At 35.8% G+C, this 69,094-nt stretch overlaps 13 protein-coding genes across 15 annotated transcripts in view; 7 read left to right on the top strand and 6 right to left on the bottom strand.

Moving 5' to 3' along the window:
* The window catches only part of LOC125219431 (APO protein 4, mitochondrial), a 2,424-nt gene extending 2,355 nt beyond the window's left edge, over positions 1–69 (top strand). Inside the window, exon 2 of the mRNA XM_048121409.1 lies at positions 1–69. This exon is cut by the window's left edge and continues 1,066 nt beyond it. The gene's annotated coding sequence lies outside the window, so the exon portion shown is untranslated.
* A 483-nt stretch (positions 70–552) lies between these two features.
* On the bottom strand, positions 553–2,458 carry LOC125219420 (ribulose bisphosphate carboxylase/oxygenase activase 2, chloroplastic-like). The gene is made up of 4 exons (XM_048121398.1): positions 2,299–2,458; positions 1,792–2,202; positions 1,112–1,670; positions 553–1,010 (listed from the first exon to the last, which is right to left on the bottom strand). The coding sequence occupies exons 1-4, from the start codon at positions 2,341–2,343 to the stop codon at positions 730–732; spliced, it is 1,296 nt and encodes a 431-aa protein (XP_047977355.1). The 5' UTR covers positions 2,344–2,458; the 3' UTR covers positions 553–729.
* Positions 2,459–6,780: 4,322 nt separating this feature from the next.
* Positions 6,781–7,561, top strand: LOC125202637 (LOB domain-containing protein 33-like). The gene is made up of 2 exons (XM_048101088.1): positions 6,781–7,095; positions 7,174–7,561. The coding sequence occupies exons 1-2, from the start codon at positions 6,817–6,819 to the stop codon at positions 7,417–7,419; spliced, it is 525 nt and encodes a 174-aa protein (XP_047957045.1). The 5' UTR covers positions 6,781–6,816; the 3' UTR covers positions 7,420–7,561.
* A 3,946-nt stretch (positions 7,562–11,507) lies between these two features.
* On the bottom strand, positions 11,508–12,802 carry LOC125200641 (AT-hook motif nuclear-localized protein 15-like). Its single transcript, XM_048098337.1, has one exon. The coding sequence runs from the start codon at positions 12,480–12,482 to the stop codon at positions 11,637–11,639; it is 846 nt and encodes a 281-aa protein (XP_047954294.1). The 5' UTR covers positions 12,483–12,802; the 3' UTR covers positions 11,508–11,636.
* A 6,475-nt stretch (positions 12,803–19,277) lies between these two features.
* LOC125200642 (tropinone reductase homolog At5g06060-like) lies at positions 19,278–21,707 on the top strand. Its single transcript, XM_048098338.1, has 5 exons — positions 19,278–19,441; positions 19,616–19,823; positions 20,419–20,635; positions 20,724–20,830; positions 21,393–21,707. The coding sequence occupies exons 1-5, from the start codon at positions 19,365–19,367 to the stop codon at positions 21,585–21,587; spliced, it is 804 nt and encodes a 267-aa protein (XP_047954295.1). The 5' UTR covers positions 19,278–19,364; the 3' UTR covers positions 21,588–21,707.
* Positions 21,708–25,043: 3,336 nt separating this feature from the next.
* LOC125202368 (protein phosphatase 2C 37-like) lies at positions 25,044–26,839 on the top strand. The gene is made up of 3 exons (XM_048100751.1): positions 25,044–25,834; positions 25,930–26,035; positions 26,377–26,839. The coding sequence occupies exons 1-3, from the start codon at positions 25,157–25,159 to the stop codon at positions 26,661–26,663; spliced, it is 1,071 nt and encodes a 356-aa protein (XP_047956708.1). The 5' UTR covers positions 25,044–25,156; the 3' UTR covers positions 26,664–26,839.
* Positions 26,840–32,197: 5,358 nt separating this feature from the next.
* On the bottom strand, positions 32,198–33,283 carry LOC125224151 (putative F-box protein At3g10430). The gene has a single exon (XM_048127511.1). It carries the CDS (start codon positions 33,281–33,283, stop codon positions 32,198–32,200), a length of 1,086 nt encoding a protein of 361 aa, XP_047983468.1.
* A 2,541-nt stretch (positions 33,284–35,824) lies between these two features.
* LOC125200817 (protein HESO1-like) lies at positions 35,825–39,291 on the top strand. 2 transcript variants are annotated; one of them, XR_007172786.1, is made up of 10 exons: positions 35,825–35,926; positions 36,255–36,307; positions 36,466–36,626; positions 37,089–37,253; positions 37,750–37,925; positions 38,005–38,100; positions 38,499–38,568; positions 38,702–38,832; positions 38,959–39,094; positions 39,181–39,218. XR_007172786.1 is itself a non-coding variant. In XM_048098594.1 (10 exons), coding segments are annotated over exons 2-10 (1,023 nt in total). In that variant the 5' UTR covers positions 35,825–35,926; positions 36,255–36,305. The 2 variants fall into 2 exon arrangements, 1 of the variants encoding a protein (XP_047954551.1); XM_048098594.1 differs by having other exon boundaries at positions 38,984–39,094; positions 39,181–39,291.
* Positions 39,292–39,369: 78 nt separating this feature from the next.
* LOC125200815 (BTB/POZ and MATH domain-containing protein 3-like) lies at positions 39,370–42,636 on the bottom strand. 2 transcript variants are annotated; one of them, XM_048098592.1, is made up of 4 exons: positions 42,078–42,636; positions 41,513–41,861; positions 40,405–40,672; positions 39,370–39,584 (listed from the first exon to the last, which is right to left on the bottom strand). In XM_048098592.1, exons 1-4 carry the CDS (start codon positions 42,464–42,466, stop codon positions 39,370–39,372), a joined length of 1,221 nt encoding a protein of 406 aa, XP_047954549.1. In that variant the 5' UTR covers positions 42,467–42,636. The 2 variants fall into 2 exon arrangements, with proteins under 2 accessions (XP_047954549.1, XP_047954550.1); XM_048098593.1 differs by having other exon boundaries at positions 39,455–39,584; positions 40,365–40,672.
* Positions 42,637–56,545: 13,909 nt separating this feature from the next.
* Positions 56,546–59,990, top strand: LOC125222914 (mannose-1-phosphate guanylyltransferase 1-like). Its single transcript, XM_048125805.1, has 5 exons — positions 56,546–56,693; positions 58,333–58,449; positions 58,644–58,706; positions 58,785–59,024; positions 59,119–59,990. Exons 2-5 carry the CDS (start codon positions 58,339–58,341, stop codon positions 59,788–59,790), a joined length of 1,086 nt encoding a protein of 361 aa, XP_047981762.1. The 5' UTR covers positions 56,546–56,693; positions 58,333–58,338; the 3' UTR covers positions 59,791–59,990.
* A 287-nt stretch (positions 59,991–60,277) lies between these two features.
* Positions 60,278–63,001, bottom strand: LOC125222922 (CASP-like protein 5B1). The gene is made up of 3 exons (XM_048125817.1): positions 62,445–63,001; positions 61,796–61,928; positions 60,278–60,673 (listed from the first exon to the last, which is right to left on the bottom strand). The coding sequence occupies exons 1-3, from the start codon at positions 62,573–62,575 to the stop codon at positions 60,473–60,475; spliced, it is 465 nt and encodes a 154-aa protein (XP_047981774.1). The 5' UTR covers positions 62,576–63,001; the 3' UTR covers positions 60,278–60,472.
* A 1,504-nt stretch (positions 63,002–64,505) lies between these two features.
* On the top strand, positions 64,506–66,048 carry LOC125211406 (uncharacterized protein At2g39795, mitochondrial-like). The gene is made up of 3 exons (XM_048111179.1): positions 64,506–64,802; positions 65,327–65,652; positions 65,739–66,048. Exons 1-3 carry the CDS (start codon positions 64,536–64,538, stop codon positions 65,896–65,898), a joined length of 753 nt encoding a protein of 250 aa, XP_047967136.1. The 5' UTR covers positions 64,506–64,535; the 3' UTR covers positions 65,899–66,048.
* Positions 66,049–66,217: 169 nt separating this feature from the next.
* Positions 66,218–66,885, bottom strand: LOC125224140 (enoyl-CoA delta isomerase 2, peroxisomal-like). The gene has a single exon (XM_048127502.1). It carries the CDS (start codon positions 66,821–66,823, stop codon positions 66,218–66,220), a length of 606 nt encoding a protein of 201 aa, XP_047983459.1. The 5' UTR covers positions 66,824–66,885.
* Between the last annotated feature and the right edge of the window lie 2,209 nt (positions 66,886–69,094).

The following is a 69,094-nucleotide window of genomic DNA, read 5'->3' as shown; positions in this document are numbered from 1 at the left end:
GATTGAAAAATAATTGTGACTCGTAACTTTAAAAATGAGTATATAAAAAATTGTTTACCAAGTTACTAACTGATATTGATATTACAATAACAGTAGGCCAAACATAATAGTAATGAAATTATTAATCATAATATGTTACTCTCTCACACAGCATAAATTTGCCAAATAGACAAGTTCATATTGCATGCACATATAGTGTCATTTTTTCCACATTTAAATTAAACCCATTTATAACACATTTTGAGGTTGACGAATTTCTTCAAAATCTAAACATATTTAATTTCTGCCTCTATCCCTATTTTAAAAATTCCAAAATCCGAAAAACTAAAGAACTTTCATCAAATCGTCACAAAATTACATAAATATGTTATACACACAATACCCAAAATAGGAAAAATACTTCCTTTGTACCATAAGTGAGACTCATAGTCAAGTAAATACCAAAGTGATTATACATGGAGTAATATAGTACACAGCAAACAAGTAAGAAAATGCAAGAGATAGGCAGAGGTTAGAACCAAAGGGCAAAGTGTATTAACACACATTCCACAATTAACACAATAAGAGTTCAAATTCATTGAATTCACCAAACAGTACACAATTGAAGATGGGCAAAACAAAAAGAGGAAGATAGGAAAGAACAGAATTTGTATAAACGGCAGCAGCTAGAGCATTGTTGACGATGATGAAGAGAAGCTGTCTGCAGCAAGAAAATGGAAAACTAAAGGCCTAGAAAGCTCCCCTCTCAATAGCATCCTTGTTAGCATCTCCAAGAGCTGCGTCCTTCAAGTATTTGTCAGCCAACTGCACTCTCTTCACATTGTCCTGCTCCGCCACCAGCATGTTCCCGTACTGCAGCAGCTTCTCCAGCGTCATCTTCGGCTGCTCGAACGCCGGTGGCCCCTCCCTCGAGTTCACCAGCTTCGACCCGATGTTCTCGATCCCCACTCCGCTCACCCAGTCCCTCACCAGGTCGTCGTACACCCGAGCCCTCAGTGCACCGAAAAAGTCTGCATGTTTGACCAAATTAGAACAGACGTAGTGGCGAATCCAGAACATAATTTTGATGTATAGTAATGGAAAAAAAAAACAAAAAAAAAAAACTTCGTACCGATGGACTGGCCGGGGAAGGTGTCGACGAGCTTGGTGACGGCCTCCTCTGGGACTCCGTCGGTACGGAAGATACCCTTGCAGACACCGATACGGTCCTCACGGGTCGGGGCCCAGTAGAACTTCTCCATACGCCCGTCACGGATGAGGGGGGCGTACAGGGTGGAGAAGTCGTTACCCGTGACGATGATCGGGACACGGGGGTTCTCCTGCTTGTTGTACATACCCGGGAGCTGCACGTTGGTCGGGTTATCCGCGATGTTCATGAGCGTGGCGTTCACCATCTGGTTGTTGACGGTGTACTGGGTGGTTCCTCCCATACGCCCTGCACCGGCGTCGAGATCGTTGATGAAGAGGCAGCACATCTTCCCCTTCTTGATGATGTCGGCCGCCTCCCTGTACCGCTGCCTGATCAGCTTCGCGGGCTCTCCTGCGTTCCCGCTCTCGAGCTCTCCGGCACTCATCATGATCGGGTTGATCCCCATCTTGCGGAAGACGAGCTCGCACTGGAAGGATTTCCCCTGCCCCTTCCCTCCCCATATACCCAAAATCAACGGAATCTGCACCAAAAAAAAAATTAATATAATAAGGCCTTTTAAGGGGTGAATGACTAACAGAACCATATGTATATATTACATATGGTTCTGTCAATAAGACAAAGAAAAAAGGAATTAACAATACCTTAATGTTGGGGAGTGTCATGAAGTTCTTGGAGAGATGGACGACGAGCTTGTCCATGAAGGCGGGGGCGATGTAGAGCCCGTCGAGCTTGTTGTCGAGGTTGTACTCGCGGAGGCCCTGGCTCAGGTACTCGTACGAGCTGAGGACGGGGTCGTGGGTGCCCATCCCGGACGGGGCCTGGAAAAGGGGGTCCACCATGCCCTTGCCCCTGGTGATGTCCTGCTGGTCGTCGGAGACGTCCTCAATCAGCCCCTTCCACCTGTCTCCGTCTGTCTGCTTCACCTCTGCCACCACTTTGAAGCTCGCCTTCTGGGCGTTGCTAGATTTCGCGCCGCTCGCCTTCTTCAGGCTCGTGCCCAGGAACGAGGACGTCGGCACCGCGCCTCCTCCGTTGGACCCATTCAAGTTCAACTGCAACATTCATTACATCACATTACATTTCATTTCATTTCATTTTTATTGATACTTATACTTATATGAACAAAGATAGAGTAGAGTACTACATACCGGTACGCGGTTGACGGTTCCGATGGTCGACACGGCGGCGGCCATTGTGCGATTAAGCTGCAGAGGGAGGTGGTTGTGGTGGTGGTGGTTATTTAGTGGCTGTGCAACACTTGAGATAGGACTGAGATGTTATATATAGTAGGAATACACAAACTTCATACCACATTGGATTGGCCTATCACAACTAATTAGCCACACAATGAAGATTGCTTACATGACACGTGGCGGCTGGAGATTGAATGGCGGTTGGAGTAGAAATTGAGGTTAATATTTTTGCTTTGCTCTTCTCCACTTAAATTGGGTCATCTTTTAGTTACCACACATGCAGCACTATGTACAACACAAGCTAAGATCAAGTTTCTCTTTTTCTTTTTTCTTTTATTGCTATTTTCAAGAATTACAAAGTTATCCTGTTATTATATGGTTTAGAATTGTGAAAAGTATATTTGTTTTGTCCTTATTTTGGTGCCTGCAGTGTTGGGTCTGCTGCATTATTGAGGTTCTATCTTCTTCTTTTCTTTTCTTTTTTCTTTTTTTATTTGTGAAATAACTCTAAGAAAATTATTATGTCTATGATGCTTCAGTATATTGTGGCGATGGATAGAGACTCTGGAGAATTACAACCTTACATTTCTCTCTTTGGTTTTGGAGTTTTTGTTTATTGAATAGTGATTAAGGCTTATTTGTTTCGTATTCATAATAATTATGCATTTTGATGTACATCATTTTTTATTCTTGAGATGATAAAGATGAGCTCATGTCAACCTCTAAGAGAACTTCAAACTAATTTTTATTTCACTACAATGAATGGAAGTTTGAGAGCAAAAATAAAAGTTTGAATCATATGATAAATTAGTTGGGACTGTCTAGTCTAGTGACATAGTTCTCATTTTTCAATACTCAGTAAACCAGGACAAGAAAATGTAGACAATTAATATAAGTAGGTAGAACTAAAAATACTTCACTTAGAACTGTTATACTATGTGTAGCACTCTTAATAAATAAAAAAATGAATAGGCAACAAAATTTGTATGGGTGGAACAAATTTTTATGGTGTCTTTCACCTATATTTATCAATAATATATGATGTTGCCGTTCAGTTTGATGGACTAGACAAGATTAATTTTTATGAATCGGTTGGGCAGATAGCGCTCACTACTAAATTTCTGAACAATGTCATGTAGTATAAGTCTCGACTTATGAGTTTCGACGTTTCCCATGTAACAAAATTAATCTCGATTAATTTGGGCCTAATTAAATGTCGGATAATCTCAGAATAATTTAATGTTAAGACATGTTGAAATAGAGATTATGCTTTTTTTACTTTGTACTCGAGTGGAAGCGCAGCAATTAGCGGTTCGGATCTTCTAACCTAAAATCATGTGTTATAGTAGTACTAAACTCAATGTCTTAAGTATGTTGTAGAAAATACAATAATCAGTGTATATAGTGAATCCTAATTAACTAAATTAATTAAACTATAACCCAAGCGATTCAAAGAAATCTAGAGTTCTTTTCAAGTGGTCTATAGACTTGTTAGTTATATTTAACATATGAATATGAGTTACTCCCTCCGTCCACGAATAGGAGTCCCGTTTTGCCATTTTTGTCCGTCCGTAAATAGGAATCCCGGATCACTTTTACCATAAATGGTAATAGGGTCTCACCTTCCACTAACTCATTCCACTCATATTTCATTTAAAACTAATATATACAAGTGAGACTCCTATTCCACTAACTTTTTTCCACCCACTTTTCTTAAAATTTCTTAAAACTCGTGCCGTCCATAAATGAGACTTCTAATGGCAAACGGAGGGAGTAAATACAATCTTAGCAACTCTTTTATGTATTTTAGGGTATAAATTTATGTTAGGTCTCTTATTCTCTCTCTTCTCTCTAAGTACAAGAAGGAGAAGTGGTAGTATATAATAATTTGGGCTTAGCCATTTTGGCCCATCAATAAATGGGCCTAGTACAATTGGATAATCCATTGAAACCAACCAATCATATTTGCGATCTGATTTGGGAGAGGAAGTAAATAAGAAATCGCCACCCCTCAGTAGAAGTAGATTTGTATCCAACTTTAACACATTTTAAAATTACTATATACAATATCAAGGTTTGATACTTTAGATTTGTGGAAATTTTCTCTAGAGTGAGATTACACAAGTTTAGCATGATAATACATCTCTACAAAAGTTCTTTAGTCTAATAAATCATGAATATATTTTTTGAAATTGAAATTTACTTTTATTGGACTAAATTTTCCACAAAACAATGCTACACAGCTAAACTTGTGTACTCACTTCAAAGTGGAGTAACGATTTTCGACACAACATGAAAACACACACGAAAATGAACACCCACAAAATTAATGAATTAAGTCTTATCGTGTTAGTGTCCTTATTAGGTGTTGATAAAACCCTCCACTTCAATTGGTATTTTTCCACGAAAAGCAGACATGAGATAAGAAATCCAGTGTTTCACTAAGATTTCGAATAGCGGTCCCGAATTCAAGTTGATTCTATTTCGCCTCTTCCTCAGAGAAAGACGATCAAATAATTCCCAATCACGGTCCTTGCGTATCAGATCATCCATATGATATACAAAAAGAAACTCCAAATAGATTTTTAAAAAAAATTGCTAGACATGCCAAAAAAAAAACATGATTATTTTTCCTATACGGATTTTATACAAATCAACACTTAAACATCATATAATCAAAATTTGAAAGGCAGAAAACCGTAAGGTGGGCAGATTAGTAGTAATATAGAATTAATTAACGACTGATAGAGAAAGACACTTTCATCGTTAAGCTCGAAAGTGGACAAGACGGAAAGCTTGAATTTTTTTCACTTACAACACTTTCGGCATTCCCCTCTCTCTCTCTCATATGAAACTGTTGAAGATAGGGCCAGCCAAATACTATCATGCAACTTCTTAGTCTTTGAGAATAATAAAATATGCATGTAATGGAGAATGAACATGCACAGACAAATTGGATTTATGACTCATCTAGCCTACCTAGTTTCATTCCCTAGGAGAGAGGCTATAGAATATTAGCATATGTTCTACACTCATTATTTTTAAATTACAGATACTATAGCAACTTCATTTTTATTCGCTCCGTCCGCTATTAGGAGTCTCATTTATGGCTGGCACGAATTTTAAAAAATGTTAAGAAAAGCAGGTGAAAAAGTTAGTGGCATAGTGGTCTCACTTGTATATACTCACTCCATCCCAGATTAAGAGTCACTTTTAGAATTTTCCATATTTGGTCATACAATTTTACCTCATTCTTCATCAAAATTACATCAAAATGCCATTATCTACATTAAAATAAACCAAAACAAAAATCAAAAGTCAAAAGGGACCCACCTTCAACCAACTCTACCATCTCACTTCATTTATTACACATCTACCATTTCACTTCATTTATTACACACTCCACCATCTCACTTCATTTATTACACATTTCAACTTTTTCTTAAAACTCGAGCCATAACAATAAGTGATTCCAAATGTGGGACCGAGGGAGTATTAGTTTTAAATGAAATGCGTGTGGAATGAGTTAGTGGAAGGTAAGACCCTATTACCATTTATGGTAAATGTAACCCGAGGCTCCTATTCGCGGATGGACTAAAATGGAAAACAGGATTCCTGTTCGCGGACAGAGGGGGTATTCTGGTGTGCACAAGATAGACCTATAGACACGCCGTTTAGACTCGAACCCGAGACCATTGGAATCAAGAACACGCACTCAATCACTAGACCATCCTCAAACCTATTGTGGGATCATAGTATATCTAAAGTTGAATGAAATGTTGGACGATTTTTTCAATCTTTTCGACCTTGGTTCCGTAGCAGCAAGTCGGAAAGATTGATAAACGAATGGTCCTATTACACTTGCCGTCTCTGAAGGTTGGGATGTAGCCAAATGGGTGCAACAAATGCTTCCTTCATAACTCACTCATACACTTTATATGCAACCAGACATTATTATAATTAACTGAGTTAGAGATGGTGAACAAGAACCTACTTTCACTTTCATCATTTCCCATTGGCACAGACAAAAAATGAACAATGAAAAGGCCTCAACTGTTCACGTGTGGGAAATTCTCTTTTTTCTTGGAAAAGCCAAACGACTTTACTCATTATTGCTATATAAAGAGAAAATGGCGAGTGTTGCATGCACTTGCCTAATCCCTTTGGTAAAAAACCATTAAAATAGAATAACAATCAGCAATATTCTCTCGATTGTTGAGCTTCACATTATAATATGATGATGATTGGGTCTCTGTATCATTCGTTATGGATAAAGCTCCTCTAAAAAGTTCAAAACACACAATTTGGAAAGTTTACCCGATTTGTTAATGGAATTTTGTTGGGCACGAAGGGGACCTAAAAGAATCTACTTTCCCTTATTATAAAGTAAAATGTCTCTCTCACTCTCATTCTGAGCCCTTTATATGGCTGAGCAGCTACTCATACACAACACAAAGCAAGGCACATAAACAGATGACAGGAGTAAGCTCGTCGTGTGGAGCGTGTAAGTTCTTAAGAAGGAGGTGCACGGAAGAATGTATATTCGCACCTTATTTCAGCTACGAGCAAGCAGCAAACCACTTTGCAGCAGTCCATAAGGTGTTTGGAGCCAGCAACGTGTCGAAGCTGCTGTCACATCTGCCGGAGCATAGCAGAAGCGATGCTGCCATAACTGTATCTTACGAGGCGCTTGCGCGAATGGAGGACCCTATTTACGGTTGCATTGCTCATATCTTTGCCCTGCAGCAGCAGGTTTTAGATTGTCCCACAAAATGTTACCAATATTATACATTTAATGATGCAAGTATGTAACTTGTTTTTGCATTGCAGGTGGCTATCCTGGAGGAGGAGATAGAAATGTATGGAAAAGCAATAGCTAACCCTGGTGGTTATATTAGCAGAGAATGGGAGAATGAAGTGATTATGCAGACAATGATGGATCCGGGAACGAGCGATGTGATATCTGAAGGCTGCCTGTTGGAGAGGCTGCTTGAACAAGATTATTATGTCTACCAAGACAATAATCTGCAATCACTATGGACGAAGTATGCAGCACAACCTCAGTCTCAGTGGTAGGGAGAGAGGAACTTACGTCACCGTTCTTTTTCTGTTTTCGTATTTCACCCCTTAAGTCAGTAAGTTGGAAGTGTTAGCCAAAGCTCCAATACTATCTACTTTTCCAGGCTTTATATGACTCAACTCAAATCAGAAAAGCCAATATCTGTAATATTGCTTTAATTCATCAACTATATTATGTATAACTAAATTAAGCATAAATTAATACTATTAACTAATACAGTACTCCTATATTATAGTAGCTAGCAAATATGCATGACTCAAATCAGACATAGTAAAAGATGCACCGATTTGGGATTGCATTTGCTACCAGTCTGAATTTTAGGTGTAGTTAACTAAATAAATCTTACCTGGATTATATTTAACGAGGAGCACTTGAGAGATGCTCGATTGATATGCAGCTTCATCACTGTCCATACATAAAATAGGAGATCTCAGCTATCAGTTTCCAGTTCCAATACTTGTAAGGTAAGATCATTAAAAAAGACAACTGACTTAATGATACATGCAAAAGAAGGCACATGCTTCAGAATGCGGAAATATAAAATGCAATCATACTATCACTTCATATTGATTCCCAATAAATACATGAGAAGAAGAGGCATAATGTAGCTCAAATTGCACAGTTAACTTGTAAGTGTTGCAACCCCCAAAACTCTTGGCAAATTGCTCCTCAGATAACCACGAACAATCTCTTGCGTGAATCTCAATTCAAGAAAATGACCATCCATGCTTCGATTATACAAACAAACCAACAGATCTTGTGCCTCAAAGGGGGATGTTTCGGACTCCAATTTCGCATTCTCTACATGAAGTTTCCGTCTAGTCATTGTTATCAGTTTTAGCCTCTGAATCTCTGATATACTACTCTTCACAGGTACATCACCACCACAATCCGCACCACCTTCTTTACCAAGCTGAATCACCAGCAATATGAATGTCGTTCATCTCTCTTTATGGAACGCTCTTGCCTGACCTCGAGGCTCGAGAAGCCTCTCCGGCTTATCCTTTTCAGATGATACAGACCCCAAAGCTTTCATATCCATGCTTAATTTCCAACAGTCATATGAAACCTCCATCATCCAGATTCGGTGAAACTTCCGAAACTATACTCACATCAGGATGCCGATCTGAACTCTCAAGTCTCAATCCCCAATTTCACATCAGAACCACGTCTCTTCCGATTCCTTGTTCCGGATCGACAACATCCGATGATAAATTCACAAATTCAGAGGTTCTCAGCAGCGTCACAGCTCCGGTTTGCTTGCGAGTAAACGAAATCTCTACACCTCAGCACCGTCATTTCGAAGCAAATAAGTTGTGCGTACAATTAACGGTGTAAAAAGCAGATCGAAACAACAAAATGCAACCAATACTCCAGAATTCTCAACTACCGCATGAAAGAGACATTATCACAAACATATTACATACACAAACGCAATTAGGTTAATCATCTACACGAATAGACATGGATCCAGATCAACTTATGAGATGGAATTTGGAATCATCAAGCTTGCAGGTGAGCCTCAATTGATTCTCTCTGAAACACCGCTTTGTATTTCCCGCCAAGAAAAGTACAACTGAAAATGAAAAATGAAAATTTCCGCTATATTTTATTTAAAATTAAACTTAGATTGGAATAATAGTCAATTGAAAATTGAATTTATCTTTATTATACTATTAAAACATTTGTTAATTCATAAAAATATGAGTATTCACTTTTTGATAAGTTGATGCAGTTATTTAATTTAAAATTGAATTTATCTTTATTATTCTCTATGCTATATCCTCTATAAATTATGAATTGATTTGGATTATTTGAATATCCTTTACTTACATTTAATGCACGCATTTAAGATGACGATTCAAGTTACATACAATACCGGATATTCATATTATACCAAAAAAATATTTTTAATAATATTATTCTACTATATTAATAAGTAATAAAGATACGGTGTTCGGTTTACAAGATTGTATCCCGGATCAAATTTATAGTGTGTTTGATTCATGAGATTCAACCTCACAACTCAATCCTAGATGGATAATCATGAGATAATTAGTCCTAGCTAATCCCCTATGACTAAAATAATCTCACAACGATTGTATCTTGGTATTATTTTATCTTGAATACCGAACATCACCTAATATCATGTGCTGACTAGTAACAAAGCATAGGATATTGCCAATCGTTGAGTCTAGACTTGTTGTCGAGTCCATTCTTTTGTGAGTCATGGACCAAGACGTCCCTAACTGCGTCGAGCCGCTTGCTAGCCATTCTCTTGAAGGTGCATGTTTCTTTTGTTTACACGCGTGCAGTTATGTGCGTATATCTTTTGAATATATTTTCTTAGGAATGTAATCAAATGCAAACTTTAAATATTGTACAAATTTCAAACTATTATCTGGACCATTAAAAAATGTCAACAGATTACAAAATAATAGCAACAGAAAATATCAACACAGTGTCAACGGTTGACATCGTGTTGACATTGTGTTGACATTGTATTGACACTATGTTGACATCAAAATCTTGAAATTTTATACTGTGTTACATTGTGTTGAAGTTGTATTGACACTGTGTTGAAAAATTTGGAGTTTGTACAATATATGAGTTTGCATTTTATCACTCTCCTATTTTCTCATTGGGTTAGTCAGATGAAGTTTAAATTAAATTGATATGCAAGGATTGATTGAATCACAAATATTGCTTTTCTTTTTTAAAATTTAAATTAAATTGATATGCAAGGATTGATTGAATCACAAATATTGCTTTTCTTTTTTACACCCCCCTCGAATTTCAACTATTGATACATTTATGAAGGATGTGAAAAGAGAGAAAGACTTTCAAAATTTAGAAAATATTATGAAGCATACTGAAACAAATTAAATAGGTGATCAATATTAGCATGATTGTTTAATCATTTAATTTAGAAATATACGTTTACCACAACGATGTTTCTATCATGTTGACCTAATAATCCATATGTCAATGATGATTCGAACCCTGATCTATTGCAGAGAGAGAATGTCCTACAAACTAAAGTATATTTTATGAATTTAGATTAATCAATGAATAAAATATTTCCACTGACCGTAGAATTATACTACTCCTACAATATAATTTTATGAGACTCCTACAAACTAAAGTATATTTTGTGGATTTGGATTAGTCAATGAATAAATTATTTCCACAACTATAGAATTATATACTAGTCCTACAATAGTCATCTACTCATTTTAATATATATTAACCTCACGAGGATCATAGTAAACATCTGGAGAATATGTGGGTTTAGGAATCCATATAGTAAACATATGTGACTAATTGCATCTCTATGTATGTACAGAAAAATCCTTTTGTAACCAAGCTTTTTTTGTAACCAAGCTTTTTTGTAACCAAGCTTGTAGCAAGGAATATTAACAATAATTAATAACCATATTTACTACTCATAGTTTGCACAGAGATATCATCACATAAAATAAAATATTTTTATAATAACTCAAATCGATTAATCAGCAGCAGGCATCTGTAAAAAATTCTCCAACATTATGCAATTCAATTAGAGCAGTTGCAAGCATGATTATAATTTATACTAGAAGCTTCCTAGTCTTAATTAGTTCTGAGATCCTAATAGTATAGTTTTAGACTTTCATTACCTTTCAATCATGATCGAGTTCTAATTGGACGATTCCATACACTATAATAGTACTGCATCAAAATTAAAACATAGGTTTGAAATTTGAACTAATTTAGCATTTATTGCCAAACCTAATTAATCTTCCAACCATCAAAGATTATCTAATCAATTAACCATAATTGTGGACTTGTAGTAGTCAATTGATCTTACCTATAACACACCAGCTTTGGTAAATTCTAGATAAAGTCTAAAGAAACCAAAACATTCAAATCAAGTTGCTCTAATTAGTCCAAAATAAATCAAGTTGCAAGAACATACTAGGAGATGTGATCGCAAATAATCACAAAAATCATTCAACTTTTTCTCCCAATTTGAGCCACATTACAAATACTTACTCTAATTAATACTCCATATAACAAAACATAAGAATTCAAACTAAGTTGCACATTTGATAAAATACTTAATAAGATGAATATATGAAGCTAATTATTGAGATTGCAAATTAGAGTTAAAAAACCTAAAGCATTTAGTTTACAAGGAGGAATTTCCGACCTTGTCGCCGCGGCCGCCTCCGTCCTAATAGGACGGAGGAGGCAGGCGCGGCGGGGCCCAAAACATATCGTGCGGCATTTGGGCGCCGCCGCTGCCGTTCGGAAGCGGCATGTTATTATACATAGCCGCTGACGACGGCGGAGGCGGCTCCGCCATCGCCGCGGCCGCAGCATTCTGCTGCGGCAGCGGTGTCTGCTGGGACGGCATCCCCTCGCCGTCGTCTTCGAGCGGGAGCCGCTCGAAGGTGGCGTTAGTGAACGTCGCGGCGATCACCATCACCGGCCCGGATGCGATCAATGTGCCGACGACCGGGCCGCCGACGACCTGCCCCTGGCTTCCGGCGAGGTAGACGGTGAGGCCGGTGGCCCCCGGCGGCGACGGCGGCGGCAGGAAGGCGCCGGAGAGCGAGAGGATCTCGAACCTCCCGGTGAGGCTGAGCACGCCGCCGCCGGCGGGCTGGCGGAGCGTGACGTTGGTGACGACGCCGCTGCCGGAGAGGACGGAGACGCCGAGGTGGCGGCGGTGCGCGAAGGCGGCGATGCTGTCGAGGACGTCGCTGCCGCTGCCGATCTCGAGGACGTGGCTGCGGAGCGCGTTGGCGCTCTCCTTGGTGATCACCACGGGCGCCCGGGGCTTGTTCTTCGAGCCCGGGGGCCGTCCGCGGGGGCGCCGGCCCCCGGACGCGGCCGAGGACGGCCCAGAGATCTCGATATCGCCCGCGGGGTTCTGGCCGTCCTCGGCCTCGTCCAGATTCTCGCCCCCCGAGTTATTCGGGTTGCTGCCGCTGCTGTTGGACGCGTTCAAACCGTTCGGCGCCGGCGAAGACATCGGATTCATCGCCACGTTGCCTGCCCACCACCGATTAGCCATGTCGATTGATAACAATTGATTGATTTTCTCTAGATCTATCACAAATCTATCAATATATCTATCTATATCTCTATCCAAATATCAAAATCGCAATCCGAATTGCTATCTCTTTATTCTCTCTCTGGATCTATATATAGATAAATGAAATCCTATCTTGATTAGGAAACGAACAACAGTACAAAAGTACTGAAATTCCTTCTAAATGGAGGAAAATATGGTTTGATTTTTGTTTGGGATTTTACTGCGCCGGTTTGAATGTGGCTAGCTAGGGTTGCGGTCAGGTCAAATTCTCCCTCTCTCTCTCTCGGGTGAATGATTTTTGGCAGGAAGTAGTTAAAAAGTAAGTGTGAGAATATGCTACGTGTCGTGACCGACGGTAGCCCTTTCATAGCATAAAGGGTCAGACCACCATCAGCTTATCATCTTGGGCTGCTCTCCTCTCTCACTCTCTTTCCTCTATCTCACTATTAATTGCAATTCTTGAATGTTTATTTCTTTTCCCGTTTAGATGTCTACATACAACATACTACGTGACATAGAATCTCATTTGACAAATTTCATGAGTTGGGTTGTTAGATCTAATGTCAAATTCGAATATGTCTTATTAAGAAAAACATAATCTAAAAATGAATCTAGTTTGCTATATTTAAAACTAAACATAATTCGTGCACGACCTTATCAATGAAATCGCCAGTAATATGATTATATTTGTATGATGTTCATACGATAATGATACATGATGATTGAGGCGTATTGCAAGGAAGCTATAAGCGTCTACTATAGGAGAGTCGCGACTCGTGGCTCCCTATAGTGGCATTCATGGGCGGACGTGGCGGGGGGGTTTGCCCACGAGAGCGCCACTCGCGTGGTCCGGCCACGGCTCTCCTATTGCAGCGGCCACGAGCCGTGGCTCTCCTTATTTTCAATATTTTTTTATAATTCTATAAGTATACACATTTTTACCCCATTCCTATACCAATCCTATAAATATATCCATTTTTAATTAAAATATACACAAAATGAAAAAAATAAATTATTTGGTGGCTTGGACATGTCCACCATAGTGTAAAACATGGGCACTGGTGGCCCGGCACGATTTTATGGCTTGGTCACGTTTTGTGGCTTGGCCCGGCCAACTATAGTGGATACTCTAACCTGTCAGCATAGTGGTGGCAGTGATAGTGATTGTGATTCTGTGAAAGCAATGAAAGGAATGGCATATGAACATGATAAAATAAGAAACATAATCTAAATTTTAATACAAGTAATTAAAATAATTATAATAATGATACTAAGAAGTGTTAGTTGATCATCCAAATTCAGTCTAAAACTATCGCTATTTTTATTGGGACAACATAATTAAAATGAATGCTAGACTTGGCAATGACCCATTAATTTCGTACGTTTATGTTTGGTGTTTTCATGTCTTTAATTTATCAAAAATTGTCAACGCGAAATGTAATATTTACTACTCCATATATTTATTTCTCGTGTGTATTATGGGTAGGGAGAAATTAGAGCGAATTGATTGATGGTAGCATCACAATGAGAAGTGGAATGGAAATAGAGAGTGTGGGGGTGGCGGCTATTAGACAAGGTTGGTCATCTCTGTCGGAGGGGTATCAAATCAAATGCCATTGTCTCACCCCATTTTTTCCCATCCAATCCATTTTTTGTTACGTGGTAAAAAGCATCATATTGGTTATAGATGTGAATTATTGGCAGTATTTTCACATTATTATTATTATTTTTATTCGTCATTATTTGTCACTAATTAATCTGGCTCAAATTTTAATAAATATAAAGAAAAATGGATGAAAATGTTAGTGAAGTATAGATCATATTTTTTATATACTAGTTTTATAATAACATGCGAGTAAATTAAATTAATAAAATGTGAAGTTTATTATGAAAAATAGTACTAGTAGAAAATAAATATGACAAGTGTCGATTGACGGACAAAAAAGAAAATTAATTACAAGGGAGTAATTATTGATTGTTGTAGTACTCCTTCAATCCCGAAAGAGTGCATTCTTTTTTTTTAGTCTGCACATAGAAGTACTCCCTCCGTCCCAGTTTAAGAGTCTTATTTTGCCATTTAAGTTCGTCCCAGTTTAAAAGTCACATTTAGAATCTTTCGTTTTTTGACATGAAATTTTATCCCATTATTCATCAAAATTATACACAAATGTCATTATCTACATAAAAATAAACCAAAAAAATGTCATTATCCAAAAAGTTAAACCACATCTCTTTCCACCAAGTTACTTCATTTATTACACACTTCACCATCTCACTTCATTTATTACACACTCCACCATCTCACTTCATTTATTACACACTCCACCAATTTCTTAAAATCCGTGTCATAACTATTCTAACTCCTAAATTGGGACAGGGGGAGTATATATTTTTCTAATTTTGAAAATTCTTTTATTTTTAATAAAGTGGAATCCGTTCTTCATATTTTAATTACTTTTTTTTTCTTTCTATTTTATCTTATTTTATCGATTATATATTAACACCCGAGCTCAATCAAAAGTGCATACTTTTAAAGAACGGAGGGAATATTATCTTGATACATGCTGTTGTCGAATGCAAATAAAATTAATGGAATCAATTTGAGCCAACACCTTCACCCTAAACCCTAACCCAACACCATCCCATTTCATAGTGGCTCCATGTTACTAGTTGAGGAAAACGGTGGAGTTTGAACTTTAACTTTTATTACTCCATAAACGAGTGACTAAATTGTTTGCTCTTTCTTCACGGCATGTACTCCATATACAAAAAAAGTTAATAATTGAGTTCTTCTTGAAAAAACATGAGAATGCATATAACGGTTATAAATTTAATTTGACTTAATCAACGTTGACACTTTGATCCAACGTTTCAAAGACATGAAATTACCATACATAGATGTATGAAATTAATCGGTGATTTTATTTTATTTTTATGATTATAAAAATTATAGTACTTCCTCCGTCCCATTAAAGATGACTCACTTTGTTTTTTGATTTGTCTCAACCAAGATGACTCATTACTTAAAATGTAAACCCCTTTTATCTCTATTTTATCATCCATCTCTTACTTTACTCTCTCCATTTAACACACAAAATAAAATTGCATAAAATCTCGTGCCGCCCAAGAAAGGGGTCATCTTTCTTGGGACGGAGGGAGTAATAAAAGTGTCAAATCATTTAACAAATAAATCGAAAAATAGGAAATATTAGCACTTAAAGTTAGCTTGGACAAACCCTGCTCACATTCATGTTTTTTAAATCCAAATTTTATCGAATTTAAATTTTCAAACTTAATTTTCGATATTTGGTGGCTATTACATCCACTATGGAAGTGAATTCCATCTCTATAATATTACTCCAATTAACCACCAAATTAACCGATCTCATAAATGGAAAACGACAAGATGTCAATCAACTCTTTAAGCAAAACGGCTAATAAAAAAAAGTAAAAGGAGTTTGGAGGGTCTAGTGGTGAGAGGTGGGGGGCGCCCCACGCCGTTAATATACTGCGAATTTCAACCAACTTTCCTCGTTTTTGGGCACTGTTTCTGTCGGCTTGCATGTGATGTTTTTTCAGCCCATGGATTCACTTTTAAATCCCCTAATTAATTTTTGTTTTAATTTTATTTTCGACATTGTATTTCTAGGGTTAGGGTGGGTACACGACTATTTCTTTAATTTCTCAATTAATTTTATGTAGGACATTGTATTCCTAGGTTGGGGTAGATACACGACCATTTCTTTAATTTCTCTATTTCTTTTTTTTTTTTTGCCCATATACAACTAAGAGTGTCGTCAATTCAAGAACCACAATTAATATGAGCATCGTCAATTCAAGAACCGTCGATTTTAGTTTGGAATTGACGATCCAATTTTTTAGGGAAGCAGATTTGTAATTGATTTGTCAGTTGTTTTGAGACAATAACCGATTGGTCTAGATTCGGTTCAAAACCGACAACTTTTAGCAGCCATTTTCTCAAATTTCAATACTTTTATGGTTTTCCTCGATTCTTCCTATTTTTCAGATTTTGAGCCAAAAGCAACAGTTAAACATCAGTTTCGGTTCGAAAAAGTTAGAATTGGATTCGAACTAGTAGAATCGATAAGTCCAATTTCAGTTAGGCTCAACTTGTTCAGTTATAATTAGAAAAGTAGAATCACCGGTCCGGTTTCGGATCAAACCAACTATTCCTATTTGAGGAAGCATATCTGTACAAGACTCCACATTCATTTCCAAATATTGCATTGTTAATTTCAATAGTTTCCAAAATGAATTTAATCATAACCTCTTGCTCATTGATCTAGAATTGATCGATCTAACTTTTTGTGTATGCTTTGAAATCGTATAACTCAATTTGATTTGAAGTTTAGTAGGGCATAATTGTAATTTCAATACACAATGGCCGAAATTATTGGCAATCGATTTGGCCGCTTGTGAAGGGCAAATGGAGTGCAGCCGCCGGCATAGTCCGCCTTAGATACACACCCACTCTCTCTCTTTAATGCATTTGACTCAATCATCAACGCTATTTCTAAAGCATTGAAATATCAGTTTAATCCTAAATTCTTAATCATATATAAAACTATTTTATTTTAAGAAGTTTATTATATTTAACACGTTTTTAGCTCATGAAATTCTAATCCATAAAGTGGCTAGTGTTGTTATAGAAGGGCCTCCCTCTATGCTAACTTGTTTATCATGTTCACCAGTGTTATCTTATCGTGTCAACCTAACGTATTAAGTATTTAAGTTATTAACAGATTCGTGTCATCACTGTGTCATGTGTGGGTCATATTCGGATTTAAAGATAGTAGATCGTGATCGACTAAGAGTTTCATTAACAGGTCGAGGTAAGTCTGGTTGGATTAGTATCAGGTTGACTTGATAATTACCCAACTCGTACACTTTGACAACCCTTTGCGTGTTTTCTTGCATGTCAACTCTCTTTTCCTCGAAATCATTGAAACCTCTATGCTCTTATTTACCTTCCCCACCCTCAATCTAGCGAGTCATCACTGGTGGTTGCCACATTTTTAGAAGGTCGAGCACCGGCATCATGGGTTGGCAATGAGCTACTGTGGAATCAATGACAGTTTCTAACGATGATTAATTGATAGGTGTAGTTGGGCCAGTGACCTGCTGACTCCACCTAAATCCATCCTAATGCTGTAATTTGATTCGAATTTTGTCCTAAAGAACGTATTCTAGTTTCATATTTCCTTTGTCCATACAAAATAATAGGAGTATCATTTGTAATGATATGAGATTGTAAAGTAAGAGAATGACAGAAAAAAAATAGTATGAATATTTTTATAAATGAAAGTTATACAAATTTTGATATACGGTACTTAAATGGAAAATAAATTTTTTTTTTTACTAAGGGAATATTTTACTAACATTTTTCTAAACCAAAATCAGAAAGACCTTTAATTGAGGCCTCCTTGAGTAGTACTACAGCCTCCGAAAATTCTTAAATTGGAATTTCTTGTGTGGGTTTATTAGTTGGGCCACGTTCGCTAGATATGGTCCATCAAAAAAAATTTCACCTTAGTGTATATTTTAGTACTATAAATCACTGCTTTCTTAAGGGATAAATATTTTTCAGAGGGGTTAATTGCTAATTTTCTTGGTTGATAATCTCGAAGATTAACTTCACCACCACTGAAAACTTCATATATTTTGAATTGTAGTGCATGTTTTTTTAATATCAAATTTATAAGTTGTGAATAACTATTTTATATAGAATTGTATTCCCTCGTCCATGAAATATTGTCCAAGTTTGACTCGATGCGGGCTTTAAAAGTGTGATGGACAAGTGAGTTGAAAAAATTAATGGAACGCGGGTCTCATATTTATATATTACTTTTATAATAGAATGTGAGTGTAAAAACGTTAGTGGAAAGTAAGGTCCATTTATCAAAAATAGAAAAAAATAAAATGGACAATTTTTCACAAGCTGACCAAAATAATAAAACTGAACAATATTTCACGTATCGAGAGAGTATATATTTTAGAAATGTGATTATTCTCATCGAAGTAGAAATTCAAAAATGTCTTATTACATGTATTTTATACTCTCTTCGTCCCGCTTAAGATGACACGTTTTCTTTTTTAGTTTGTCCCAACTTAGATGACACGTTTCCTTTTTTGAAAACTTTCTCTCTCCAATTAATATATGCACTCAACCACTTTTTCTCACTCATATTCTCTCTTTATTTTAATACTTACACCCACCTTTCTCACTCCAATTAAATATTTTAACCAATAACTCTTAAAATCCTATGCCGGCTAAGAAAATGTGTTATCTTAGTTGCCCATTCGAGATGCATTTGGTGAACTTGTATTAATTTAAATATGATGTCCCCTCGAGTTATATCTGGAAAAACCGTTACTACTAATATAGTACTCCCTCCGTCCCAATAAATATGAAACGTTTGTTTTTCGGCACATGATTTTATGCAGTGTTGTTTTGTGAGTTAAAGAAGAGGGGGTAAAGTAAGAGAGAGAGAAAAAGTAGAAATAAAGTTATTTTTATTTTAAGAAACGTTTCATTTCTAATGGGACAATAAAAAAAAGGATAACGTTTCATTTCTAGTGGGACAGAGGGAGTATATTTTTACTATTTTAGCGACTACATTGAAGTTTATGGAAAATTTGAAAAGATTCACAAATGTGCCTACTTCTCCATATAAAGAGTTACTGTTACTCCATGCATAACTTTCCATTTTAGGAACTTAAAAAAATGTAATTTATCCTATTATTTCTTTTCTTTCAAATTATGAAATTCATCAATTCAGAATCAGTCAAATTTGTGGAGTGAAGGTTAGGGCAAAATAGATAACGGAAGGAGACAATCCGATGGCCGGAAGCAGCAATTCGCGGTGGTCTTTGGCCGGCATGACTGCTCTTGTCACCGGCGGCACTCGCGGAATCGGGTAACCTCTTCTCTCTCTTCATGCTAGAGCTATACTGGACTGTGCGCCTCTATCAATTTGAGCTTTGTAGCTTCAAAATCAATCTAGAATCGGGTTAAATTGGAAGTCTCTGAGCTCGAATTCAGTTTCTAATCGATCATTGTTGCTTGTTTGTGATGGCTGGATCGCGATCAGGTTTGCTACTGTGGAAGAGCTGGCGGAAATGGGCGCCACTGTGTATACGTGTTCGAGAAATGAGGAAGAGCTGAATCAGCGTTTGCAGGAGTGGAGTTCGAAGGGGTTTAATGTCAGTGGCTCTGTGTGCGATGCTTCTTCTAGAGAACAGAGATCGCAGCTCATGATTAAAGTTTCCTCTCTTTTCAGCGGCAAGCTTGACATTTTGGTGAGTTATCGTGTTTTTCTGTGATTATGTCTTTTCGTTTTGAGTTGAATTCGATGTTTCTTCTGCAGTTTTAGCTAGAGAATCAGGTTGTTTTTGTGCAATTGATTTTGCCTCTTTTGAATCTGGAGATTGTGCTACATTGAGTGTGTATTTGCCTGAGGTAGATGATGATTATACTGTAAATTTTGAGGACTAGCTATTTCTGGTCTAATTAAACTGCGTACATCGGAATAAAACTCGAGCTGAAGTCTACTACAATGAGGTTCAAGTCCGGAGGAAAAGTCAGTATTATTATCCGTTGGAATTATTGATACATGGATGAACTTTGTTGATGAATTTCAGTCAGATCTTTCTTGAAGGCTTATGACGGTTGTAGAAAACTAATCTTACGAATGGATAGGTGCTGTTTATCATTGTTATCCGTTCGTGAGTTGGTCTTGACTCGTGTGCATTAGAATAAAACTCGTGCTGAAATCTACTACTAGGAAGTGGATTAACTAAGTGGCATCATCTGAAGAAATTTTGTTGCTTCTATTGTATTCTACTGAATGTTTGGAAAGGCGTGAGGCTGACCTTTACGGTTTTCATATTGCAGGTAAATAATGTGGGGATGAATATTAGGAAGCCAACTGTTGATTACACTGCTGAAGAATACTCTAGAATCATGACTACAAACTTTGATTCTGCTTACCACCTATGTCAAGTGGCTCATCCTCTACTTAAAGACAGTGGAAAAGGCAGCATTGTGTTTATTTCTTCTGTTGCTGGTTTGGTGCACCTATATTCTGGATCGATCTATGGAGCTACGAAAGGTACGTTATTTTTCAGAATATAGATTCTTCCCTCTAATGAAATATCTGCAACAGATGGAGTTCGAATCTTTAAGTTTTGTACTTACAGGAGCAATGAATCAACTTACTAAAAATTTGGCTTGTGAGTGGGCAAAAGATAACATTCGGGTGAACTCTGTTGCTCCATGGTATATCAAGACCTCTCTTGTGAAACATGTAAGCTGTCCTTTTCCCTTATTTCTCAATTATAGTATTGATAGGTCCACTAAGATTTAGGTGCTTATTTGAGAAGCTACTTACGGAATAACTTTACCAAGGTCCAAAACACATTCTTTTGCATATTAACCTGAACATTGTATTGTTCTTGAGTAAAATTTGCTTGTTGCATTAACGAATAACGTACACTATCAGTTCTTCCTACGAAAGTTTTTCAGTCTTCTTCTCACTGAAAGATTGGATCACTCCAATGCACTGGTCTTATTTTGTATCATATCATAGACTTGCTTGAGTTGTCAATCTGAATGATAATTATAGCTATGCTATAAGTGAATTTTTGCAGTGGCTAATCAGTCAATTTTAATGGTAATTTCTGGCATGAGATGAAATCTTAAAAGTCATCCATTTCCATGTAACACTATAGGTTCTCTATTCCATTCTCTTGTGGAATGCAGAAGCACCTTGGACTTTTTTTGGCCGTTTCCTTGATTTACAATTGTGATTGGCCTGCTTTCTTGAACACGGTTTGTTTATTATTAAGTCCAAGTTCTTGTGTTTGCAGTTACTGGACAATGAAGAGTTCTTGGACAAAGTAGTATCTCGAACGCCTCTCAAGCGTCCTGGAGAACCGCAAGAAGTGTCGTCGTTAGTGGCCTTTCTTTGCCTGCCTGCTGCTTCCTACATTACAGGACAAATTGTGTGTGTAGATGGAGGATTCACTGTGAATGCATTTCCTTTCTCTCTCTCAAATCCTTAACCTTTAGTACTCTTTCTGCTTTTGTTGTCTTCAACTCAATGTTTCTGGGCATGTTCATTGCTCCCTTTGCTTAATAACTATACATTTAAGCCCAGATTCTTGGCCCATATTTATATTTTACTTTCTCTTCTAAAAATTTTCTTGCATTTTGATCTGTCACACTTTTCTTCTTGGCCCAGATTCTTGGCCCATATAAATATACTTATATTCTTACTTCATTTAAATCTAAGGTTAGTATAATTATTTAAAATAAACAATAGGGATTATTTATTGGGCAAATATCACGCTGTCCTGATTATGTTTTGCTAAAAAATTAACAAAAAAATCCTTTGTCCACTCATTAGTCATCAAACTCATGATTATAAATTTATTTGTAGTACTTATTTCAATTGCTTGAAATAATGGTACACGTATAGTTCGTTGAGTGAAGACATTAATTTCATTTTTTGCTTCGCTGTCATAGCTGTGATGTGACACTCTTTATGTTTAAAACGTTGCTCTATCTACCATCTTTATGTTGAATTTCCATGAATTCGATTCGAAAATCCTCATAATGCGTGTGTGAATAAACCAACCCTGGTTGTTAGTACTTCATCATTCCTTCTAGGCCTGTCAAGTCGGATACCCGCGGATGCCGGATAGCCGACCCGAAAATTTCAGATACCTAATCCCGAATTTTCCAAAATCTAATACTCGATCCAAAAATGATTTCGGATACCCAGATACCCGACTCGGGTATCCAGTCTCGATTGTGGATTTTTTAAATATTTTTTAAAATATTTTTAAAAAAAAATTAACTACAAAATTTTAGAAATACAAACTTGTAGTTCGAATTTGAATTTGAATTTGATATAAACTCGAAGTAGTTTGAGTTTAAGATAAAAAAACAACTAGAAACTATTTGAAATAAAAAATTCATATCATTCATCCATAATAAACATCACGATTCATATCTTACCCCTAAATGAGACTTAAGAGTGAAGGATTTCGAGATAACATTTGATTTTCAAAATAATAAAATAGATACATAATTTTTTAAATTTAAAAGAAACTAAAAAAATAGGGTAATTCGGGAAATTTGGGTATACCTGATCGGATATCGGATTACCCGATACCCAATAATCCAAAAATCCTATACCCTATCCCGAAACCCGAAAAATCGGACAGTAGATAACCAAATACCCGATATTTTAGATTCGAATATCGGAGTATCCAATTCCCGATATCTATTTGACTCAAAAATACAATTTCGATTCTACCTATATTTCATAAAATGTGTTATTTATACGAAAGACACAAATTAAAAAACCATCCCACTTCAAAATTTTGAGGGAAACACAAATTCAATTCATTTCAAAACTCTTGACTAAAATAAAGTAGTCGTATATATGCATAGATTAGAGAGAGAATTAGTTGTAAGAAAGGGACACGCGTCGCAGTGAAGGAAGAGAAGTGTGATATTCTGCTGGCCTTCCATCATCGATGAGTTGAGATTTGGTCCCTTACGTGTCACAGACACACATCTCTCTTCTTTTCTTACCACGTCGTACCTTTTCCATTTCTGACCCACACTCTCACTATTCAGCGCGTTCATTCCACTCTCTCTTTTCAAACAAATATCTTCCCATTATTGCAAGAGAAAGGGGGAAAAAAATCTTGCTATAGTGCTTTTATTATGATCAATAGGTTGTAGGTGATGCATTAAAATGATTCAAACGATGGAAAAATTTATTATGCTATGCCCTTAGATGATGATTGTGTGTTTATATTTTATGGATAATATTGCATGAAAATGTGGGTAAAGAGTGTGAGATATCCCTGATTTTATAGTTGATAAAATGGAAATTCAGAAAAAAAATACAAGTACTTTCCTACGAAATGAGCACATTCTTCTAACACAAATTACATAACCAAAACGAAATTAAAATATGTAATGTTACATTAAATTGAGTTGGTTTGACTATAGTTTAAGTGCTGAATTCATTTTATAATGGCCTTACGGTTTGATTAGTTCAACAAATTTTACTATTGAAAATTGAAATCGGTTTGATAGTCAACTTTAAGCTCAAAATTATTTGATTTTGTTTCTAGATGTGTAATTAATTTTTTATGATTTGAGGGAACATGGAGAGTGAGAATTAAATCATAAATGACTCCTTACATATAGGAAGTTATTCACGGTGTTTTAATTTTACAATGAGAAGTAATAATAATTTATCATTACTATCATGATGACTCAAACGGTTTAATTGGGATAATAAGCGTCTTGTAACTTGAAAATTTTAGTTTCAAACTATCAAATGATGTAATTCACCATGGATATTATAATTATAATTAATCAAATATCATATTCAGAATATAGCTTTTCAAATGTTATAGTAACATATAAATAAAATTAAATATTCCATAAAGCCTAGATTTGCTCAGAAATGAAACATTTATTTTTTGGTACGAGATTTTATGTAGCGTGGTTTTATGAGTTAGTGATAAGAAATTAAAATAAGAGAGATGGAAAAATAGAAATGATGTTTCCATTTTAGAAATTTCATTTTTCATGGTACAATCTAAAAAATGCTAAAACGTTTAATTTAAAACTTTTAAACTCAAAAGTTCAGAAAATATAGTTTCGGTTACATTCATCCCCCAATCAATAATATGGATTTCAGAGAGCATATACACGTGACAACTTATCGATGAAAGCCTAACAAATTTAATACTCCCTCCATCCGTGAAAATTAGTCACTTATTTTTTTTTCGTCCGTCCCTAAATATTTATTATCTTTTACTCTTACCATTTTTGGTAGTGGATCTCATATTCCTCTAACTTATTCGCACTCACATTTTATTGTAAAACTAATATATAAAAATAGGACTTACATGCCACTAACTTTTTCAACTCACTTTCTATTTACATTTCTTAAAATTCATGTCGAATTAAATGATGACAAATTATGAGTAACGGAGGAAGTACAATTTAGTATTCACATTTTTAAATTGCCAGACAAACAACGCTTAAAATAGTTGTATTTTCGAACATGAATGAATCATATCAATACATTTGGCTGTACTTCTCAAATTTTAATTCATGAAATGATGAAATATCTATCTTAATTGTTTGGGCACACGCGCTCGGTAAAGGAGACACGAAGGCGAATATCGAACCTAGCGATGCCGCCACGTGTTGGAAATTGTGGGGAAAAAAGCATTTTTTAAATTATTGGTAGGCCTAAAAAAAGTAGGCGGGCCCCATCTAGGAAACCACTGCGTGTCACTACAGCAGGCCCCCATTTGTACCCGCTTCATTTCCCCACAAATCCGTGTACGATCCAGATCCAATCAGCCCATCACCTCAACGGCCCAGATCTCCCCGCCCTGCCCAATACGGTGCCGGGCAGCTGCCCGCAACCCGCCCTTCCGCATTGAAAAAGCAGATTTTCGATCGACTCTCCTTCATTAATTTTCCTTCTTCTTCTTCTTCGATTCGATTTGAAGCTGTGGTGATATTATAAATTCAGAGAAATCTGAGGGAATTATCAGTTAATCAACTAATTAGATCGGTGTAAATTGCAATGGCTGGAATTGTTGAGACGCAGACGACTGCTTCTCCTTTTGAGGGGAATTCTAAATCGAGGGGGAGGATGGAGATCCGTCGCATAAATTTCGATCTATCCGATTCGGCGATGGCGCGGCCGCCGCTGGGGAAGCGGCGGCGCGATGCGGCGGTTCGGAGCTCCGATCTCGAGGTGAAGCGATCGAGGAGGACGGAGTGTCCGAGATACGGCGTGACGTCGGTGTGCGGGAGGAGGAGAGATATGGAGGACTCGGTGGCGATTCGCCCTTCCTTCTGCGGCGAGGACGGTGATGGTGATGTTCGCGGCGGCGATTTGCACTTTTTTGGCGTTTTCGACGGCCACGGCTGCTCGCACGTGAGCAGGAGGTGCAAGGAGCGGATGCACGAGATCGTGAGGGGCGAGTACGAGAACGGCGACGCGCCGTGGGAGGATGCGATGGCGCGGAGCTTCAGGAAGATGGACGATGACGTGGCGGAGTGGTCGAGCGGCCTCGCCTCCACCTCCGACGACTCCAACTGCCGCTGCGAGATGCGCACTCCGCAGCGCGATTCCGTCGGATCCACCGCCGTCGTGGCGGTGCTCTCCCCCGAGAAGATCGTCGTCTCCAATTGCGGCGATTCTCGCGCCGTTCTCTGCCGGAACGGCGTCGCGATTCCCCTCTCCGTCGATCACAAGGTAGATATCGATTTTTTTGCTTGTTTCGTGTCGATTTTGGCAGTTAATCGTCGAATTATGATCTGATTTTACTGTTTTTTTGCTCGATTTTGCAGCCGGATAGACCGGATGAGCTCCGCCGCATCGAGGAAGCCGGCGGCCGCGTGATCTACTGGGACGGTCCTCGAGTTCTCGGCGTCTTAGCGATGTCTCGCGCCATAGGTGAGCTGAAGCTAAAATCCTACTCCCTCCGTGCCTGACACATTTCTTAGCCGGATTTTAGGAGTTATTAATTAATGTATTTAATTGGAGAGAGAAAAAGTGATCTAAGTATTAAAATAGAGAGGGAAAGAAAAGTTAATATTTAGAGAGGGAAAGAAAAGTTAATATTTAAATAGGAGTGAGAAAAAGTGGTTAGGTGTATTAATTGGAGAAAGAAAATTATAATTTAACGAAAATGTGTCATCTTAAATGGAACTTAAATGGAACAAGGGACAACGAGAACCATTTTCACAAGCCATTAGCTCCGATCTGATAATTTTACTGATATGATTAAATTTCAGGTGACAGTTATCTGAAGCCGTACGTGATACCGGAGCCGGAGGTGACGGTTACGGATCGGACGGGGGAGGACGAGTGCCTGATCCTGGCCAGCGACGGGCTGTGGGACGTTGTCTCGGACCAGACCGCTTGCGGTGTGGCTCGGATGTGCCTACAGTCTCGGAAAGGGGAGAGCTCGAATCAGGCTTGCTCCGATGCATCGATTTTGCTGACGAGGCTGGCGCTTGCGCGCCACTCCGCCGATAATGTTAGTGTGGTGGTGGTGGATTTAAGGAAGACTACGCAATGAGTCTGTTATATTATACACATAATTTAATTTAATTTACTTATATGATTATAATTAGGTCGACTAATCTATATATTTGGGTGTAGCTATTGTTTTTAATCCCACCCTGATTAACTCATCAATTGTAACATTTCATTACATATACTGGAATGGACTCAAAAATGAGTTTGCTCTTTTAATTTGATCTAACAAACATATGTTAATATAAAAAATGAGTTAGAAATATCTATGCAAGTTCGGTCCTATTGCTAAACAAAGCTTAGGAAATAAGATGATTTAATTACAGGTTAGATGTGGAAAGATCAAATTTTGTTTAATTTCGCAACAATGAGAAAAAGCATTAGAAGATTTTAATTTGCCCACAATTATTTCACGACAAGGACTTTTGTTAGCCGTCGTTGATAAATTATTAATAATAATCCCTTGGCTTGAATTTAAAAAAATTGGGGAAAGAAGTTAGTGAATAGGAATCTTACTTTTTTATAATAATTTTTTTTTTACAAATAAATAAATTTTGTAAAAGATATGGTTGAGATCAAGTTAATAGAATGAGAGATTTATTATAGAAAAATATGATGGTGAATGAAAAAGAAAATTGAACCAATTAATACTATGAAATGTAGAAAGTATATTATATATAAATAATTATTTTTATTGAATAAGTGCAATATATCAAAATTTGTGATCTTTTTAATTGATTTTTAAAATTATTAACTTCAAGGTTATGCTAGTATGCTCCAATCTCCATTGTAGTGTGAAAACGTTTGTAAAAGTATATACTCATTTATCAACATCTTTTGCCACGTACCATGATTGTGGGATTTGATGCATTAATTCATTACCAATATGTTTTGAACACAAGAAACTTTTCTCAAGGGAAGCATCGTTGGAAACTGTCTAGTTCTTGCCAAGTGTTTGTGATTCACATTTTAATATTGAGAAATTAAAGGACACGTAAAATTGTTAGTATATTTTTTAAATAAAATGATCACGGTGGAATGCTATAGTGGCAAGAGAAGAATAATTAAAATTAGTTAGTTCTCTGAAAACGAAATTGTGTTGAATAATGTGATGAATTAAAAAATAAACTTTTAAGGTTCTAATATTTGTTAGCATGTGCCGACGGCCGACGCCATTCTTCGAAGAATGAAAGAGAAAATTTTGGACATTGAATGATGGAAGGGGGAGTATAACCATTTAATATTTATTTTAAAATAATCAGGAATTGTTTATGATTTATTCACGATACATTTGAATTTATTTATTATATTTTTTAGTAATTACCAAGGGTATTCATCGACGAGTCACTGAGCTGATTTGTAGGCACCTCATTTATTAATTAAATTGAAAACTTATTAAATAAAATAGTTGATGATTATATTAGTCTTTGATTTAAATCATTATCGAGGCCCGATTATAAAAGCGCAGTAAAGAGGCATATTGTAACCTTTATTGGAGTACCAAATTATGGGCTAGCTCTATATGAGTTTGATAACTTGTTAATTTTATCACTTTGTTTACTTTGAATTCTTTCCATCCCTTTGATAACACACCTTAATTTTCAGCAAACTTGAATTCCTTTACTTCCCAAATCCTCTTTCTAACATATTAAAATTTCTAGCAAACTTAGCCCAAATGGTGTGATGAGTAACATGGGATCCATCCATTCTTAATCAAATGGCCAGAAAATCGATCATTTTTTGGTACGGAGCAGTCTTATATCCTTTTGGTCTAATAAACAAAAAAAAATCAGCAACTATGACACATCAATTTATCTAGAAAAGCATAAATGGTTTGAGATGGATCTAAGTTTGACGATGAAGGCATGCAAACACCGTACATATGTTATAGCTCAGAAATATGAATTGAATAACCAAATAAAAGATAAAGAGATAACCAGGCAATTTGTGCAAGTGATAACAGAAGAAAGGTAAATTATCAGGTTGTCATGACATACAATGGTATTAGAAGAGATGGTCATATAAAAGGGCAACCTCCTTGTTACATTAATATCTCAATCATTTAATATCTATTAAACTAGTAGTATATCAACAAATTCAGCTTGAGCAATTTTGAAATCTTAAAAGACTTTGATACTAGAGCTTTGGATTATAGAGATCTCACCAACTTAACTAAGCTTGCTGCAATCTTAACATTGGAGATATATGATCACCACAATAATTGGATCACTTTTTGCTAATCAGAGACTCCTCTTGCTAATTGGATCACTTTTTGAGAGATGGAACCCAAAATAATCATATTAGAAAGAAAAGAATAGGATTAGTGTTCTAAAACAAAGACCTGAAATCTCAAATACTATTACAAAATATATAAGGAGACATAAGAAGATGGATTACTACATTACTATCCCCCAATCACTAATACTACTTCTAAGGTGAAATAAAGCTTCCTTCATACTCAATAATTTCATCACCCGAGGTCGAGTTCCCACACATCTTGAAATGTCTAATGAATCTCCGAGCACGGTAGTTATACAAAATCACTTCACTCGATTTACGACCTTTGAGAACCACACAATCATCATTCCTAGCTCTGAATGGGAATATCACCACTCTTCCAAATATTGAAACCCCATAAAGAATATAGTATCACATTATTCCATATAAGGTTACTTCCTTCACCGCTCGACTCATAAACCTTCAACCTCCAACAGTTTAAAACAAGGATAACGAAAGAGTACTCACCCTTTGCAAGAATCGCAAAAAATTTAGATGAGGGACCGAGTACTTGGTCACCCAATATTGTGATTGTTCGAAACACTTCATTCTTCATATCAAAGCTCAGTATAATCTTCTTAACCAATATCCTTGTCTGCCCTTCCCAGTGTGCAAAGGATCCATTCTTGCACACTGATTTTATGGGCCGGATGGCCAAATCTAGATCAATATCCCATTCACGCCAAGAATTCGTCCTTGCCAAATACATACTGGCATGCAAATAGCGGTGCTGCAACCGCCAGCACTCTAAAAGTTGCACCACTTTGTAATCTTCGTTGAAACCCAGTCCCACATTGTGATTCCAAGGCACACAGGACTGAGTAGAAAATTGTGATTCCAAGGCACACATGACTGAGTAGAAGAGTAAACAGAAGGTGGTAGAATCTTGAATTGACCTAGAAAAGGATTGCATACTGCAATGTCTAACATAGTTTGATATTGTCCGCTTTGGGTGAAGCTAAGCCCGCACGGATTTATTTTTGGGTCACTCCCAAAAGGCCTCAAACTAATTAGGGGTGGATAGCACTTATATACTAATCCAACATCACTTATATACTAATCCAACATCCCTCACTCATCCGATGTGGGATAGGATTGCACCCAACAAACCTCCCCTCAAACCGAGACCACATACCCAAAGCCACCTGGGCTCTGATACCAGTTGTTGGGATCGTCGACTGCACATTAGTTTGATATTGTCCGCTTTGAGTGGAGCTAAGCCTGCACGGATTTATTTTTGGGTTAAACCCAAAAGACCTCAAACTAATTAGGGGTTGGACAACACTTATATACTAATCCAACTTCTCTCACTCATCCGGTGTGGGATAGGATTGCACCCAACAAGGACAACATAGGCAGACTAAACCCTTAACTGCCCCAGATACCCTTAGGTCCATAGGACCGAAGTCATGCGACTTCAATGAAGTCCCGTTGTGTAGGAGATTTATCAATACTTCCTTCCTAGAAAGTCTAAAATCGAAACCAAAAGTAAAGTGTAGATATACCTCCTGATCTTTGATGTTGTTGCGTCGCAACAACGTGTGCAGTTTTATAAAGTGTGGAGAATCAATGATGTAACACACCATGATTTGCACACAGCTCTAAATCTCAAGAGGGATGATAAGGGAAGATTCAAGAGTATCTCCAACACCACATCGTTGTTGTTCATAGCTTTGTGTCTCAGTATTGTACAACTCTATGAAATTGTTAGAAGATTAAGATATATATTTCCAAGTCCGAGCCGTGATTAGGGCTAATTTTTGGACTATATTTTAGCCACATCGAATATTTTTAATATTCATAATAATTTATTCATCATGGCCTTTTAATTTGTACTTCATTTATTCAGATTTTATCCTGTTTTAAGCAATGTTCTACTTCATTTACATTTAAATTTTACTAGTTGATAAAAAATCTTTATTGTTTGGACTGCATCGGTTCTTTGTAACATTTTTATTTGGTTTAGTTATTTCTAATAAAAATCCACCAATTTACTAACAATTTCATATTTTCCTCAAAAATTTTATCAAGAGCATTTGATATTAAATTACGTTGTTTTTTTTTATTAATATTGAATATTTACTTTCCTATTTGGTACTGTTGGACATATTTATTTGTCATTAAAAATTATAATTGATGTTTATCTTATTGTGTAATTTGATTTTATTTAAGTTTTAGTATTTTGTTTTGCATATTTTGAATTCTGGTGATTCTTTGTTTTGTCATGATGCCTTGTTTTGTTATTAAGAAGGATAGGGCAAACCGTCTAAAGCAAAAAAAAAACTATATATTCTTTTTGCAATGTGTCTGTTTATACGCTTGCTTAATTATACAAAGGCTTGTATAGTTCATTTGGATAAATTTAGAATTAATTACTAAGATTTATTGATCAGTTGAATGCTGTACTTGAAGCTATTAATGTTATTTACTGAATAATTTTTAAAACTTGTCTATTGATTTAGGTTATTAATTAATGAAAAGCCTTTTAGATCATTTTCATTTAAAGTAACTAACTCTTACATGGTTTTGGTTCAAAACTCTGTTACATAATGCTTGGAGTTATTGAAACCCAAATACTAAAAGATAAAGAGATAAATATGCAATTTGTGTAAGTGATAACAGAAAACATAAGAAGGTAAATCATCAGGTTGTCATGACATACAATAGCATTAGAAGAGATGGTCTTATAAAAGGGCAACCTCCTTGTTACATTAATATCTCAATCATCTAATATCGAAAAAATGACGGGAGCGAGGGAGAGCAACGAGTTCAAAATGCCATTGCATTACCCGAGATATAGCAAGACGGAGTACCAACACATGCCCGAGTGGATGGTGGACCGTCTCCTAGCAGAGTATGGGCTGCCCACCAACGGAGATCTCCCGCAGAAACGACACTTCGCAATGGGAGCCTTCCTCTGGCCTGATGCCAACAAACCCCCTTCTCATCACAAGAAGAATGTCTGAGGATTATCTATCTTTTTATTCTTTTATTTTCGTTTTTTTCGGAATAATGTTTGCTACTTAATGTGTGCACATGAATAATCAAGATCCATATTAAGTGATATATGTATGCTAAAACCACACACAGAGGACTTAAACAAGCTCACTGTTATTAAGAAAATGTGTTTCATTTTCACTAAGCATAAGTTAATATGTATAAACACTATGTCATGTTATGTGGAAAGATCCTCATGCTAAATGGTATAGAAACTAAAATAAATCATAGTATTAGAAAGAAAAGAAAAGAAGAGATTAGTGTTCTAAAACAAACATGCACCTGAGATCACTAACACTACTTCTAAGGTGAAATGAAGCTTCCTTCGCACTCAATGATATAATCATCCAAGCACGAGCTCTCCGGCAGCTTGAAACGTCCAATTAATTTCCGAGCACGGTAATCATACAAAATCACTTCTCTCAATTCACAACCTTTGAGAGCCACACAATCATCATTCCTCCAAACAGGAATCTCATCACTGCTCCGAACATTGCTCATCCCGAAAGAATATAGTTGCAGATCATTCACATTATTCCAAACAACCTCACTCCCTTCACCGCTCGACTCATAAACCTTCAACACCCAACTCTCCAAAACAAGGATCACGAAAGAGCAATCTTCCTTTGCAAGAATGGCAAGAACCTTAAACGACTGAACCGAGTACTTATCAAGTACTTGGTCACCCGTTTGTGATATTGTAAACGTCCGAAACACTTCATTCTTCATATCAAAGCTTAGTATAATCTCCTTATCCCGCGCCCTTGTGAGCCCTTTCCAGTGCGCAAAGGATCCATTCTTGCACACCGACTTTATGGGTTTCTCAATCACCATATCTTGATCAATATCCAATTTTCTCCAAGAATTCGTCTTTGCAGAATACAGACTCGCGTGCAACCAGCCGTACTTGCGGTGCTGCACCACTTGCACCACTTTGTAATCTTCATCGAAACCCAATCCCACATTGTAGTGATAAAAACATGACAAAGTAGAAGAGAAGGGAGAAAGTGGTAGAATCTTGAAGTGGCCTAAAAAAGGATTGCATATTGCAATGTAAAACATACGTGGAGAACTTAGGCAGACTAGACCCTTAACCGCCCCGGATACTACACTCAGGTCCATAGGCAAACGGAAGTTATGCGACGGCAACGACATCCCGTTGTCTAGGAGATTTATTGATAGTTTTCTACTAACAATACTATAACCGAGACCAAAATTAAACCGTAGATATACCTCCTCATCTCTTTTGTTTTTATGCAACAAAGTGTGCAAATTTCTAAATTGAGGAGAATCAATGATGTCATACCAAACTCTACTAACACCTAACAATTTCAAGAGGGATTGAACGGGAAGAAGCAACAGTATCTCGAACACCACATCGCTGTTCATAGCTATGTATCTGAATACTCTTTAACATTGAGAGTCGATTTGATATCCATGTAGATTAGATTTATATTTCCAAACTATGGATATCAGTGATTAGGATTAGGATTAGGATTAGGATTAGGGTTTGATATCCTTGAAGATTAGATTTATATTTCCAAACTATGGATATCAGTGATTAGGATTAGGATTAGGGTTAGGGTTAGGGTTTTGTAGCCACTTTATTTATTTAAATTTAATACCGTTTTATGCAATGTATTACTTCATTGATGTTACATTTTTAGTCCATAAGAAAATCTTTAATATTGTATGGACTGCATCACTTCTTTGTACTATAATATTTTTGTTTGGTTTAATTATTTCTAATAAAACTCCATTAGTATATTAACAATTTCATATTTTCCTCAAAAAATTTATCATGCATTTGATGGTAAATTACGACGTTTTTCATTAATGTTGAATATTTTTTTTCGTATTCAATGCCTCCATTATGGATCGGACATATTTATTAGTAATTAAAAATTATAATTTGATGTTTATCTTATTATGTAATTTTATTTTAATTAAGTTTTAGCCTTTATGTTTTGCACATTTAATTTTGATATTGGTGATTCTTTCTCTTGGTATGATGCAGTGTAAAGGGAAAAAAACAAATATTCATATTGATATATGAGTGGGAATTAACATTGAGATTCTTAAGATACTTCCTCCTTTCAACGTCTTAAAATATACTTACTCTGTTCACCATTTAGAAAGTCCTTTTGACTCAATATGAATTTTTAAGAAATTATTTCACTTTGTAAGCAAAAGTAAAGTAAGAAAGTGATTGGAATGTGAGATCTCATTTATATATTCCCTCCGTCCCAAAGAAGATGACCATTTTTTGGGCAGCACGAGAATTTATGCAACTTTATTATGTGTGTAAAGTAGAGAAAGTAAAGTAAGAGAGAGAAATAAAATAGAGAGAAAAATATTTACATTTTTTTTTATGTGTGTAAATAGAAAAATATATATTAGATAATATACCGTACATCAAATTGCAGATTTTTCAGATATATGGGTTTAATTAGTTGTGATTCGATCGGATTATAAATTTTTTATCCTACTAAAATTGCAGATTTTTTGGGTATGAGCTTAAAACTGCAAAAATTATTACTTGCAGCTCAACCATCACTTAAATTTTTGCAACAAGATTTGTAGATATAACAATGAAATATGGTTATGAATTGTGTAAATGTCTTGTTGACTGAAGATATAGCTTTTAATGATTATTCTATTAATTGGACTTGGGACAATTGTTGGGCTCACATTTATAATACTCCATCTTCCAAAATAAGCCCAACACCTATATATCAACTAAATATCAGTAACTAATAAATCAACGGATATACCAGGAGATGTTTAATTGATAATTTTAATAATTTAAATTGTAGTAACACTTTTGAGTTTTGATCATGAATCGTTATTAAAGATAGGTATTCATGTGATGTTTAGAAATATTGGCCATTTTAAGGGATTGAATAATGTAATTCGATTGATCATTACACGTTTGGGAGGACATGTTGTGGAACATTGGGGATGGAGTGTTCATTAGATAATTTTAACCCTTGATCCTTCAACCATTTCAACCCTAAAATTCATGATATTGAAATCTTATGTTGAAATGGGGTAAATAGAGATTTCAATTGGGCTAGCCCACTGAATTTCTGTTAAATCCTATTCAGATTGCAGATTTGTTTGGTATGGGTTTATCGAATTGTGATTTGATCGGATTTTTTTGCCACGTCTTTCCGTTTCCATTCTTGCTTTTCCACTCTCACTCTTCAGAGTTCACAGTATGTTCCTCTAACTCCCACTTTTCAAACTTCAACAAGTATTTTTTTTTTCTATCTATAAAGAGAAAGAAAAAAATCTTCTTTGGTATTTATGATTTAATATATGATCAATATATTATATGTGACACATTATAATGTCTTTGGGTGCAACTATACCAACACTATTATATTGGATCCAAACCCCGAAGTTTGGAGAGAATAATACTAGGATGTGTGATCTCTATGAAGTACTCCTTATGAGTCACAATAATAGTATGTGACTTTCATCTAATATGGTGGCTCCTTGTTTGCACCAAGCATATGAATGCTTTCTTATGATCAAATTGTCATTGACTTCCTCACTATTGTGTTAAGTTAGACGAACCACGACAATAACAGTATGTGACTTTCATCTAATACGGTGGCTCCTTGTTCGCACCAAGCATATGACTGCTTTCTTATGATCAAACTATCATTGACTCCCTCACTTTTGTATTAAGTTACGATACTGCGCGCCCTCGAGAATCTCATCCTTTTAATTGAAATATTTTTAAGTGAAACCATAATTTTGATTATATATAGCATTAATAGCATCAAAACAAATTTGTACGCTCATCCTTATAATTGAAATATTTAATATTTCTACAAATATAAAATGTGTTTTTGGGAATATAATATAATATTATATAAACTAAAAGTTGAAAAATATTCCCCTCTTTCTTCGTCTCCTCTTCCTCTATTTCCCTCTCTCGAAGTTAAGCTAACCCCAGCTACTATCAGATTCCATGGATTCCGCTAATTCGAATCAAATACTATTTGAGCCCTAATTTCTAAGGTCTGGATTTCCTATCAAATAAGTTTCCTCCCTTTAGAAGCTTCATGCCACCATTTCAGGGGCTCAAATTGCGAATTTAATCACACGATTCGTAGTTTCATTTCATGTTTTCTGTAGTCAAATCCGATGTGATTGTTGCTTTCTAATTCGATTTCGTTTGCGTTTTGCGACCATATTCAGAAAATAATTTCTTCAATTCTTTTGGTGTTGTGTTCTCTGAAAATACAAATGTGCATTGCTGAATTGGCGCCAAGTTTAGCACTTTGAGCTGGAATTGTTTATTTTTTTGTTAGTTGGAAAATTGAGTTTATGTTGGATTTTGCGATAGGTCATGTGAATTGAAAGGGGAAATGGTTTGCAGCTGCAATGATGGAGTTATATGTATGCAGTTCAAGTAAATTTATCTAAGAAATATGGTTACTTTTTCATTTGGAGTGTTTAATGTGTTATGTTATGATTCAATTGTTATGTTGTTATGATGTAGGGAAGATCAGAAATTTTCTTCTTGTAGTTTATAATTTGTATTGGTTTAAATGCAGGGGGCTTATAGCCACAATCAAAATGAATGGCTATGATCAGGTTGAGCGGGTTTTGAATGATATTCTTCGTGCAATCAATCCCTCAAACGAAGATTGGACAATCAGATTTCATATCATAAAGGAGATCCAAGAAGTTATTGGATCCATAGAAAGTTTGAGAGGTATGTACTTAATTCTTGTGGGAAAAACTTTAACCAGTGTCTAAATCATGGGAAAAAACTGAAAATTGTGGAAGTCCTTGGTCCCAATTAAAGATGTTGTGATCATTATCTTAGTTCTGTCAAAACTATATATAGATTTTCTTCACACTTGATTCCTCTCCTAAGATATTGTTTAAAAAGGAAAAGACTTTATATCCTCGACCTCAAGGAAGCTTTCCACGTAAGGAGGAAAAACACTCAGGTGCTTTGTGCCTGTGTCACTGTCTTGTTATAGGCTTAGAGCTTAAAACTGTAAAAATTATTACTTGCAGCTCAACCATGACTTAAATTTAAATCAAATTATACTAGCGCCTTCATGGTTTGTAGATAAACAATGAAATATGTTTATGAATTGTGTAAATGTCATGTTGACTGTAGATAAAACATTTAATTAGGCATGTCCAAAATATTTTCTTGGAGCAGGTGCCACTGTTGAGCCATATGGATCGTTTGTGTCCAACCTTTTTACAAAATGGGGTGATTTAGATGTATCCATTGAGATACTAAATGGTACATATATTTCTTCTCCTGGAAGGAAGCACAAACAAACCTTACTGGCAGATGTCATAAAAGCTTTGAGAAGAAAAGGTTAGCTGATACTAGTGCAAGCTGAAACTTCACTCTTCTAGTTTTCTTTTAATATTAGTTTTATTGAGCATTTTTATAAACTTTTTTTTTTTTTGCAAATATGAAAAGGCATGCTACTTATCCTGTTTAGTTTTTTAATTTGCCTTTTGTTGGTTGACTTTTGGTTCCTTTAATATTCGAAGTTTAAATGATACCCTCAGCTAAAGATATTGGACCGTTGGCTGAGCTAAATACTCAAGAGGGTGTGTGTTTGAAATTTCTGAAGAACTGTGATTGTTCGAGTTTGTGACTGTATTGGATTTTGTGGGAAAATGTGTATAGACTTCAAATCATGCCTAAGAAAGTTGTTGAGAGGAAAATTTAGTGTTGTCTAGAAAAGCATAAGAAGTCTGAGACAGATTTACACATTGGGAGCAGAATCTCCAATTAACAGATATTGGTTCTAGGTTTAGCAGCTGTGAAATTTTGATCCATCAATTTGTGCCTTTTCTATTAGGTGGATTTCGTAGGCTGCAGTTTATCTCCAATGCGAGGATACCAATTGTGAAGTTTGAGGGGAAGTTCAACATCTCATGTGACCTCTCAATCAACAATTTAAGTGGGCAAATGAAGTCAAAAATTTTATTTTGGATCAGTGGGATCGATACCCGCTTCCGTGATCTGGTTCTGCTGGCAAGTTTCTACGACATAGTGATGAATCTGAATCATAGAGTCAGTATCAAAACATCATTAAAATTCTTCCTCTGTGCAGGTCAAGGAATGGGCCAAAACTCACCATATCAATGATTCAAAATCTGGGAGTTTGAACTCGTATTGTCTAAGTCTGCTTGTGCTTTTTCATTTTCAGGTAACTTCTGCACCAATTTGAGTTTCGTACGGTGACAGGTCAATAGGGCTGCTTTGTAAGCTTTTGATTTAATTATAGAAGCGAGAACTTTTAAATAAACTAAGAAATATGTTAGAGTTCATAGGTTACTTAAGTTGCCCTTTTAATCTTATCCTGATTTTAAAAACAGTTACACTTACAAATACTCCCTCCGTGCCATAAGCGAGGTGTTTTTTTAGGCACGAGATTTATGAAAATGATGTTTAAAGAGTTAAGTGGAGAGAGAACAAAGTATTAGAGAGAATTAAGTGGATGAGTGATGAGAGAATAAAGTAGGAGGGAGAATACGAGTCGCTTATGGTGGGACAGGAGGAATACATTTTTATTTTTTATCTAATCTATTTCCTAATGTTTTACAGACTTTGGAACCTGCTATATTACCCCCTCTTGTAGAAATATACCCGGGGAATATGATTGACGACCTTACAGGTAGAACTCAATTGGGTTTTATTAATGAGATGTTCAACAGCTGATGCACATTTACTCATTTGAACTTGTTATGTGTTGTTAATTTGATTCATTTTGAATGATGCTCATGTTCTTAAATTACTTTCTCCTGAAGGTGTGCGAGATACTGCGGAAAAAAATATCGAAGAAGCTTGTGCTGTAAACATTACAAAAATTAGGTCAGATAGGTCAAGACCGATCAACCGGAGCTCTTTGCCCGAGCTCTTCTTTTCCTTCCTTACAAAGGTTTTAAAGTACTTGCTTTTTTATAAATCAATATTTGTTAAAACTTTTTATGATAACATCTTAAAGATAACAATCATGAACTGCCTATTTTTTGTACGATAAAAGTTAGTCCAACTGTATTGACAGGGTTTTCATCCCTTTGCACCTTCAGTTTTCTGATATTTGTTCAAGAGCTTCTACACAAGGTATCAACCCATTTATGGGACATGTGGAGGATATTCATACCAACATGAGATGGCTGCCCAAAACCTATGCATTATTTGTAATCTCTCTCTCTCAAACACGCACACACGTTGGTAGTGGGGTATTAGGCACATCCAGAAGTTAATACATCCTTGCTGATTTTAGGTTGAAGATCCCTTTGAACAGCCTGCTAATACAGCTAGGACTGTCAGCAGCAAACAGTTAATAAAGATTGCTGAAGTGATTCAGGTGACTCGTCAAATGTTGTTAGAATAATGCAAACAAAGAAATAGCCTACTTACTATAGACATGAGCCTTGGTTTCCCATTGTACCTTCAATTTGCATTGACAGCACTAGGTCCTTCTCCGCACCCGACGGCCGTTTGGATTCACAGATTCTGCTACGCCATCTGCTGCCAAATCTAGCGCAAAGATGCTGCTGATGCTCCTTTTCTTACCTGATACGAGATTCGGCTTCTCATCCACCAATGCCACTGTTTCCAGCAACTCCAACAGCAGTGAGGGGCAACTCTCTTCCAAGTGTTTAAAACCTTCTGATTTCATCACCACTGCAATGGCAAACCAAACCATTAATACTCCTACATTGCAATTTCGACATCTCCTCAATGAGGTCTGGAGATGCTGCTCCTGAACAACGGACGTGAATTATGAGGTTTCTACAGAAATGGGCTGATTCTCATATTTTCACTACTTTGGTTGATTTACAATACTTCCTGCTATCCAAACATCAAAGAGCTCTTACCCAGAAAAGCATCAACTCCAAATGCATACGCATCTTAAACTACCTCATGCAAGCAAAAGCACGATAAGGCAATCTTGGAGCCATGGACTTTTGAGCATTCATATTAAGCATGTGCTCATGTATAGTACTGAACTGAGACATAAAAAATATGATAATTGCTGCTCTTATGAAATTATATTACATTGAACATAGTGGTTACACAAATCATTATTTGTAAACATAATTTAGTTGCATTAACCTATAGTGAAATGGTCTTGAAGTTTGTTTTGGTCAGAACTATTATGATTAAATGCAGAATAGCATCTATGCATGACAGAAATAGCTGAATCAGGATTCGTGTTGACATACTTGTTTATTGAAGCTAGGTCGCATTTCAAAGTATTCTTAGGTGCAACATTATAAACTTCACCTATCTATTTCCTTTTTATATTTCTGTTTCACTTTCTTTGGATGGGAAAACGAAGAAAAGACATGCAGACATGTGATTAAGGCACAGAAAACAAAAATAGCCACCAGATACGAAGAAGACTTAATTTCATCATAACATATCTCCAGATAACGGAGTGGAAATTATAATTGACATAACCTGAAAACTTGCACCACTCAGATCTATGGACTACACGCACCTCCCAAGTTTGCTGCAGCAAATTTTAGACATATGGGCTTGAGCTGCGTGCAGTGATGCTGCTCTGCCAGGGAAAGAGTTGTTGCCACTGTATCAGTGCTGAACTCTTCACATAATTTTGCTTCACATAAAAGCTTCAACCTATCTAAACCAAATTGGTCCGCAGCAGCCAATAGATGTTGCATCATGATCGTAGAAGAAGCAGGCGTTGAATCATCGATTTCAGTAAAATCAGGAAGTTCATCGGAGTAAATAAAGTGTAGCAAAGCCTGCAGATAATTAACCACATAAATTAACAAAGATGACTTGTCAAGAAGTAAAGAACCAGACGACATGCATGTCATTTGCAATACATTTAATACACAAACTCCAGTGACCATCCATAAGGATTGTTAACAACAGTCTTAGGTATCACAGTTGAGGTCCCATGTAGCTGAGAAATGTGGATGGTATAATACATTCATACAGTGTGATAGAAAAGCTCAACCTAAAGACTAAGGATTCAATTCACCTAATGTGTCAAATAATACCTCACAACCAGCCCTAAGGTACAAGAAAAACAATGCTTTCCATTTCATGAAATAGCCAGCATAAGTCTTGAATAAAATTCTAAGTATAATAATCTGACGGCATTATGTGTTACCAAATTAATAAAAAAAAAACAAGGACAATTATAATTTCACCTCTCTTATCCTCTCATGTAGTAGAATTTTGTTAATCCACAACCATTGAAAAAAATATAAAACCACATGTAAATGAGGCAATGAAGGAAAGTTATGATATACTTCCAGTTGGTTAGAGTTCAAGTATGCATTCGTTTTTGCTAGGGATTTTACTGTGTTCAGAATTCGGAGCTAAGTTAATCATACATCTGCCTCTTTGCGATTACCTTAAATCCTTTCTTGTTAAACCTTGATCTCAAATGCATTTTAATTTGCTGATGTTTCTTCAGCTTATATATAATTTACTAGTAATAAAACATGGAAATAAAATCACACGCGTAATTTCATACGATACTTTCAAGGTTCATAAAGTCAAGAATCTATAACTCCACCCCATTTATTTCAACCCGAACAAAGTGGTTAATGTTACAAGACAAAGAAACAAACCTTGAAAATGGATGGTTCAACGTCCTTCAGTTCCACCTTTCCACTATTAGGATTTCCAACTAGTCCGAAGAACTGAGCTTTAAATACAGGAGAACGGGCAGCAAGTACTATCTTATGAGCCTTGAATGACTCCTTTCCGACTTGGAAAACTACGTCACAACCAAGTTCAGCATCCAGCAAATGCTTGAGACTCTGACCCATATCTGATGGGGGGACGTGAACACTATACATCTTTGGTCCCTCAACGCGAGTTCGAACAACTCCCACAGTGCAATGCATAGAAAGACAATCATCCTTCAGATAATCAGAAGTTTCTAACGCAGCCCTTCTGAAAAAACGCTTATAACCCCTGCAAACACAAGTAGATTAGTAATGCTACAAACATAATCGAGATTTCGCCTTTTTCAATCACAAACAAATGAGCAAAAGTATTCAACAAAACCGTATTTCAAACCCTAATCGTCCAGAATTCATCAATCACAACCAAATTCTAGATTTCTAATTTCACTCATCCACCAATTAAACCAACGAATTAAAACAAAACCAAACAATTGCGAATCATTACCACATGCTTCCTCTGTACTTGAGCGTATAAGGCCCGCTCTCGAGCGCGCGATCGAAATGACTATGCACCTTATGCTTCCCCTTCCCGCTCTGATCCAACAGAGCGAGCTCAAACAGCGCCCTCACATCGGTGCCCTCGCTCGCCAGCGCGATGAAAACGGAGACGTACGTGGACGAATCCTCGGGGTTTTTCCCATCGGGGTAGAAGTAAATCGCCCAATCGTAGCCTCCGATGTTGAAAGTGTCGGAAGAAACGTACTTTCCGGGGCCCATGCCCTTCGCCAGAGAGTAGCCGCGGATGGTGAAGTGGTGCGTCCCATTCACCGTGTCGTTGATCGACCTCGAGCTCGAGTCGAGCGCGATGTAGGGTTCGTTGGGGGAGACGATCATTTCATCGGAATGTGGCAAATTCGCAGAGAAAATTGGAGGGTTTTGGATCGGGGATTGAGGATTGGGGTTTTGATAACTGGAATTTGGGAATTTGAGTGGAATTGAGTGAGAATTTTGGTGGATTCGATTGATGAATTAGGGCTGGATTTGAAGAGATGATAATATTGGAATTGGAAGCCAACTTTTCTTTTTATTTCTTTGTTATCCTAATATATACTGCCTCCGTTCCGGATCATTCGGATCACTTTGACCGAACAAGGATTTTAAGAATTGTAATGAAAAGTGAGTTGAAAAAGTTAGTGAAATGTGAGTCATACCTTTATATATTAGTTTTATAATAAAATGTGAGTAGGAATGAGTTAGTGGAATACGGGGTTCACTTCCAAAAATGATAAAAGTGAAATGGGACAAATTATGTGGGACGATGCGAAATGAAAAACTGAGACGGAGGGAGTAAATATTGTTAATTGGGTGGGTCGGGTTGGTCAAAGTAAGAGTTAGCCGGGTCGGATCATGCCTAATGAAAATAGATAATTATCATAAAAATTATAAATATTTTTATAAATTTCTACTTTTAAAATTGGAAAATTATAAATTATAATTTTGCAATTGTCTCACATAGGGGGGTGGGTAGGTAAGGTATACCTTACCGAAAACACCATACCGTATACCTTATCGTAAATACGGTATGCAAAAAAGTCATACCTTTACTTTACCAAAGTTTTACCGAACTTCGGTATACCTTATTTTCGATATGACGAATTCCCATACCGATACCGTACCTCATTTTCGGTATACCGTACCAAATTTCAGTATACCTTACTTTTGCGGTATACCTGACTGTCAACATCAATTAAAATAGAAAATAAGAGTATTTTTATAATATTATTTATATTTTATAATTTTAAAAATAAATTAAATATAATTTATATTTCACAATAGATTTTATAATTTAAAAATATATAAAATATATTTTATATATATTTGTGTTTATGCTGGTGTGGTATATACCTTAGTAATTTAATATAATCAAATTGCGGTCATCATCTATTTTTTTACGGTTTTTTAAGTGAGGACCGATTCGGGTCCGAGTTTATTTGTGAGGGATATCAAATAATCAAAAAGATAATGTTAAAGACCAAATTGATAAAACGACCATATATTAGGGACCACATTTGGCCTTTACTCTACTATATATCATGCTGTAAATAATTTCAAATGTAAAAGTTCTCATAAATGAACCGCTCTGCTCGGTAATTGGCATCTCCTTTTGCATTACACTATTTACTTTTTATTCTTTAATTTTTTGTCCTTATATTAATAAGAAAAATTAATTAAACATGAAGTATAAATACTTAAATTTGAGATTTAGGACTAGTTTTTCTGAAAATCAGTTTTTTATTATTATGTAATAAAAAAGAAATGATATGGAAACTTTTTGATCAAATTTTAACATGATTTTTAGTTTTGATTCGAATAAACTACACATTTTTTTTAAAAAAATGATCTTAAATATGTAAATATTTAAGTTAAAATTCAATTTCTTTTTGTTGCAAAATGATTTGTATGTAATTTATTTTAAAAATCAATTACTCCCTCCATCCCGCTCACATTTTATTATAAAACCAATATATAAAAGTAGACACTGCATTCTACTAATTTTCTACCCACTTTACTACGTCCTCCGTTCCCCATTAGTTGTCCACTTTGGTTCCGACATGAGTTTTAAGAAATGTAAAGGAAAGTTAGTTGAAAAAGTTAGTGGAATATGCGTATCATCTTTTGTATATTAGTTTTATAATAAAATGTGAGTGAATTAAGTTCGTAGAATATGAGACATACTTACCATTTTATGGTAAAAGGTGAAAGTGGACAATTAATTAGGGGCAAACGAAAATGTAAAAGTAGATAATTAATAGGAGATAGAAGGAATGCATAAAAGTCAAATAATTTTTTAAAACTCGTACCGATTAAATATGGAATTTTAATTATGGACGGAGGGAATTAAATTTATAAATTGTCGTTCAATGTAAAATGTTGAAGAAATTCGAAATTTTATGTACATTTGTCACTATCGAAAGAAATGTTACTTATATTTATTCAGACAATTGGATCAGGTCGAATTTTTTGTTGATTCAATATATTATGTCTCGATCGTAATTAAGTTTAAAAATAGAATACATATTTTACGGATTTTGGATTTGCGACTTGGAATTGACGATTGGGGTTCTATAACTGAAATTTGGGAAATGGAATAACAATTTTCCTTTACTTTTTGTTATCCTAAAATTAAAGATATGGTATTGTTAATTGGGTTGTGTTGGGTTGGTCAAAAGTAAGAAGTTAAGCGGGTCGGATCCATGCAGATTAGCCCCATTTCGAACACTAAAAATGACAAAAGCACGTGACATAAATGATCTTTTAGTGCTATTTATCTATGTTTTGTTCTTTCACATTTTTCTCTTTTTGTTTTTACTTTTCTCATGCATTTTTTATCCATTCAACGGTTAGAGTATCCACAATAGTAGACGAGCACGCGGATATAAACTGGTGATGCTATATAGCACTCTGCAATTTTGATAATCATAACATTAAATAATGTTAGAAATTTATATTACTCATTTGATTTAGTATACTTATTTATTTACTACTTATTCTTATTAATATTCTTTAGAATTGCAATTAGTTTATAATAAAATTATAATCATATGTTAGACTGAATCCATTTCGGAGTGTTATGATAGGTGTTACTCACTCAGTTTCTTCATAGATGAGACACTTCTTTTCTGGCACAAAGCTTAAGAAATGGATGTTTTTAATTTGTTAAGGATAGGTAATAAAGTTTTTTTAAAAAAAGAAAAATAAATCAAATAAAGAGTAAAGTAAGAGAATATAAGTTTAAAGTGAAAAAATGATAATTATAATAATATAAAAATGATTTGACGTTTCTTACGTTCGTTAGTGTGTAATCGGGCTCTGCTCGCTTTTCTCACCAAAAAAATAAATGATTTGACTATAGTGAAACTTTTCTAAATAAAAAAGTGCCTTAAAAGCTTTTGATATATGCAATAATCTTACATGCTTAGTTGAGGATTAATTGGTCATCGCATTAAGGATCCGATAATAATTAATTTTGGGAAATGGAGTTGTAATCATATATAGCAACTTTACAATATTTTACACTCCCTAAAAATATACTAACCAATTTTATAATATCACATACCCTATCAATAATTGGAAAGAGCGGTCGAAATATGGAAAGAATAGACTATCAATAATTGATTGCATACAGAAAAAAGTATATGGAAATCAAGATTAGAGAAAAAAAAAAGTCTCGAAATATGAAAAGAGCAATAACCCTAACCCTAAGCACCGCCGTTAATAGAAATATATTTCTAATATATATACATTACCATGTGTACATTGCATTGCATAATTCCAACAATTTCATATAAACACATAGCTATGAATATCGATGTGGTGTTTGAGATACTATTGCATCTTCCTGTTCGATCCCTCTTGAAATTCATAGGTGTCCACAAATCGTGGTATTACATCATTAATTCTCCACACTTTAGAAAATTGTACACCAACAAAGATGAGGAGGTATATCTATGGTTTACTTATGATTTAATTTATGGTCGAGTATCACTAAATCTCCTAGATAACCGGAAGTTATTGATGTCATATGTCTTTCGGGGGACTGAATCTATATCTGGGGCGGTTAAGGGTCTAGTCATCATGAGTTATCTTGGGTTAGGCATTGCAATATGCAATCCTTTTCTTGGTCAATTCAAGATTCTACCTCTTCCTCCTTACGCTTCTACTCATAGACAAGATTTTTATGCTCATCATGTGGGATTGGGTTTCGACGAAGATTATAAAGTGGTATGGTTGCTTCCGTGCTTGGAGCATAGTTGTTTACACGCCAATCTATATTCGGCAAGGACGAATTCTTGGAGTGAATTGGATAATATTGATCAAGATTTGGTCATCGAGAAACCCATAAAGTCCGTGAGCAAGAATGGATCCTTTGCTCACTGGGAAGGATACACAAGGACATGGTTTAAGAAGATTATACTAAGCTTTGATATGAAGAATGAAGTGTTTCAAACAATTATAATATCACAAACGGAAGACCAAGTACTTGATGAGTACTTTAGGTTATATAAGGTGTTTGCGATTCTTGCAAAGGGTGAGTGCTCTTTTGTTATCCTTGTTGTGGACAAATGTAAGTTGAAGGTTTATGAGTCGAGCGGTGAAGGAAGTGAGCTTATTTGGAATAATGTGAATAATGTGGACCTATATTATTTTTGGAAGTGCAATATTCAGTGGAGTTATCACATTCCTTTTCAAACTAATTGTGTGGTTCTCAAAGGTCGTAGATCAAGAGACGTGTTTTTGTATGATTACCGTGCTCGGAAATTCATCAAACGTTTCAAGATGGGTGGGAGCCGAGTCTCAGAATATGATATAATTGAGTATGAAGGAAGCTTGATTTCTCCTTAAAAGTAGTACTTAGTAATTTCTCCTTGTATATTTTGTAATAGTATTTGGAATTTCAGGTATTTTTTAGAACATTAATCCTATACTTTTCTTTCTAATATGAGAATTTTTGTTTCCATCTACCAAAAAGTGATCCAGTTAGTGTTTATAAAGATTAATTCGTGCTTAATGAAATAGAAGTGCAAACCTGTTGAAAAGGTTGATCTTGGTTTTTTGGGTTTTGATAATCTTACTCCAAAAGCCTTAGCTGTTTGATCAACAAAACAAAATTGCAATTCTATCTAATTGACAATGAAAATTCTTAATATCAGTGTCCTTGTTTGATTCCTCTCTTTAGCACAATTCTTAATTAAACTGCATACGTTGCGACGTAACAACAACAAAGATGAGGAGGTATATCTATACTTTATTTCTGATTTCATCTATGGTTGTAGACAATTATCACTAAATATCCTAGATAATAGGAAGTCATTGTTGGGGTATTACTTTCAGCATAATGACCCATGGTTAAACTATGCACCTGTATCTATATCTGTATCTGGGGCGGTTAAGGGTCTAGTCTGCATAATTTATCCTTATATGTTAGGACCTGCAATATGCAATCCTTTTCTTGGTCAATTCAAGATTCTACCACCTCCTCTTTATGCATCTACTGATAGACAAAAATTTTATGTTCATCATGTGGGACTGGGTTTTGACAAAGATTATAAAGTGGTGCAGTTGATGCTGTGCTCCGTGCACAACTGTTTACATGCAAATCTGTATTCAGCAAGGACGAATTCTTGGAGGGAATTGGATAGCGATCAAGATTTGATCATCCAGAAACCCATAAAGTCGGTGTGCAAGAATGGATCTTTTGTTCACTGAGAAGGGTTCACAAGGACAATGCATAAGAAGATTATACTAAGCTTTGATAAGAAGAATGAAAGGTTTCGAACAATTAAAATATCAGGAATGGGTGACCAAGTGCTTGATAAGTACTTCAAGTCATATAAGGTTTTTGCGATTCTTGCAAAGGTTGAGTGCTCTTTTGTTATCCTTGTTATGGGCGAATGTAAGTTGAAGGTTTATGAGTCGAGCGGTGAAGGAAGTGAGGTTATTTGGAATAATGTGAATAATGTGGAACTATATTCTTTTTGGAAGTGCAATTTAAGGTCGAGTTATGAGATTCCTATTTGGAGGAACGACAATTGTGTGGTTCTCAAAGGTCGTACATCAAGAGAAGTGCTTTTGTATGATTACCGTGCTCGGAAAATCATTGGACTTTTCAAGATGTGTGGGAGATTGGCTACGGGTGGTGAAAACATTGAGTACAAAATCATTGCGTAGGAAGGAAGCTTGATTTCACCTTAGAAGTAGTATTAGTGATTTCTCCTTATATATTTTGTAATAGTATTTGGAATTTCATATATTTTTTAGAACACTAATCCAATTTTGTAATAGTATTTAGAAATTTTATATCAAATTCTAACATGATTTTACAGCTTGATTCAAATTAATTATACAATACTCCCTCCGTCCCCGATTAAGAGTCACATTTTTCTATTTCAGTCCGTCCCTAATTAAGAGTCACACTTTATTTTTACCATAAATAGTAAGTAGGTCTCACATTCCACTAACACAATTCACTCACATTTTATTATAACACTAATATAAAAAAATGGGTCCCACATTCCATTAACTTTTTCAACCAACTTTTCTTTACATTTCTTAAAACTCGTGTCCGATCAAAGTGTGACTCTTAATCGGGGATGGAGGGAGTATTTAGTAAGAAAATAGTTTTTTGCTTGAATATACAAATATTTAGGTTAATTTTTTTTTTCTCGAAGTGTTGCAAATGATTAGTATGAAATTTATTTTTTAAATCAATTAATATTTATGAAATGATTTTCAATGTAAAATGTTAAAAAAAAGTTTGATTATATATGTACGTATAATTATATACATCTATCACTACCTGTATTTTTTTTAGAAAAAATACTAAGATAGCTAATTTCTATGATTCATGACTCAAGGAGAAAGAATAAAAAGACTCTGTACTATATTTAGTTAGAAGTCGTAATAATATAGTACAATGACACTAAATAAAAAGATGGTTATAAATTGTGACATATATGTCCACAGTAAATTTTTATGATATTACTTAGTTTTAGTGAAAGAATAAATTTGTAAAATATTTTCTCTCCTTTCTTATGAGTCACTACAACTATTACTTTTGTAGTTAGGGCACTAAATGAATTATTTGATTTCTTGATAAAAAAACCATTTGTTAATATATATATCATAAAAATGATTTAGATATTTTTTTGCAAAATAAATACCTGTCATAGTTTCTTAATTATAATGCAATATTGTGAGTATAATTCTAAACTGTTTTGATATAATATTGTGTGTGTGTGCCGATATTAATCATACTGCATCCTGTTGTTCACTTGTTTGGGTCAAGAATGCCCGAATTTGGTGTGCCATCCTCTTTGCAAGCCTAAACAGTAGCGTTATGTGTTGCAGCGGTTTTTAAACCGTAGAATTTTCGTGCCTGTTTCATCTTGTTATGTTTTGCCTGATTTTGCCTCGTTTTGCCTGATTTCATCTTGTTTATGTTGCCTGATTTCATCTTGTTTATATTTCATCTTGTTTATGTTTTGCCTGATTTTGCCTCGTTTTGCTTGATTTCATCTTGTTTATAATTTGCTTGATTTTCATCTTGTTTATATTTTGTATGCTTGAAGACAGGGTTTTTGCACGTGTGTCGTGTGCACGTGAAGTTCCTTTCAACAAGATTTATAATTTTCCCACTAATGCAACAAATATTACTAAGTATAAGCAACAAGAGCGGGGTCGAACCACAGGGACTATGGACCTACTCGAGATCGTTTCTACGACACAATTGGAAAAGGAGTCGGCTGCTGCCACGCATTCATTGAGTGAGTTAAGACTCTAATCTACTTGACCTGACGGAATTAACTGGACTCTATCTAACTGACCTAGCGGATGGGAGAAGTACGGACACTTGCATGACAACCAAACTCAAGGCAACTTGTAAACTTGAGTTAAACTAACTAGAACACCTGTAACAGAATGAACATGCTGGAACTTTCCCAAAATAGGTAGACAAAGATGCAAAAACAAGTGCGGACCATTTTTCCTAAACATGCTGGGCTGACAGAAAGTTGTGAAAAGCAAAAAGCAGATATGATTTTCTAACTAACTTCTACTTCATCTTCTCCAAACAACCAAGTAAAAACAGAGCATGGAACAGAGCTTCAACACCATTGAAGAAATAAAATAGAGCATGCTTCAAAACGAGACGTAAACACGAAATTCAAGCTAGAACTAACAGATCTACTCTACCGGGTCAAGCAAAAAGCGAAATGAACACAAATTACCTTAAATGCATCACCTAAACTATCGAATCTCAGAAATCGAACATGTGAACAACTAAATCTCAACCTCTAAACTACTGGAAATCATGTAAACAACATGAATCTAAACATCTAAGCCACCAATTGCGAAAAGCATCCAAGAAACATAAGTAAATAGCATCATCAACATGAAAATAAACACCAAAGCTGCATAAAACTGAAAATTAGTCGAGATCTAACGGCGAAGTAATCAATACCTCCGATGAAACTACAGATTTAAGCCAAGAAAGCAGCAAACTATCTAACGCCTATGAGACAGCGGTGGCGTTAAGCGCCTATGAGAGCTTCCTACCTAATCTACGATAGCGTTAAGCGCGGCTTCTTCATTGTGGAAAGCCTCTATTTATAGAGTGGCTTCAACTTCAACCCTAAGGCAATTTCTTGTCGGTATTGACCATTTTATCCTTGCAGTAATTGATGATCTTCATGTCAGCACGCCATTATGTCTCTTGACCATGTAGAGGACTCTTTCTGCACTTCTGCTCCATTCCGCCATTCTATCTCCTTGACCAGTTAAGCGACTTTTTCTGCACTTTTTGTTCCATTTCTGCTCCTGTCGTCAACTTCCTGATTCTCCTAGGTCCGAGCGACGACTTCTGGTATTTTATTTCAAAATCAGCTCTTTTGCATCTGTCAGGTCAATTAGCACAAACTCCTAGGTCCAGCAGATTTCTGCACACTTAAGCTCAAAATTTGTGCATTATCTTCCCCAAAAGCATATAATATCACTCAAAACTAATGCATGAAATGAGCCTTATCAATGCTGTTTACATTTTAGTTGAATTTTGCCTGATTTCATTTTGATTTCGATTACAATATGTTTGTTTCTCTGGATTTCTTTAATGTTATGTTTCTACTGGTTCTTTATTTGATTCGGTAAGTATTTATCTTATTTTGATTATGCTTTTTTTTGCTATCTTACAATAAGGATAAAAGAAATTCTATGTTAGTTGAGTAGTTTATCGAAGAGCCATGCAATATGAGCATTTGGCATTTATCTGTGCTGAGCTGAAGGCTGATGCATTCAATCTAGCTTGTAATGTGTATGGCGGGTGTGTGTTGCAGCGGTTTTTAAACCGTAGAATTTCCGTAGAATTTTCGTGACTGTTTCAGACATAATTGAAGTCTTGATGCCTCATTTCAATGAATTGTGTTACAGTCTACCAGACTCTCATGTTCAAGTTGTCGCCATACCTATAATGTCTAACTCTGATAAGATTCAAGTGGTTAATTGTCTATAATGTTCTTTTGTGGAATATATTGGGCATGAGCATGCATATAAGGTTGTTAGTACCATCTTTGAGTCAATTAATGAAATTCATTTGGATTTTGCTAAGAGCATCTTAAGGGAGAATTTTGTTCACTTTTTCATGAATAAGCATAGCAGTTTTGTTATTGAGGGAATAATCAAAAGTCAAAGATGCACCTCTACGCGCTCTATTATGATGGGGCTAGTGATGCAACATGTAGAATCGCTCTCAAAAGACAAATTTAGCAATTACATGATCCAGGTATGGAAATAATGTTTAACATTTTTTCGGTTAATGTCGTTTTACATTTCTGATATGTATTTTTAATTGTTTTTTGCAACAGTCAGCAATGAAGTATGGATTTATAAGCAATCTATGTATATTTGTTGAATTTTGCTTGATTTTGGTTAGTTCTATGAAGATTTGTACACTGTCTATTTGCATCCCTAACCTTTCTCGAAGTTATTCCAAATGATACAACACTCTTCTATTTATAGGCATCCCTTAGTTATTAGAATTCTCTGCTCCACTCTTTAAATATTCTATATCTATATTTTTAGTAAAACTAGATAATATCTAGATTCTAGAGAATTCTGAATCTTAGATATTTCTACTAAAATATTTAGATATTCTACTATTTAATTCTAGAGTTCTATATAACATCTAGATATTTATCATATATAGATAATTTTACTACAAAAATAAAATTAAAATTTTTTTTTTCATTCCAACACTTTTTGGGATTATTGTTCTTTTCTTAATCACATTAAGTAATTTAGCATAGTTTTGTGCATTTAATTGCAAAAAAGTTCTTATCCAATGATTTATCAAGGATTTGGACACCTAATTAAGTGTTCTCTGATTCTCATTACATTTAATTTAATATATCAATTTAATTATATTAAAAAATCAATTCTAAATTTTAAGTATTCTTATTTTTTATGAGACAAAGGAAGTAGGAGTATGTCTTTAAGAAGAGAAAGATAGATTATTTATTTTTTAAGAAATACTAAGATAGGCAATTTTTATGATTCACGACTTAAGGAGAAAAAGATAAGAGAGACAAATTTCTGTCAGTACTTTATTTAGTTAGAAGTACTACTAATATACAACACTAAATGAAAAGTATCTTATAAATTGTGACATATATGTCCACGGTAATTTTTTATGATATTAGTTAATTATTTTAGCGTCAGAACTTTAGTGAAAGAATAAATTTGTAAAATATTTTCTATCCTTCTTTCTGAGTAACTACAATTATTACTTTTGTAGTTGGGCACTAATGAATTATTTGGCTTCTTGAAAAAACCATTCGTTAAAATATTTATTACTGAAAAAATGATTTATATATTTTTTTTGCAAAATAAATGCCTGTCATAGTTTCTTAATCATAATGCAATATTGTGGGTATAAGTATAAATGATTTTGATATAAACAAAACAAACGAAAAAAAATGTAACATACAAACAAAAAATAAAGATAATGAACCCAACATTGAACAAAAATAATTAATCTCTTTCTGCATTTTTTACGGAGCTTCGATATGCTTATTTTATAGGTTGTCTACAATTTTGGCAGAGCTTGAAATAATATTGAAAGATTTGTATAATTTGTTTAATTTCAAGGAATAATTTGTATAATCATATTGAAATAATATTGAAAGAGTTGTATAATTTCAAGGAAGAATTTTTGCTTGCAGCTATGCACAACTTATCATCTGTAGGTCTGTCATTGGTTTGTGCAAATGTATAAAGCCTATGAACAGTTGATATCTGTTTTCTTGAATGTGGAATGTGAACATCTTCTATTTTTTTGTTTTTCCAAATGTGATTTGTGTCTATTTTGACTTTTGGTGAAGTTTCCAATTATGGGATATAATTGTTGTAGTCATCTGCTTTGTCTACTTGTATATTTTGTAAGAGTTTGGTATTTCAGATACACATAATTTGGGAGTGTTTATTAAAATTAGAATCTAAACAAAATCGAGTTGTTTTTGTTTGTCTGATATTCTTTCTTATTTTAGATTTCTTATAGCTCTAGCAACGGTGATATTCTTCAATCCTACACAAGGAAAGTGTATGGCACTTAGTTCCATCTAGGGGTGGCGAAACGGGTTACCCGCGGATACCCGCACCCGACAAGTCCGGTACTCGTACCCGATTTTAGCCAAATTTGTTGTCTCAATACCCGCCCCACGACATACCGGGATTATCCGATACCCGTGTCAGGTATCCCGTACCCGACTTGCGGGTACCCGTACCCGACCCAAAATCCTAATAAAAAATTTGAAAACCATAATAACCATCAATGCTCCATAATTTACTTTATTAATATTGATGGTAAACATTGAATTAGATTGAGAATAAAAGTGAGGAGACACTCTATAGCTAGTTCCGGTGAGTTTTCAATTGTATGTTCGTTGGAATATAAAAATGTTTTAAAAGAACTTTTAGTTTATATAAAGTACTCCCACTGTTCTGCTTAATAGAGACATTTCATTTTCTTCACTTATTTTGGAAATATAATAATATAAATACTCTTTTCTACATTATTATCTCTTTTACTTTATTTTTTCTTCGTCCTAACTATTTAATTTTAATTTTTCAAAATGAGTGCGTATATAGCTATTATTATTTAACTATTTACTTTTTTTCTCTGCTTTAATTAATTTGAAACACCTATATTAATATGAAACAAAGGGAGTATTAAAAGATGGAATATGGCTAATACTAATAATAACAGGTATTATCGGGACTAACGGGTATACCCGCGCGGGTAGTGGGTATACCCGCTACCCGCAAAACTCTAAAACACACTACCCGATGCTGCCCCATTTCCCGTTATAATCGGGTAGCGGGTACTCAATACTCGGTGGGTAGCGGGTCGAGATGGGGATTACCCATTACCCGCTACCCATTTTGTCACCCTTCGATCATTGAAGCAAAATGACTAATGGTGGAATATTGTTTTCAAGAATTCGTTAAATTTTTATATTTAAAAACTTAATTAATTAATAATATCCGGCTAACAATTTATCATTGCAATCTATCATAATATACCAATAATTTATATATCTCAAACTATAATGCACCTTATTTACAAGAAGATGTTAACATTCATACACTACCGGCATGTTGAAACACAACAAACGCAGGTCATTCACTAATACTACCACCATCCATGCATACCAAACACACAATTAAAACTTCATAAAACCTTTTAACTTGCTCTTATATAATGACAAATTCATAGCTATAAAAGTGTTGCTTCATTCAATCACAACAAACGCAAATGATGGTTGGCCATGTGAATCACCTAACCTTCAATAATTAAAAATATGATTCATGTCAACATAGATTGAAGTTTGATGCCTCAACACTAACACATGTTTTTATAACTATATCATTTCACTAAATGTAGCGAAATCAATAGTGATACAAAGATATGTTAAATGGATTAAGAGAAAAGATTGGGATTTGTTGAGATGATTATTGCTTTATTATTATTCCCTTTTAAATAGGGTGAATGGTATGTAGTACAAGGAATATTCTAACCAAATCAACTTATTCCCTTACAATATTGTCATAGTTCCTAAATGTTAAGAATCATATCTTTCCTTATTGACACATATCAAGATTAATAAGCTAATAATCTTGGTTCAAAATGATGACGTGTGAAATATAGTAGTATATTAATAAATAATCCAATAACAAGGTGGAACAAAATAATCGATCGACCAAATTGCCATGTGCTCCATGTGCTTATTGAGTGATTTCCAATCTTCCATTTCTTACTCTCATTTTCTAACGAATAAAATAAATCATTTGTAAATTTAATAATTTTTAAGTAGAAGTTGTCCATTAAAAAAGTCATCATATAATGGAGTATATTTTAATAGGAAAGAAATCTAGGAATACTTAACCACACAATGAGATCTAAGGAAATTATAATTCTACAAACCTTTTTTTTAAATCTGTTTAAGGTCAACTTCTTAAAAATAGAATTTTAAAGAGTTGACTATTTTTCATGTACTAACATTAAAAAGGTTAATATAAATACTACTAATTAGTTACAAAGAGATCATTTAAGCTAGGCGTTTTCTTTTGTACATGAAAACATATAAATACAGTCCTACTATTATTTTTAAATACTTAATTTTTATTCCGAATAATAATTTCAAATACTTCAATAATTTATCAAAATTTCATAGCCAATTTACATAATGATTCACCTAGTAATGCCAGTCAGTCATCGAATATGAATAAATTACTCTTTTTAGTTGTGGAATTTTCTATTAATTGTAACTTTCCATTAAAAGATTCATTTTAGTGTTTTTCCATTTTATAGCATGCATAACAAAATATATATAGTGTACGGATTATTATTTTATTTTTGATAAATTAAATTCATATTTCAATCACATTATAAAACTTCTACAATAATAAAACTCACTTAATAAATTTATTAAGTTATGAGTCTATCAAAAGAAGTCTATATATAAATTTATTACTCCCTCCGTCCCACTTTAGGAGTCCGGCTTACTATTTTTGGGTGTCCCATTTTAGGAGTCTCGGTTGAAATATTCCATAAATGGCATTAGGCTTCAACATTCCACTAACATTTTTTCACTCATATTTTATTATAAAACTAATATAAAAAGGTAGCACTCACACTCCACTATCTTTTTTCACCAATTTTTCTTTACATTTCTTAATATTTGTGTCGAATTCAATTGAGACTCCCAAAGTGAGACTGAGTATGTAATTCGGTTTGACTAATAATTAAGATAGTAAATGTAATTTAATTCGGTTTATTGAATCGAAAAAGAGGAAGTCAGCAGTTCGGTATATATACATACAGATGCAACTGTATCTATCCATCTCTATATATTTATTGTTTCTTCTTTGTCTCTCAATCGCCATTACCGACATCTCTCTCACTCTCTCTCAGGAAAACCACAAATCGCTGAGATTTGTGGTAAAGCGAGGAACATACAGCATTTGTTGACTTTGACTACGCCTAGATCTGCTGTAAATCCCCAAAATTCAGGTATTTTATTGCGTTAAACCAACATTTTCCGTAATTGGCAATGCTGCAGGTGTAATTTTTGTCTCATTGGTTTCAAAATTCGATCTTCTGTTGTTGCTTGTGCTGATTAGCATAGGATTTTTTTAGTTTTGTTCCAATTTGTTAGTTGAATGGAATGGTGTTAGCTGGAGCCTGGATCCGATGCAGAGACGTCAAATTGGGATCCTTGTGGCATTCCATTATTTTTTAATTTTCACTTTCTGGATAAAATATAGCCTTTTTTTTTAGTAACTTAGATGGATTCGGTAAAGGAGATGTGGAGATATGGAGATGAAGGAGAAGATATTTAGGATAGGAGATGCATATACGCAACTGGTGGAATTTGGTTTCCAATCTTAGATGTGGAAATGGAAAATCAAGTTTTGGATTATCTAATCACTGTAATGTAGCTTCTGATGATCATTTACATACAATGAGTAGTGAATGGGCTGAGATTGTAAGCTTTCAGATTGATTAGGTTGGCTCCATCCCAATCTGGAGATGTATTTGAGCTCTCAACAAAATTTAGTTAGGCTTGACTTCACGAAATATGGACATACTATTGCATTTTGTTTTTTTTCAGATCAGGTGCTGTTAAACTAAAATTTAGATTCTTATTCTTCAAATAGTTAATTATCTTTGTTTTCAAGTCTGACCACTCTCGTAGTTGCTACCACACCACTTCTATGAGGTTTTCAATAATTTCGACTACTAATGAACAGATTTTTGCGTTGTTTTGTTGATTGGGTACTCCGTTGGTTCCTTAAGATCTCTTTTTTGTTTAACTTTACTTACTTTTGGGTATCTGGTTTTAAAATAGTTACTACTCCACTTTTTGTTTCCACTTTCTATGTCTCTTAAGAGGTGATTAGAGTTGATTTCCATGCAAGTCCTGTTTTTTTCGATTAAAAATCCCTTTTTTGCATGATTTACTAATTACTCCACTCTGTTGCATCCACTTTTTAAACCCAAAATCCAGGTCAAGATTCATCAAGCAAGAGTCAATCTTCTTTTAGTATTTTTTTATGTTCTCTAGATTGCTTTGAGATTCTTTTGTGGTGCCCAATTGCACCATCAACTATCTTTCGTTTGCTTTTACTCTGCCTCAGAAAGAAAGCGTGAACAGAAGTTCCTTTTCTAACAAAGATTTCAGATTGAACAGTCTCCTAAATTAGAAATTATGGCATGGTGCACCGTCTATATCTTCGAACCTGCTAACATTTCACTATATTACTCTGATTGAAAGAGTTAGCCTGTAGTACAGCTCGAATTTGTTGTTTTCCCAGCCTCAGTTTTCTTTTGGAGTGGCCTCTTGAATATATTGAAAATTTGAAATTACTTTCTTTATGACGTGTCTATGGGTTGATTGTCTATTTCCTCAACTACAGCTTTAAATTTGTGCTTTGTTTCTGTCCAACTCGGATATGTCCTTGTTTCTTAGCTCCTCCATGCATTTGTTTTGAGTCAGTTCTAAGAAAGACAGTTATGGGACACCCACAACATTGATTAGATCATGACACTTATCATCATATTTTAAATACATGCATAAATGAAGAAAAGAGCAGAGATAGGTTATAATTTGTTTTGAGTCATCAAGTTAATCCATCAAAGTCTTCTACAGGTAAGGATGAAGGCATTGATTCTTGTTGGAGGTTTCGGCACTAGATTGAGGCCATTGACACTGAGTGTGCCTAAGCCGCTCGTTGATTTTGCTAACAAGCCCATGATTTTGCACCAGGTACATTCTATTTCATTCCTGTGAGGGTTCCTTTTGTTGGGTGGAGGGGGAGTGGTCTGGGTCGTACGTTATATTATGCTACATGTATTTCAGGCACAATGCCTAATGCCTAATGCTCACCATTAGCTGAGATGCTGTTTTAAATCTAAGAATTTCTATCATGTATGTTAAAATTCTTCTTGTCATTGTGTCAGATAGAAGCCCTCAAGGCTATTGGAGTAACTGAAGTAGTCCTAGCCATCAATTATCAGCCAGAGGTGAGCTTCTGTCTCAATGCAATTTTACCAATGAAAGATCCTTTTGCTTTATTAACAAATGAATACCTTCCTTTCCAGGTAATGCTGAACTTTTTGAAAGATTTTGAGGCAAAGCTTGAGATTAAGATCACATGTTCGCAAGAGACCGAACCTCTTGGAACAGCCGGTCCCCTTGCATTGGCTAGGGACAAGCTGATAGATGAATCCGGAGATCCATTTTTCGTTCTGAATAGTGATGTTATCAGCGAGTATCCACTGAAAGAGATGATTGAGTTCCATAAATCCCATGGAGGTGAAGCTTCTATTATGGTAACCAAGGTAAGTCTTTTTCAGATATATGTAGTTAAAAATATTTCTGATTGTTGAGTTGGAACATAGACCTGATTAAAACCTAAATGATATGCTGATCTAGGTGGATGAGCCTTCAAAATATGGTGTTGTTGTTACAGAGGAATCTACTGGAAAGGTTGAGCGGTTTGTCGAGAAGCCAAAGTTATTCGTAGGCAACAAGATCAATGCTGGCATTTACCTGCTGAACCCTTCAGTGCTTGATCGTATCCAATTACGCCCCACATCAATTGAGAAGGAGATTTTCCCAAAAATTGCTGCTGAGGGAAAGCTGTACGCAATGGTCCTGCCGGGTTTCTGGATGGACATCGGGCAGCCAAAGGATTACATCACAGGTCTAAGACTATACCTGGACTCCTTGAGGAAGAAAGCTTCTCCTAAATTGGCCACTGGTACTCACATAATCGGAAACGTCTTGGTGGATGAAAGCGCAAAAATCGGAGAGGGATGCTTGATTGGCCCTGACGTTGCAATTGGCCCTGGTTGTGTCGTTGAGTCGGGTGTGAGGCTGTCTTGCTGCACGGTCATGCGTGGAGTCCGCATCAAGAAACATGCCTGCATATCATCAAGTATCATTGGCTGGCACTCGACCGTTGGTCAGTGGGCTCGGGTGGAGAACATGACCATCCTCGGAGAAGACGTTCATGTCTGCGACGAAATTTACAGCAATGGAGGAGTTGTTTTGCCTCACAAGGAGATCAAGTCCAGCATTTTGAAACCAGAGATAGTAATGTAAAGGTCTGATGTTGACATCTGTGCTTAGTAATTTAAACTGTACTTTTTCTGTCAGTGTGTTGTTGTTCTTGCTCTCTTCAGTTGCTGCCTAAAGATGGTCTCTGATGTGAAATGTGTAATCTTTTTGGTCCATAAAAATAATCTGTACTATTTTTGTAGATTATTATCTCTTGAAGTTAAAGCAGCTTCTGAATTCTTGGATGAGAATTTTTTTTATGATGAGGAACTTGGGTTTCTTGCTTCATAAATTCCAATTATCTTGTTCTGAAAATTGCCCCTTGTGAAGTTGTGTTTGGATTTGGTGTATTGTGATAGTAATTCTTTGATGAATTCCCAATGATTTTGCAGCACCCATTTTGCAATTCCATCAAAAAACCAATCTTGGAGTTTTCAGTAGAGATTTTTCAAAAGAAAGATGCACTTTGCTATGAGTAACAATTCAAATATTTTCAAGTTCTTGAACATGGAACACTAAATGTACTTGAAAATCACACGCAAACTGAACCCAAGATATTACTGAATGTGTGATGTTACAAACGAATCTCTTCCCTATTCATAAGGGAAGGATTGAGGTTCAGACATGGTAAAAAAAGAAAAAGAAAAATGTAAATGCTTCTTACGAAAACTCATTTCAAAATTGACAGTATATATACACTGGCACAACGAGCATCCGGTCATGCTGTTTAGATCGATGCCACAAGCCAAAACATGATGTACGAAGACAAGGCAAGAAGAAACCACGACGCGAAAGCAAAAGCTATGGATATTTGGATCATGTTGCATGACAGATTCAAATCTGATTTGCAGATATTTGTGTCCGTAACGAAGAGCACCATAACACCGGCAGAGGAGCTCGCAGCTGCAAGAGATAGAGTAGCAGTCACCTGCAAAACATATTACAAATTGAAGTTCTGAGCAACTTTGGTCGACTGAAATAAATACCCGGATAGTCATTTAACAAGCAACGGTCTTGACTATTTCATAAGATACATGCTGCGGAGGTTTTCCTCACCATTAAACAGTTTTATTACCAACACAGGCATACAGACTAGTAGAAACAGATCATGTCGCTTTGCAACATTTTCGAATATGATGTTGTATTTATCAAACTCGAGTGCAGCCCAAATATCCTTGAACATAGTCCATGGTTTCGTGCGTATGCTTCAAATAAAAAACTCATTAATGCGATACAAGGTTTACATCATTGAATGAGGTATTCGGGAGTTAATAAAACACACATATACACGCAGAAGGGATGTCGATATAGTAGTTTAAGATTATAGATACTCTAATCTCTCTAAACCTACAAAATTTTAATCCTCTAAATGTTGTCATGTTCTCTCATTATCATCTCAACATGAAACACGGCATTTACACAAACTGTCACCTCTAAATGCAATTATGCACAAAATCATGCATCTTCTTTTCTAATTTTACAATCATGCCCATCACCGTGGTGGGCCTACTTCGAGAACATCTGCAACTATTCGTGAGTGACGTTTTATTCAATCTCTGGCAGGTCAACTTTCAATATCTATTATGCTGCTACGTGATATAATTTCACAGCACTCTAGCTGGGCCGGGCGTAATTAGGTTGGTGTCTTAATTAGAAACAAATAGACGTTGATTGGTTAACCTCTCTTTTATCCTCGTTCAAATGAACTTTGAACTTTCTGCATAAAAGGCACAACGTAGAAGCATGTAGCATGTGTGCACCCCTAGAACAAGAAGTTGTGGTTGGCAAGTTCAAGGTGATCCACATTCAAAATAAAGAACGTGCCATATGAAATTTTCAACATAAACATGGGAGACCGGGAGTGTATGAACGAACATACTAGAAGTATCGTCAAATAAGATCTCAAAATGACATCTTCACGCATTTATATGTCTTTGTACTGTATCAAAAGATAAAAGTACAGAACCAAAGTGATTCCAGTTGTAATAAGCAATAGACACTCGAAATTAAAGTAGCTCAAACTAATGAATCTCAAGCACGTCACACTTACCCAATCACCGACAACAAACAAGCTCACAATGATGTTCGTATGCAGGTCTTTGTTGAACCTCAAAGCATGTATGTCTAGGCACATGAGTCCAAAGCTCCACAAAACCTGAAGCCCCATTGATGCAATTAAGTAGCTGGCAGAACAAAACGTTTCAGCCATTAGTATCTACGACTCTACTCCAGTATAAACCATTTCTAGCCACACAAGTATTGACATCCACGACTGAAAAGGAACAAGAGGGCGTCTAACTATCGACCTCAGACACTAAATCAGTACAAAATGCCACTTAATTCACCATCACCAACGGCATCACTTAACAAATCATAGACAGCATTAAATTTGTTCAAACATTGCCCTTTTGCCACCCAATCAATCAAACCCTCAATTTCGAAGAACATGTTAAATTGGACTGGTAGAAAATTAGACATCCCTTTCACTATCAACCCAAAAATCACCAATCTATATTTCTATATACAACAAGTTACCAGAAACAGCAAATTCTAGGTTTCCACTATTGGAACCTCTTCAATAAAGAAAGTGTCACCATCTAGTACTAGTACATCATTGAATGAGCAAACTAAACATCTGCAAACACAGCTGGCTAAAAGAAAACATTTTTACAGCATAAAATGGTAGAAAAAATAATTACCAAAAGGCAGTAGTAGATGAGAAGCCATGAGCAGAGGCCATGACACCAATTGAAACAGCTGCTGACATACACTGCCCAATCCTCAAAATCAGCCCACTTTTTCTACCTGGGCTTCCAAACAATCTCTTCATTTCTCTATCTATGTATGTGTGTATATTTATTACTGCTCAAAATATGAAAAAGATATGATTTTTACTGGTAAAGATTGAATCTTCATGAGATGGGTCAGTCCCACAAGACAAATAGAACGGTGGGATTCACTCAAAACACTCCTCTACAAGATTGAAATTGAAAATCAAGAACAACAGAAACAAATCCCTTCTGCTGACCCTTTTGAACAAACCACTAAATAAGGTTTCCCAGATTTTTGAATTCAGAAATTCAGCTGTGATTCAGCAATATTTTATGTGTGAATTGTTGAAGATCACCGAAGAAGAAGGGGGTGATTTTGATCTAAATCTCATGACCCGAATTATCTGCTTTGATCCTTTCCCAACCTCACCAACTTAGCGATAAAAAGAAAGCTGAAATTTGGAAAAAGAGTAATGGGCAGCACAGCTATGTTTGTGTCGCTTTCTTATGCATTTAAATTTTAAGTAGATCATTAGATTTGCCAAATTATGGACTAATATAATATTAAAGGATGAGTTATAAGTTATATGGAGTAATGGATGTCAAGATAGCTATAAAAAAGATGTGACCTTGAAAAGCATGAAATTAGAATAAAATGTTCTTTTGGCAAAATTTCATATACTAATAACCACTCGAATTTTGCATAAATTTTCACTTTTACTTTATTGAATGAGAATAATTATTTATTCTACCAAAGCATCAAACATTGGTGTATATGACATGGACCACTATTATAATTTTTGTATTAGTATGGCCCTAAATTGTACTAGTATGGCCCTAAAAGTGATTAGGAGGCGTTGGGTTATCGAGATTCCACCTCTACCAACTTTTAATACTTTTTCAATTATATTAACTTATTTAAATTACACATTAATTCCCAAACCATAAAGAAATAAATAAATTTTTTAGTAATATATTTATGTACTATTAAATATATTTTATATTAAAAAATTACACTAACTTGACATTAAAATACACTTCACGTGTTATAATAAAATTAAAACATAAATCAAAACATATTTAAAAATATCATAACGGGGCATGTTAGGGTGCCACCACCCCTTAAAATAACACCATACCACCATTCCTACCAATCATTTGTACACGTGACGAATAATAAGCTGACACGTGGCAAAAAAAAATCTGAAAAAGACGGTCAAACAATTTGTTTGGTCTTTAACCAAAGAATATTTCTTGTCTGAAGAATATCCGACACACTATACAACAAACTATAGATTGTTGTGTAGTGTTTGTAATATTGTTGTGTAGCGTTTATAATATCAAGCCGTATAAGCGGTGTCACGATGTCATTTTAAGAGGGGTTGTCATTTTAACACAAACCTATCATAACTATAAAAACACATACCACAACACGCATATAAAATAGCAAAAAATTCAAGACTCGAAATTTGTATTGTTCCGACAAATGATCAACTAGAGAATTTTTATTTCTTATAGCATCATATCGCGTTAAATATTCTTGAAATCGAGCGTCTTCATTTGTTATTGTAATTTCGTATATTGATTCATATTAATTAAATAATAATGGACTGATTTTCGATATCTCATAATTTTTTGCAGTAACACTATCTTTGGTATTGTTCGGTAGCAAAATCCAAAAATGGATTTGAATTTGATGTTTGATTGGAGATGATTTTTACACCAAAAATGAATTTTGATATATAATTGGAGATGATCTAACAGTGAACATCCGACATACAACACATTATTTTACTACTCCAACACTTTTATCTTAAATTACAATGTTTATTTTTATTCTTTAAGTTTTGGGGATTAAATACACTGGTAAACCAAACAATCGAATTTCCAATTATAAAATCTAAAAAATGAAACCTTTCTTTCCGAAAAAAGGGTAAAAATTAGAAAAGAATGGAAAAAATGGGTTATATTCTTCCGATTTAAGCATCACATTCCACTCCTAAAACCCTAACCCCTAAAATGTCACTCAATAAGCTTATACGCTCTGCTTCAAGGCTTGTACCTCTCGCCGTCCGAGCTTCCGCCGGAAGCCGATGGTACTCCCTCCGCCACCACAGCTCAGCCTTCTCCGCCACCGTCAACGGCCGGCTGAAGGAGCTCCAGTCGCCGAGGTCATTCCCGTCTATTCTCCTCCGCTATTCCACCGAGATTAGCTCCGACGAGTCGCTGCTGAAAAGCGTGGAGTACGAGATTGAATGCGCCAACGACTCTTACTCTGTGACCGAGGTCTATATTTTACTATCTATTCCGTCTCTGTTTCGCTTCAGATTTTCGTGCTTGTTTCTGCAGAAATGGTTGAATTGACTACAAATTAGGCCGCGATTGCAATTTAGAATTAGGTTTGAGATTCATTCTTAACAAAAAAGGATAATCTTTCTGCAATATAGTTTTTTTTTCATTTATTGAGTGTTTTTTTTCTGCTTGAGATTTAGGAACTGTTTTATTTCGAGTGTTTTTGTATGCTTTTAGAGATCATATTTGAGCTTTGATTATTGATAAATGTTGTTATGATTAAATTCCGATATGTGCAAACAAGTATCTAAATTTCCTATAAACATATTGGTCATTAGTTGGATTTTGGAGTTCAATAGTTTGTGTAATTTCTTTTTACCTGAGGCTGTGAATGTGATGGTTTCGTTTATGTAAGTTTGAGATATAAGTATTAGATTTGTGAAGCTATGTATCTGCTTTGTTTGATTTCTGTTACGTTTTCACTGCGGAAACAATACCGTTTTTCTGGTTTCCATTAGGCTGAGGAGGAGGTGCCAGAGGGCTTCCCTTTTAAAATCGAAAACCGTGTTGGATCAGAAACTGTATCGCTGACCAGAGATTACCAGGGTGAAACCATAAGTGTCGAAGTGTACATGCCCAACCTTGTTACGGGCGATGAGGATGATGATGATGCCTCGAACCAATCTAGCATCCCGTTGGTTGTCAAAACCTCCAAGAGGAGTGGACCCTATCTGGAGTTTGGTTGCACTGCTTATCCTGACGAGATTGTGATTGACAGCTTGTCAGTGAAAGATCCCGAGAAAAACTCTGAGGACCAAATCGCCTACGAGGGACCTGACTTTGGGTAAGTTCTGTTTCATATGATTGACGCGTCTCTAAACATTTCTGTTGGTCGGGTGATGGATTGAGCCTTGTATGTTTGTTCGTTAGGGATTTGGATGAGAATTTGCAGAAGGCACTCCACCGGTATCTGGAGATTAGAGGGATCAAGGCGAGCACAACCAATTTCTTGCACGGGTATATGATCAACAAGGACACCACAGAATACGTCGAATGGCTGAAGAAAATCCAGAAGTTTCTCCAGGCATGAGAAAGTTGTGTAGATGGAAGAAACTTTGGTCGAATAGCTTCTTTGTACTACACATTGATAGATTGAATTTATCAGAATTTATCTTTGATCTTTCAATATGAGTTCATGAATCATCAAATTACATTTATTTGAGTATTTTCCATACATTCATTCAAGTGTTACATGGCCTGAGAATCTTTCCAGTATTTCACATCATGCTTCCAATAAAATTCGTCACATAAATTCCAAGTGAAAGTACTATGCTTCAATATTAATAGCCATTTGTTTTGCCATTAATTTAATTGATATATAGAGAGATAGTTGCATATTCAACAAGTAGTTATGGGATCGTGCAATTATACATGCATATCCCGTGTTCAACCCTCTCCACCGCCGCCGCCGCCACCTCCTCCGCGGAATCGTACGCCGCATCGCCGCCGATCTTCGCCGCGCGGAGCGCCAGCTCCCGCCGCGCGGCGCTGGAGCTCAATTTCCCCTGGATCAGCGCCGTGAAGTAGTCCGGCAGGCTCATGCCGATGTCGAGCTCGCTCAGGTACAGCACCGCCCTCGATCTCGCCATCACCACGTAGTCGTGGCTGATCGCGAGGATCAGCCCCGCCGCCGCCGCGTGCCCGGCCACGGCGGCGACGGTCGGCATGGGGAGGGAGAGGAGGTCGGCGACGACGCCTCGGAACAGATCTACCATCGCGATTAGCTCCTCCTCCGCCGCCGCCGCCCCGGGGCGGAGGTCGACGCCGTTGGAGAAGAATCGGCCTTCGGCTTGAGTGATGAGCGCCGATCCGGGGACGGATTGCGATCTGACTTCGGATAGCGCCGCGCGGATGGCGGCGATGAGCGTCGGGTTGAGGCGGTGCTCCTGGTCTTTCTTCCCGGCGCCGGTTAGCGTCAGGAAGAAAATGTTCCCACGCTTCTCTAGCGTGCACATGCTGTGCGTAGTATAAGATCACCTAACTCCATTGATAAATATAGAAGGAGGGTCATACATATAAAGACAAAATAGTCATTAATTCAACCCACACTCAACTTTAAGTGTGGACTCCATCTCAAAATATTAGAACTTTTTTTTTGGCACATCGAATTTATGAAATGTTGTTTTATGGTTTAAGGCCATCCGCATCTCTGTTTCTTATCCGTCTTTTAACCGTCTCATCTATACACTATTCATGAGCTCCATTATACTTTTCAGTTCATCTCTTAACTAAGAGACAACACATGCATCCCTTCATCTCTTAAACCATCTCTTAACTATTCATTCAATCTCATTTTTTATTTTTAATTTCAACAAATTCAATTAATAACACACTTCATTAAATAAAATAAAAATTACAATTTAAAAACCTAAAAAATAAAAGGGAGTACCCAAAAAGTTGTACATGCTCGCCCAATCGTCGAACGAGTTCAAGTCAAGCCCGTCGGAGCGCCGCCTGCTGGAGCCGCCGCTGCTGGAGTTTCCATCGCCGGACATTTTTTCAACAATTGGAGATAAATGAATAGATGAGTGTAGTGAATGGAAGAGAAATGAGAGTAGTGTTTGTGCGTGTAAAATGGTGAATGGAGTATGGAGTATTTATAGAATAATAAAAGAAAAGAAAAAAAAATTTAAAAAATTCGACCGTTTGATGCAACGGTCATTTGACCGTTTAAATTTTTTTTTATTAAATTCGAATTTATAAAAAAAATAAAAATTATTACGTAATAATTCCGACGCCCACTCGCGAGCCGACGAGTGGGCGTCACGCCATCCTCCAGCGCGCGCCACGCCACGTGGGGCGCGCGCGTCGTCTCGCCAGCTCGAGGTCGGCCTCGCCGGCACACGTCGCGCGTTGAGATGTCTCATCTCGTCTCGACGAGACGAGCGTCGCAACGCTGTCTCGTCTCGTCGAGACGAGACTGAGACAGCATCGCGTCTGCGATGCGGATGCCCTAAGTGGAGTTGAAAATAAAATAAATTTTTAGCATAAATAACAATAGCTCAAGTATGTTATGACATGCAAAAGGATATATGAGTCTAATATCTTGAGAAGGAGGGAGTATCACTTTGATGACCTATACAAAGTCTAGAAATATGGAAATCACATAGATAAAAAAAAGTCTCGAACTATGATTAGAGAAAAAGAATCGACTTGGATATATATAAATCTAATAAATCAAATAAAATCAAATCGACTCTTCATCTGTATCATAAATATAATCTAATACTATATATACAAATTACCAAACGTGTGTACATCGCATTGCACAATTCCAACAATTTCATAGAAACACATAACAATGATCATGAACAACGATTTGGCGTTTGAGATACTCTTGCATCTTCCCGTTCGATCCCTCTTCAGATTCAGAGCTGTCTGCAAATTATGGTGTTACGACATTGATTCTCCACACTTCATAAAACTGCACACTTTGTTGCGACGTAACAATTACATCAAAGATGAGGAGGTATATCTACGGTTTATTAGTACTTATGTCGATGATAGTCGAAACTTGAAGAGTATATCGATAAATCTCCTAGACAACGGGAAGTTATTAATGTCGCATGAATTTCAGGTTTACAACCTTATATTATCTTGGGCAGTTAAGGGTCTAGTGTGCCTAAGTTCACCTCTAGGTAAGTCACAAGTTGCAATATGCAATCCTTTTCTAGGTCAATTCAAGATTCTACCACTTCCTCCTTACACTTTTGCTCGATCCTTTATCATTTAGATAGGGTGGGTTTGGGTTTCGACGAAGATTACAAAGTGGTGCATTTACGGCAACGCAACAATCAAAGCTGTTTGCTTGCTCGTTTGTATTCGGAAAGGACGAATTCTTGGAGTAATTTGGATATTGATCAAGATTTGGTCATCCAGAGCCCAATAAAGTCGCAGTGCAAGAATGGATCCTTTGTGCACTGGGAAGGGCGGAGAGGGATATGGGGTAAGAAGATTCTACTAAGCTTTGATATGAAGAATGAAGTGTTTCGAACAACTTCAATACCACCATTGGATGATAAAGTATTTTATTACTCAAGTGGTTTTCATGTTCTAGCAAAGAGTGACTATTCTTTTGTTATCCTTGTTTTCGACCGTAAGAGGTTGAAGGTTTATGAGTCGAGCGTGGAAGGAAGTGAGCTTGTTTGGAATAATGTGAGTAATGTGGAACTAAAGCCTTTTTGGAGGCTCAAAATTCTGGAGAGTGATGATATTCAAATTTGGAG

The sequence above is a fragment of the Salvia hispanica genome, chromosome 1, assembly GCF_023119035.1.
Source record: "Salvia hispanica cultivar TCC Black 2014 chromosome 1, UniMelb_Shisp_WGS_1.0, whole genome shotgun sequence".
Classification (NCBI taxonomy): Eukaryota; Viridiplantae; Streptophyta; class Magnoliopsida; order Lamiales; family Lamiaceae; genus Salvia; species Salvia hispanica.
Note: the sequence above shows the minus strand (reverse complement) of the source record. Positions and strands in the feature narration are given on the sequence as shown.

Coding starts and splice junctions, on each gene's coding strand:
- LOC125219420 (XM_048121398.1), bottom strand. CDS start 2,343: ATGGCCGCCGCCGTGTCGACCATCGGAACCGTCAACCGCGTACCG. Junction 2,203..2,298: donor GAACCGTCAACCGCGTACCG/GTATGTAGTACT, acceptor TGAATGTTGCAG/TTGAACTTGAATGGGTCCAA. Junction 1,671..1,791: donor TGACACTCCCCAACATTAAG/GTATTGTTAATT, acceptor TTTTTGGTGCAG/ATTCCGTTGATTTTGGGTAT.
- LOC125202637 (XM_048101088.1), top strand. CDS start 6,817: ATGACAGGAGTAAGCTCGTCGTGTGGAGCGTGTAAGTTCTTAAGAAGG. Junction 7,096..7,173: donor TCTTTGCCCTGCAGCAGCAG/GTTTTAGATTGT, acceptor TTTGCATTGCAG/GTGGCTATCCTGGAGGAGGA.
- LOC125200641 (XM_048098337.1), bottom strand. CDS start 12,482: ATGGCTAATCGGTGGTGGGCAGGCAACGTGGCGATGAATCCGATGTCT.
- LOC125200642 (XM_048098338.1), top strand. CDS start 19,365: ATGGCCGGAAGCAGCAATTCGCGGTGGTCTTTGGCCGGCATGACTGCT. Junction 19,442..19,615: donor GGCGGCACTCGCGGAATCGG/GTAACCTCTTCT, acceptor GATCGCGATCAG/GTTTGCTACTGTGGAAGAGC. Junction 19,824..20,418: donor GCGGCAAGCTTGACATTTTG/GTGAGTTATCGT, acceptor TTCATATTGCAG/GTAAATAATGTGGGGATGAA.
- LOC125202368 (XM_048100751.1), top strand. CDS start 25,157: ATGGCTGGAATTGTTGAGACGCAGACGACTGCTTCTCCTTTTGAGGGG. Junction 25,835..25,929: donor CCCTCTCCGTCGATCACAAG/GTAGATATCGAT, acceptor TCGATTTTGCAG/CCGGATAGACCGGATGAGCT. Junction 26,036..26,376: donor AGCGATGTCTCGCGCCATAG/GTGAGCTGAAGC, acceptor ATTAAATTTCAG/GTGACAGTTATCTGAAGCCG.
- LOC125224151 (XM_048127511.1), bottom strand. CDS start 33,283: ATGAACAGCGATGTGGTGTTCGAGATACTGTTGCTTCTTCCCGTTCAA.
- LOC125200817 (XM_048098594.1), top strand. Junction 38,833..38,983: donor TCTTTTCCTTCCTTACAAAG/GTTTTAAAGTAC, acceptor TTGCACCTTCAG/TTTTCTGATATTTGTTCAAG. Junction 39,095..39,180: donor CCAAAACCTATGCATTATTT/GTAATCTCTCTC, acceptor TGCTGATTTTAG/GTTGAAGATCCCTTTGAACA.
- LOC125200815 (XM_048098592.1), bottom strand. CDS start 42,466: ATGATCGTCTCCCCCAACGAACCCTACATCGCGCTCGACTCGAGCTCG. Junction 41,862..42,077: donor AAGTACAGAGGAAGCATGTG/GTAATGATTCGC, acceptor TTGTGTTTGCAG/GGGTTATAAGCGTTTTTTCA. Junction 40,673..41,512: donor TTGAACCATCCATTTTCAAG/GTTTGTTTCTTT, acceptor AATTATCTGCAG/GCTTTGCTACACTTTATTTA.
- LOC125222914 (XM_048125805.1), top strand. CDS start 58,339: ATGAAGGCATTGATTCTTGTTGGAGGTTTCGGCACTAGATTGAGGCCA. Junction 58,450..58,643: donor AGCCCATGATTTTGCACCAG/GTACATTCTATT, acceptor TCATTGTGTCAG/ATAGAAGCCCTCAAGGCTAT. Junction 59,025..59,118: donor CTTCTATTATGGTAACCAAG/GTAAGTCTTTTT, acceptor ATGCTGATCTAG/GTGGATGAGCCTTCAAAATA.
- LOC125222922 (XM_048125817.1), bottom strand. CDS start 62,575: ATGAAGAGATTGTTTGGAAGCCCAGGTAGAAAAAGTGGGCTGATTTTG. Junction 61,929..62,444: donor TCATCTACTACTGCCTTTTG/GTAATTATTTTT, acceptor TTGTTCTGCCAG/CTACTTAATTGCATCAATGG. Junction 60,674..61,795: donor TGTTTGTTGTCGGTGATTGG/GTAAGTGTGACG, acceptor TATGTTTTGCAG/GTGACTGCTACTCTATCTCT.
- LOC125211406 (XM_048111179.1), top strand. CDS start 64,536: ATGTCACTCAATAAGCTTATACGCTCTGCTTCAAGGCTTGTACCTCTC. Junction 64,803..65,326: donor ACTCTTACTCTGTGACCGAG/GTCTATATTTTA, acceptor GGTTTCCATTAG/GCTGAGGAGGAGGTGCCAGA. Junction 65,653..65,738: donor TACGAGGGACCTGACTTTGG/GTAAGTTCTGTT, acceptor TTTGTTCGTTAG/GGATTTGGATGAGAATTTGC.
- LOC125224140 (XM_048127502.1), bottom strand. CDS start 66,823: ATGTGCACGCTAGAGAAGCGTGGGAACATTTTCTTCCTGACGCTAACC.